The following is a 71,051-nucleotide window of genomic DNA, read 5'->3' as shown; positions in this document are numbered from 1 at the left end:
AAACGAAACAATATTTTCTCTCCCCTAGGATATCAGGACCACTGTTGGTCAAATTCTCAGGCTAGATACTCAGTCTGCACTGCTGAGGCAGAAGAGACAGAGATCTCCCTATCAGACACTTTCTATCCTCCATTCCTCTTCAGCTTGCTTTTTTCTCTTCTCCTTGGAGCCCCAGACAGATCATAGATCAGAAAACCCGTAGACCATGGATCTGGGTAACATGGAGCGGCGATGTCGCTTCTCTACCAGCTACACTATATTATTACATGTGGGCAGAGCTTTGGGTAGTCAACTCTGTGCACTCTCTTGCCTGAGCAGCAAAGCCTCCACTTAGCCATCATTCAAGGCCCAACACCCTGGCCTCCCTCCTCAGCCTTCTCTTCCTTGCAGGCTCTCCCCTACTCTCTACTGGCCCTGGCTGTCGCCATGTATCTGCCAGTACTGCTGTGGCAATATGCAGCTGTGCCGGCCCTCAGCTCTGACCTGTTGTTCATCATCAGTGAACTGGACAAGTCCTACAACCGCTCCATCCGCCTGGTGCAGCACATGTTGAAGATCCGGCAGAAGAGCTCTGATCCCCATGTCTTCTGGGATGAGCTAGAGAAGTGAGTTGCTCTCTCTGGGTTTTCCTAAAGGACTCTGTGGAACATTAAATTGATACCAGTGCATAGTCATCTTTCTATTTTCTCTATGCCATCCCTCTCAAGAGAACAAAGTACTCAGTTCATCCCTTCATTCTTGGAGGGGATGACTCCTCATTCCTGCAGAGAGAAGAGGACTTGGCTTCTAGTTTACAGACAAACACACTGAGCCCTAGGGATTAATAGCTCTAAAATATTACTTTGTATACCATTCCCTTGCTCAGAAACCTCGGCTAACTCCCCCATGCTTATCAAAAAAAAATGTTGAAAGTTTCAAATATCTGTCCAAGGCCTCAAGCACAATGTCAACTACTTTTCAAACTTCTAGTTACAATTTAAGTATTTTTAATCCCCAAATTGACCAGTGTTTCAAAATCCAACTTTTCAAAAAAATATATCATTGATAAACTCTTTCAAGTATTCCAAAGTAAAGATATAAACCTCACAAAGAAAAATCTGAAACACTCCCAGACCCAAAAAATCTGGGATATGGGATACTTAACCTAGTCTGGACAACAAAAATCTTCTATTTTGCCTAAGTAGTCTCCCCCTTATCCCTGAGCAAATCACTGATGGAATTAGTCCTTCATCTATCTAAGAGATGATCAAGACTCACAGGATACTCCAGTCAGGACTTGATCATAATTATAAATTTTCTTTAGGTCCCCATAAGATTATCAGTGCGCCCAACCAGCTGAAAGTAGCCTGGAATACTACGCCCATATTCCCAAAAAATTGACTATGGATATTTTCCTTTGAAAAAAAAAAAAGACGGGGAAGTAGTGCAGGAGAATTGTCTGTATTTTGTCAATCATGTTTTAAATAAATGCTGATTGGCCAGGCAGAAAGTATAAGTGGGTCAACCAGAAAGGAAGTAGTGGCAGGGCAATGAAAACAGGAGAATTCTGGGAAGCAGAAAGCTCCCTTGGGAGTCCTGCCCAGATCACCGAAGAAGCAGGATGTGACCTGCTCCACTGAAAAAGGTACTGAGCCATGTCGCTAACATAGATAAAAACAATGGGATAATATAAGTTACAAGAGTTAATAAGAAGCTTGAGCTAATGGGCCAATCAGTTTATAATCTTATGGAGACCTCTGTGTGATTTTCTTTGGGGCTTACCTAAGCTGCGGGAACTGGGCAGGACAGAAACTCAGACAACAGAGCAGGCCCTAATATTACAATCATTCATAGTTTATTGATCATCCCCAGATGTAAGACACTGTATTTAATGTTTGGAGAATTGGAGAGTACTCACACATCCCCTCTGGGGGAAGAATTGTGGTTATGATCATGGAGGGAATATAGATTTTCACGGATACTAAAAATGCCATGCTCGGGGTTGGGGAGATAGATCAGCAGGTAAAACCACTGGCTGCTCTTGCAGAAGACTGGAATTACCTTCTTAGCACTCACATGGCTGCTCATAACATCTGTAACTCAGTCCTAGGGGCTCCAACACTCTCTTCTGGCTTCTTCAAGAATAAACACATGTAGTGCACAAGCAGATGTGCAGGCTAGCCACCCATGTGCATAAAATAAAAATAAAGGTTAAAAAAATAACATCATGTTGGACACACAGATCTCCTTGTCTCCCACATGACTTTTGGGATGTGGTTCTAAAATGATATTTCCTAACGAAGCCTTCTTTCTTCCCCTGCCCAGGGCCCGGAAAGAGCGGTACTTTGAATTCGCCTTGTTAGAGCGGTACCTGGCATGCAAGCAGCGCTCCCATTCGCTAGTGGCCACCTACCTCCTGAGGAACTCCCTCTTACTCCTCTTCACCTCAGCCACTTACCTATACCTTGGCCACTTCCACTTAGATGTCTTCTTCCAAGAAGAATTCAACTGCTCCATCAAAACAGGGATGCTACATACTGAGACCCATGTGCCAGAGCTGATCACCTGCAGACTGACCTCCTTGTCTGTCTTCCAGATTGTTAGTCTCTCCAGTGCAACAATCTACACCCTACTGGTTCCAGTGATAATATACAATCTCACACGGCTGTGTCGGTGGGACAAACGACTCCTTTCCATCTATGAGATGCTGCCAGCTTTCGATCTCCTCAGTAGGAAGATGCTGGGATGCCCTATCAATGACCTCAATGTGATCCTTCTTTTCCTCCGAGCTAACATCTCTGAGCTCATCTCTTTCAGCTGGCTCAGTGTCTTATGTGTGTTGAAAGACACAACCACCCAGAAACACAACATTGACACAGTGGTTGATTTTATGACCTTATTGGCTGGGTTAGAACCCTCAAAACCTAAACATCTCACCCAACAGATGCATGATGAACACCCATAGTTAGGAAAGGAACCATGGAGAGATAAGTTTTGTATAAAGTTACTCTCCTTCTTCACAAGCTAGACAAAGTAAAGGACCAAAAGATAATAAAGATGATGATATTATATCCACTCAAAATTGCCAAGGTTAGATCAGCTGAATACCCTGTATTTATAAGAAGATAGAATCAATGCATAAATATTCAATGTGAAGCCTAGAAATGAAGAATGAAAGAATAGAAAGATTAGGTCTAGAGAGTTCTGAGGACAGTGACACTGAATGGATAAATTGAAGTCTGGACTTTGAACACAAAGATTCTAAAGGCCATTTATGGAGAAAACTTCTCACAATATCCACTCACTCTAGAAGTCCTGCTTGCCTCACCCCAAGGAGCAGGTAGAGCAGTTTGGTAAGAGATTAGTAAGGATATGAAACCCCTGGAAACACTGTGATTTGCCTGTCCATCTTGCTCTGAAGACACCTTCAGCCTTGTCAAACCCTCCATTGCCTGCAAAGGAAGACAAGAAATGACTTTAACTTGCAGTCTGCTCATGGGATATAAGGACAGAAGCAAAGACAATGAATGGAATCTTTAGGGGACAAATACACTTTTAATTATATAAACTGGCCTCTTTTCCACAAGGGCTCAAATTATGGACTATAAACATTTTCACAAGTCTTAATAGTTCAAGAGATTCCACGTCTTCACCTACAGCCCACAACTGAAGGACAGTAGGTTAAGGGGCTCGCTGTCAAGCCTGACGACCTGAGTTCAATCCTGGGACCCAAATGATAGAAAGAGAAAATTGACTCCTGCAAGTTAGCTTCTGATCTCCACAAGCAAATAAATAAACAAACAAACAAATGTTAAACATGAACGTCACGTTGATCCATGTTCTCCGTTTCACTACTCCATCCTTGCATCTAATTACCAAAGCTTTGCTCTGATTCCACAGGCTGTGCTTTACCCACAATACCATGGTGCCTCTTAATGAAAATTTTTAGCTGTATGTTATGTATTTCTTGAGAGAATTTTTAAACAAGCCATTTAGATCCCTCTTCATATAGGTAAGTAGAAAAGTCATGTTACTTCTGACAAACTCATGTAAATTTACCTAAAGCAAGCCAAGAGCTCACCGATGGCACTAATAAAAGTCTTGTGCAATTAATGAAAGCCCAACTGCTCAGTGAGTATAGAAGCCTTTGGTACTGTACACGCTGCCCACTACTTGAGTCTTTCTCTCCTCTTGCTTCCCCATTAGATAAAAAGATGGATGGACATGAGCGGTGGAGCCAGGAGCAAGCAGCCCTAGGAAGCAGCCCAAGCCCTGTTTTTGTTTGTACAACTTAACCAAACTACTTTAAAATTCTATCCCCAGCTTTCAATTTTAAAATTAATAGAATGACTGGACTGTACTATAGAATGACATAGCCTTCTTAACTAACAGACAGACATGAGATTAGTCATTGCACTTTGAAAACCTCAAATAGAAATTAGATACGAGGGAACCAAAACAAACAAACAAACTACAGCTGCGTTTTGGTAGTTGTGTCTCCTGACAACAGAATGTGTCTTTGTAGTTAGAAATCCTTGAAGCTACGAATAAGTAGTTCCTGCTATAGCAAAAACCAAAACATCAGGGCACTTTGATGTACACATACCCTAGTAAAGTATCTCCGTCCTCAAAAGATCTCTCAGCTCATTATAATAACATTTACATTCTAGTTCTGATAATACCACCACACCTCCTCCTCCTTTTCCCTCCCTTCCTCTTTCACCTTCGTCCCCAGCCGTTTAGCCCCTGAATATTTCTAGAGAGGATCATGGGAAGAAATACCATAAAATGGAAATATGATCATCATGCTTTGAGAAGAAGAACATGTCATCTTACTTCACGAAGATGTTACTCACTTCTAACTTCATTAAAATCCACAACACAGAACTTTCTGGACTACTGTCCACATACACACACCCCCAGACAGCACACTTCTGTCTCTCTCTGAAGGGCTTGCTTTGCAGGCTAAATAAACTCCTGTTTAAATTCTGTCTCTACTCTAGACTGAATTCTTTCCTTCTGTAGACTGGAAGCTAGAAGCCAACCCCATTAGCAACTACACATAGCTTTCACTGTAATTTACATGTGAGAAGCATGTAGCACCCATGCTTCTCACAACACTGAGTATTTGGACATGCAATCTCCCCTCCAGGGTGCCCTTCTCTGCCATTCACTGTGCCAACAACTGCTTCTATTTTAGGGTGCCCAGGAGAGTCTCTTTCAAGAATTCTTCCTATTTTCTTCCTCTTTCCCTAGATGGATATTGCCATACCTAGCAAAATCTACTGCAGAAATAAACTTTCATACTATTATATTATATCAATTAAGTTTTCTAACAGTTGTGTGTCATAGTAGACACTAATCGGCACAAATGAGTGAAAGAACAAGTTAGTCAGTAGCAACACATGGTTTGGAACTCACAAACTCATTTACATAGTCCAATATCAAAAGGCCTTGGCCACAGAGATGTGTGTCACAAGAACTGACCCAAAAAGTCAAACAATGTACAAATAAAGTCAGACAAATCTCAAAGTCTATGAGAACAAAACACAGCTAGACAAAAAAAAAAAAATAGACAGCTAAAAATAACATTTTTAACAAGAATAAAGTGAATTTCAATTACCATGACTGTTTTCAGGTTCCAAGATAAGATTCCAGTACATATTTCCTAAGACAGTGTATTTTGTAGGCTTTCATAATTCTGACAACTTCCAAAGCTAAATCTACAGAACTGCCATGGGTACATTTGTGAAGGCAATGTTGCATCATTAGACACACTCGGGTCGATCAAAAGTCATTTATAACACGGGCAGTCACAGGAGAATATCTACAAGCTTTTTCTTTGTGTAAAATCCATTTTGTCCAAGGGTGGCAATAATCTCAGCACTCAGGAAGCAGAGGCAGGCGGATCTCTGTAAATTCAAGGCCCACCTGGTCTACAGAGCCACAAAGAGAGACCCTGTCTTAAAATACAAACAACAATAATAAATCCATTTTGTCAATACTGCAACTGTTTTACAGCTTTCAGAGATGAAGTACCTGGGTCACTTACTTTACTCTGTTGTTTTTATTAGTATTAGATTTTTCTTTAGTAACCAGAGAACTTGTAAATTAAATCTTTCTGAGTTTTCATGTACAACCTTAAATGTCTAGATTTTGAGAATTTAATAGCAATTCCCTTCTGTATCAGGACACTACTTTGGAAATTCCACCCATCTCATTACTTATATTGTTTTCAGAGGGAAAAAAAAAAGTGAACAAGAGGCTCAGTCAACTGGTTTGTGACGCTGCTAAAAGAATGGCAACCTGCTGTCCAGTCTGGGACAATCTTGTACTTAAAGATTTGTCCGCTGGCCTTAGTTATAAACATTAAACTTAACTATTAAAAATAATAATAATACGGTGTATGTGAACAGAAATACTCTTGGTTTCATTCAAAAACCACTGACCGCCGACTTTGTGCTAACATTTTATTAAAACTGTTTGCTAACTAGACCGCAAGCTTTGGAACAATCGAGATCTTTTTTTTTTCCCCTATCCCCAAAGTTCACAACACTTGTGTAAGTAGAATGGGAAGCTGAGTTCCAGCACTAATACTCAAGTCTCCTAAAACCCAGGAAGGTCTGCTCAGAGCAACTGGAAAACGCAGACGTTGACTCGCACCCGTCTGAGCGCAGAGAGAACGGGAGAGTCCGCAAGTTTTTGTTTTTAATCTGTAGTCCTCCTCCCAAAGCCACAATAACACCCGGTTAGGACCGGTCCCTTCCAACCTCAGCTTCTCCCCCGCAGCCCTGAGCCACACCCCTCCTCCAAGTCAGCCCAGACCCGGACCACCCGCAGCTCCCAAGCCCGGAAGTTACACGTGGCCACAGTCTTGCGTAACTTCCGGCGGGGCTTCCTTGGGACCCTGACGCGGAAGTGCCGGGGAGTACCTGCTGGTGTCACCTCCCCTCGATGCCCCCCGCAGCCCCAAGCCCCCCAGCTGGGGCCGGATCATGAGCCTGCTGGGTGGCCTGGCTTCCGAGCCGCGCACCCCGCTGTCCAACAAGGCCAGGATGAAAAAGCTCCCGAAGAAGAGCCAGAACGAGAAGTACCGGTTGAAGTACCTGCGGCTGCGCAAAGCTGCCAAGGCTACGGTGTTTGTGAGTCTGGGTTCAGCCGCTCTCTCCCTGGGACTGTTCTGCCCACCTGTTCGTCGCCTAGAGAAACAGTGTCAGGCCAGCGTTAGTTTCATCACCTGTCCTTGGATAAACTGTCATTTCTCTAGTCCGACTGTCTACTCCTCTGTAAATGAAGACTGCAAAGTGTCCCGCCAGTAAACTGTAAATCATTACCTTTTTGCTACGTTTCAATTTTCTAGATGAGCTCAGTATTAAGTGTCTTTTAATGCGAGAACACTGAAGCTCAGAGAGATGGTTTGCCCGGACTCCAACTCGAATATCCTGATTACAGTTTATGATTTACACTACACAGCCTAATTCCTAAGCCCGCCCCAACCCGTGACTGACACCTTGCTTAAATAGGCCCTGAATCTTTGAGTTGTAGCTGCCTTTGATGAGTCTTTCAGGTGTTTCTGCCTCCCCTCTTCCTGATGCTGGGGAAATTTAAGTCGTCATGTAAGGTCGCACACTATGGCCCTGTTTTCGAGGTGTATCTGCACTTCCTGCCTTAATTGTAGGGATTTCAGATTTAGTGAATGAATTGTTTTGCCCTCAAGACTTACTAGGGTCTGATATGTCTAATACTCAGACTATCCTGGCTTAACCTGAGTCAGCTCGGCTCTTGGAAATAGGCCTACGTTCCAAATGTTCTCACACATCTGAATCAGTAGTTTAACTCTTGTTTCTACAAAATTTCAGTTAAATATAGGCCTTTTAGATGCATCAGGGAAAGCTTGAACATTAAATGTTATCCCTAAAACATTAATATTTGTATGTGTTTTGAAAAAAATTAAGAAAAGTAAATGAAGATCGCAACACCTTACTTACTGTTCCCTTTCATCACTTCCTGTCAGAGCTGCCTAATGCTTACAATTTATTTTAAAGATGATGGTTCTTTAAGTATATGAAAATCTTGTGAAGCCAGAGGATGTTTTAAACACTGAACAAAGTTCCACCTGTAAAGCACTAATGGGCGTTTCCTTCAGAACTGGTTTTAAGATAGACTGAATCATCAGTAAAGAATGGTGATAAGGAATTTATACACAGTATTTAATTTCTTTTAGATTGTAAAGGTCAAGGCTGATGAGCATAGCTGATACTTAGACTTCTGTAGTGGTGTAATTCTGAGTCTAGGTAGTGTATCATTTTCTCTCCAAAGGCTACACTAACTGGAGTAGCCACATACCTTGACTGGCCCAATATATGACAATCCTGGTGTACCATACTGTTCTGACATCACATTAAGAATGCCCCTATTCATCGGAAGGTGTCCGCTCACTGGATAAGAAATTATGTAATTCCTCTTCCTGAAGTAGAACCCAAACACTTTACCTACAGATTAATTTCGTTTTATTATTGATGTGTGTGTGCTACCAAACGCATGTAGAGGTTAGCAGACAATTGTCAGGAGTCATTTCTCTCCTTCCACTATGGGTTCTGGGGATCAAATCAAGTTGTGCTTGCATGGAAGGTGCCTTTCCCTGCTCAGCCACCTCCCAGTCCTGTGAAGATGTACTAATAGCTTGTGTGCAGAGTAGAATAGCATTTCCCTTTTATCCTGAAGCACAGAGGGGTTTTTGTTTGTTTGAGATATAGATCTTGTTCCCTGAAAATGGCTTCATTTTTAAATTCATTTGATGTGATTACAGCCCATTTTTTTCTTAAAGGAAAATGCTGCTATTTGTGATGAAATTGCTCGTCTTGAGGAAAAATTTCTTAAGGCAAAAGAAGAAAGAAGGTAAACTAGCTTCATTTTGTTGTTGTTATTTTTATTAGTGATTGATATGGAGATGTTTTTTTCTCCAGTGGATTCTTGCACATAGCACAACCACTTGAAGCAATACAAAGAAACTCCAAACCTGTGGTGTTTCTACCCAAGCTTTGTTGGGCTCTGATGGCAAGAGAATTCTTCCTCCCATCTTTCTGACAGAGCCTTCTTCTACATGTAATTATCACTTCCCAGTTAGGAAAACCAAGGGATAAAATACATAATACTCATTCTACAAATATTCAGTCTGTACTTCCCTATGCAAAGCACAGTGGGTGTGTGGACACCTCTACCTCCTGTGAACACCCTCAGACACCTCAGGCCTTCCACCCTAAAGGTAGAAGAGCCCTGCTGGTGCAAGAGAAACTCTAGCCATTATCTCAATTTCTTGAGTATTGATTATCCTCTGGGGCTTCATTGTCTCCAGGTTCCAATAAGAACCTTATTGTTTGAGTGTGATAATCATTGTATATAATTCTGTACTTCCCAATACTTAAGTAAAATGATGAATTGAGAAAGAAAAGAAAAAGAAAGACAGAACGTCACGCCTCTCCTCCCATTCCTCTCAACCTCAGATACTTGCTGAAGAAGCTCCTCCAGCTTCAGGCTCTAACTGAAGGGGAACCCCAGGCTGCAGTTCCTTCCCACAGCTCCACTTTGCCCCTGGCTTATGGTGTGGCCAGCTCTGTGGGAACTATCCAGGGAACTGGGCCCAGCACTGGGGCCGAGGAACCATTTGGGAAGAAAGCCAAGAAGGAGAAAAAAGAAAAGGGCAAAGAGAACAACAAACTGGAAGGTATTTTAAGAAGACAGTGTATCCATTGTCTCAGTGACTACACTGATAACTAAGACCTCGTAGACCAACTGGTAGACACAGGGCCACATGTGTTTTATAAAGTTCCTTAAAGTCCCCGAGAAACGTGTCCTATAGAAGCTACTTTGGAGAGATCCTTGTTAGACCTGTTAGACAGGGATAAGCAGCCAGAGGCCTCTGCCCCTCATCTTGTGCCCCTGCTCCCTGGACTGCATTCATTGCTCTTCCCTAAAGGCAAGGAAATGGGCAAGGTGGCCTTTTGAGCACACTGCTGTCAGGAATTCAGGAATTCCTGGTAGCACAGTTGAAGAGTACTTTAAACATGTAAGATTTTTAGCAGCACAGTGCTTATGTTAGAATTGGTTATTGTTATAGGCTGTTAGATACTTGGGCTTTGGGGGGACGGGTCCATATGGCTATTTAGTGAATGCAGATGATATCTCAGTTACAGCTGGTGATTCAACTTAGTGATTTCTCAACTTGACAATTTTATGAAAGCAGTATGCATACGGTAAAAATTGGACTTTGACTTTTGATGTTAAGATAGTGATATGCAGTGTGATATTCTGATATTAGCTAATAGCATCAGCTACAGCTCCTAGACAGACACATACTTGCGGAAACACTTAATACTCCACAGTGTACTCTGTTGCCATGGTACTTGTTAATTTAAGTATATTATATGTCTTAACTTACAGTATTTTCAACTTATGATGGGCTTAAGGTATAAAATGCCATCATAAAAAGCATCTGTATAAGCCAAGATTTGCTTTCTGCCTTTACCATTCATATGTAAATTTCCCCTCCCCTTGGCAATGGAAGGGACCTAAAGTGGGTGACCCCAGATTTGCGTTTCAGTTCTGAAGAAAACATCCAAGAAAAAGAAAATGGAGGGAGGTGCTCGCAAGCTGGTTCGGCCCATTGCCCTGGATCCCTCAGGACGGCCTGTGTTCCCCATCGGACTAGGGGGTCTAACAGTGTATAGCCTAGGGGAGGTGAGTGAGACCAGCATATAGACAGATAATCAGAACCATGGGAGTGGGGTTGAGCCTTCCCTGTTCCCACTGGCAGCAGCCCTTTGCTGATCCATACCAACCCCAGAAAATCTCTCATCCCTATGAAACCAGGTCAGTTTCGCCTGCTCACAGCCATCACTTCTGTTGGATTTGTCACTCTTTGCAGCCCCACAGTGGCTCTAAAGGCCACCATAGTAAACTGGGCCTCTACAGCCTTAAGTGACCTGAACTCAGGATTGGGGAATCTTTTATAGATCATCACCAACCGACCTGGCTTCCATGATGAGAGTGCCATCTACCCTGTGGGCTACTGCAGTACTCGAGTGTTTGCCAGCATGAAGTACCCAGACCAGAAGTGTCTATACACCTGTCAGATCAAGGATGGTGGTGTGCAACCCCAGGTACCCCTCCACATGATTATTTTCCTCTGTTGTTACTTCTTTCTGTTTTGAGAACTTCCTTTATCCTTGGCTTTTTGACTATTTACTTATTCTGACAGACTGTAAGATACTATAGTCGCCATTTGTACAATACCAAGATGCAGAAAGTCTGGCTAGCTCTGTCACAGCTCTACTTCTGGGTGTTTGATGTGGGATACAAATATGTTTTAAATTCACTAGATGATATCTTTTCCTTAAACCATAGTAATTTTACCACACGTACTGTTACTATTTGAAGTTAGAACGAATTGGTTTAGGTTAAGTACAAATTCAAACAGAGATCATTTGATAAATTGTTGCCTCAGCTAAGATACAAGGACCCTCAGGCAAAAACAGCAGTGTCAGAATTCCTTGGTTTCCTCTCTGATACAGCTGCTAATCAAGAGCACTGAGCTGGAGGCATGGTAAGGATCCTTGAGTTGGAACCTGAGCCTGCCTAACTGTGGGAAACTCATCTCTGTCACAGCTCTGGTTGGTGGAGCTGGTGTTTGACATAATTTCAGCCAAACAGCCTCCTCCACAGAAAGTATGCTAATAGGGAAAGTTACCATTGTGTGCTGTACCACATTTTCAACATCTATAAGTACAGCGCATATCCAATCAGAGTCTCAGTAGAATTTTAATGAAAATCACATGATTCTTCATTTCCTCTGGGAGACAAAATGCTAAAAAAAAAAAAAAATTACTGCTCTTAGGTCACTAATCAAACAAGATTCTATTTTTAGTATAATATGAGTGATCTATAATAAAAATTTGGCTTCAATTTTTCTTCCAACATTAGGTGACTTTAGTTTGATAATATCCAGTATTGGCAAAGATAAAGAAAAACAAATACACAGTGAAAATTGGTAAAGTATCCTTTGGCCCAGAATATTTTTAGGTACTCTTGTATTTCCCAGACAAATAGAGCATGACATAGAACAACGTGTTCATTTCTGTAAAATACTAGTTTTATTTGGACTTGGGGCTGTAAGTGGATAGAAAGGTATGGAGCAAGTTCAGTGCCGACCGAAAGTCAAACAAGATACAGAGAATCAGAAGTCACAGGATTTTCTCTGTTTACTTGGGATTGAATTTTTAACAACATTGTAAGATGCTTTTGTGCCAGTCTCCTGGCATGTTGGGCAGCAGCTCTAGAGACTGGGGCTGTTGAAAGGAGTCATACAACTCTACCTCTCTCCCCTTGTAAATTGACCTAGTTGTTCCTGTCATTCTCAGTTTGAGATTGTTCCTGAAGATGACCCCCAGAACACCATCGTCGGCTCTTCTGCAGATGCTTGTTATGAAGAACTGGTCAGGGCCATCAGTGTTGCAACGTAAGTTGGCCACCAGCTAGAGGACTCACAAAAAGGTTCACCATTGGTATAGTTGAGACTTTTTCTTTCTCAGTGCCTGGAAGTCTCTGGCTTTATAGATACCTAAGCTGTATCCTTAGACTCTTCAGCTGCTGGCCTCAGAGGATGTTAGGAAAGCCGAAGTGTGGTGTCTGCTCATACTGCTGTTCCATTCTTAAGCCTGTCTGCATCTCCTCCTAAGCCCTCAAGTTAAAGCTCTCTCTTCTGCGTAGGGGGAAACTGATGCCTAACCTACTCTCATGTGGTGCTGAGTTCTTCGGGTTTTCCCACCCAATCATCCACAACCTGATCCAGAGTTGTCCGGAAGCTCAGAACTGTGCCAAGTAAGTGGGAGCCAAAACTGTTCCACTGGTAGGCGCTCAGCTGCCCACTGACCAGTGTCCTAAACTGGAAGTTACTACTTTGTTCGTGTATGCATTGCTGTGTCAAAGGTGTGCTTGCGCTTGCACCTTTACCGTGTGCCGCAACGCTGACCCATTTGTCCATCTAGACAGGTGAGCAGGAGCCAGTTACCCAGTGTGCTCCGTATCCAAAATGCTTGAGGAGACTGCTTCAGTTTTGGGTTTTTTTAAGACTTTCTATGGTGCACACCTATAATTCCCATACTTGGGAAGCAGAGACAGGTGGATCTCTGCATTCCTGGTCTTCAGATCAAGTTTGGGCGGTGGGGTCGGGGGGATGACTTTATATGCACAAGAGGTAACTTGGAGACAAAACCTAAATCTAAATAGGAAATCCAGTTGTTTGCTATACACACTACACATACACCCTGGACAGTTTTATATATTTTTAGTTCACCTTCATTTTAATTGTGACCATCCCATGAGGTGTAGAATTTCCCATTGTCTTCATGGTTACACCAAGTGTGTTGGAGTATTTTGAATTCTCAAATTAAGGCTGCTCAGTTTGTGCCATTTTGTGTTCTGTGGAGCACTGTCACCTGTCACCAGAGGCTTGCCTGCTCAGGTTTGCTTGGGTGGTTTTTCTTAGCTGATGCTTTTTAGATATGTAGCGGGGGAAGACCAGATGAAAAAAAAAAAAAAAGCTTGATCCATTTGGTAGGAAGGGTTATTGTAGACTAACAGATCTCCAGGATGGCTCCCTTTGGTCCACAGTTACCAGTGGGTGAAATCTGATGCGTGCAGACCCAGGAAGGGGCAGCTCTCTCAGGAACTGCCAGAGAATGATGCAGCTATGAGCCTTGAAGCCTTTCAGACACAGCCCTTTGATGATGACCATGAGGACACCATTCTGCCAGGTATCTTAACTTTCCCTTTCTGGTTTGAACACCGACCATCATTAGACTACTGCATCCTCATCACACATTGGCGTGCAGGAAGTAGCATGCTTCATTGAGCCAGCCATAGAAAGGGAGAGTAAGGGGGACGGGAAGCCTGCCTGGGGCTCCCATGTTGCTCACCCAGAAACTTCACTGTCTCATTCTGTAACTTAAGTGAGACTCAGTGCAAACTGGCAGGGTTTGCTGCACAGGGAATAAAACTAAGGTGAAGGCAAAGGCCATGGTGGCTTCTGACCCTGCCCTATGAAGTGGTCAGGGGCTCGGGGATTTTAGGGTCATAAGGGTTTGTGTGTATGGCAGTTCACTACATCTGTTCATCTTTGTTCCGCAGTTAAAGGAAATACCTGTCTGTCTATTTACCAACCAAAGGCAAAACAGGGTTGAATTTTACAAGTATAAGGAATTGAGAGGCTGTATATGCATCCAAGCAAAACAGTCCTGAGATTCCCAGGCAATGGTGCGATTAAGGAATTGTTTTTTTTTTTTTTGTTTTTTTTTTTTTTTTTTTTTTTTTTCAGGATCCCTGGACCTGCCTGAGCTTCAGCATGAAGCCTTTGTGTCATCTTACCAGCCAGAGTTCCTGACACATGAGCCCTTGGTGGACACTGACCTGCAGCATCTCAAGTCTCCATCACAGTGTAGCCCGATGCAGTCTTCAGACTGAAGAGGGCAGAGCCCGCTTCCTTTCATCATCATGGAGTTTTTAACTTAAGCTTATTCTATGTGGAAGGAGGTAGCAATTGAGAAGCAGAGATGATATTAACACATTTCACCGAGGCTGTTCCTGTGCTGACAGTGTACCCTGGGATGAAACCTCAGTTGCTTTTATTTTTAGTAATAAATATCTCTTGACAGTTCTGCTTATTTTTGTCTTCTTGTAGTCAGGATATGATCATTTTTGCTCAGTTCTCCCTGAAGTAAACTTAAGTCTATATAAGCGTAGTCTGTTGGGCTGCTATAACAAATTACCATGCTCTGGGTAGCTTATAAACAACAAATTTACTTCTCACAGTTCAAGATGCCTGGTGATAGCTTGTCCCGGGTTCTTAGCTAACTGCTTTGCTTTGACTCTAAGTGGAAGGGAGATGGTAGAGCATAAGACTTTTAATCTCAGGACCGTGGGTTCGAGCCCCATGTTGAGTGCCAAATGAAGCACAACTGATAAAACCCTAGAGACAGAAATTGGGGTTCAACCTGAAGGTCAGAAAAGCAAAACAGCCAGCCACTGAGTCTTACATCTACCTCAGTCCAAAATGGTGATCCTGCCTCCCAGAATCCTCAGAATGAGATTGTGAGAGCTGTCTCCTCCTGTGTTATATTCCTCTCTAGGGCTGGAATTCAAGACATGCACCACTACCACCCAGTTTCTACGGCAACTAGTATGTCACCACTGCCTTGTCTGTAAGGCTGACCAGTGGGGCTGTTTTACTCTCTGAACTTCAGGCAAGCTTTATTTATCAAAATACATATATATCACTACAGTTATGCAGAGCTATTTGGACCTAATCTCCCCTAAGACTGTAACATCACAGAGGGATTCGCATTAGCAAAGTGAGTTCATGGCAGCTGCTGATTCATGAAATAAGCAGAGAGTCTAACAACTCGATACACTAAATTCTAATCCTAGTTGGGAATATTGAGACACCAACCCCTGTAACCCAGGCCCTGGCTTTATTTTCTTGTCAATATCAGTAGAAAAGTTCTGCTTATCTCCCAACTGGGAATCCATATATTTATTCATATTTTTTGTCGAGTTTTGCACATCTTTTGAGGGGATAAAGTCCTCCATAACTCAGTTCCTTATTAAAGAATGCACTTGCCGGGCGGCGGTGGCGCACGCCTTTAATCCCAGCACTCGGGAGGCAGAGGCAGGCGGATCTCTGTGAGTTCGAGACCAGCCTGGTCTACAAGAGCTAGTTCCAGGACAGGCTCCAAAGCTACAGAGAAACCCTGTCTCGAAAAACCAAAAAAAAAAAAAGAAAGAAAAAAAAGAATGCACTTGTACCCATTGTTAACACAAGTTCAGATACAACATAGTTAAGGTTTAGTTCCCTTCTTCCTTACAGACTCATTTTTTACTGTATTCTACACAATTGGACTTTTTGGATCCTTCATACAACATCAAAGTTGGGAGATGGGGACTTTCTGTGGCACCTTCTTCTGGATCAGTGTACTTTACTTGGGCCCAAGTTCATAACTTCCTATCTACAAGAATGGAAGAGGAGAGAATAATACCCTGGTCTTATTTTTGTTAAGTTACTAACCATATAAAAATATCAGCCCATTGTAATTACAACCTGAATAAAGACAAACTAAAGCTTCATTTTAAGTCAAACATGGTGGTACACACTATTAATCTCAACAAGGAAAGGTAGGCAGATTTGTGAGTTCAAAGCCAGCCAAGACTAGAAGTAAGATCCTACCTCAATGACAGTTTTTACAATTTGGTGGATTAGCACAAGTTCACGACTTTTGAACTACAAACCTTAATCCTCTAGCTTCATGCATTTAAGGAATTACTGGGTGCAGTGGCTCTTGCCTTTAAGCCTAGCACTTCAGAGGTAGAGGTAGGCAGATCTCTTGAGTTTAAGGCCAGCCTGGTTCACATTGTTCCAGGACAGCCAGAGCTGTATAGTGAGACCCTGTCCCAAAAAACAACAAACAAACAAACAAAAAACCATAACTTTGAGTCAACACCTAAATCTTTTCAAGGTCACATCCCACTAAAATATATGAGACATGGAAAGGTTGGTTTCAACTATGGTGTGTATACATATTTACACACACACACATATATCATATAAAATACAAGCTAGGCGAAAGTCAGCCCATCAATGTTTCTCCTTGAGTGATGAATCAGGACTGGATTTTACACTCTCCTTTAACCCAAATGATTGAAAATGATTAATTTTCGAACAGTTGTACATTATTTCCATTTGGGGAAATACACAATCTGCATACAATGTTTGAAACTTTTCAAACACTAAAATTTTATTCATAATGACTTCATTGCCACATGATTTACCTGAAACAAAGTTTGCACTGTGTGTGCCAGTGATGAACCAGCCCAACTTCATTTTAAGTATGGAAGCCATTTTGTTGTAAGGTAAGAATACGTTCATAAAAATAAGTTTGTTTGCTGCAGAATTCATGCTTGACCGTGCTTTAACCTGTTTCTGGAATCTGACATGCTCCCTACTCTATGGAGCTTGACTCACACCTTGAATGTACCCTGATAAGATATTCTACCAAATAATTTTTGAAATGTTCAGCTAAATTCCTATGTAACCAACATTCCTCTGGAAATCCCCCAATCCTGGAAAACTGTGTAGTCTTGCAGTTTTTGAACTTTATAAACCCTTCCCTGTGTTCAATGCTATTTTCTTTAAACCCCCACTTTAGAGAGATAGCTCTGCCTCACAGAAAATAAAGCTTGCATAATTTGACCAAAGAATTTGGGTAACGGTCCTTACTCTTGCTTGGTGGGATTAACACCAGGGTTTGGCAGAGGGCCGGGCAGGTAGATTTGACTTTTTCTTGAGAACTGATGGTTACTGGGCTTATGGTCTCACATGGCCAGATGCAGAGAGGTCAGCATGTGGGCATTAGGAATTAATGCAGGCTAGAAATCCACACAAGTCAAGGGCCCTTGCAGAATATATAGTTTGGGGTGGGTTTTTTGTTGTTGTTGTTTTTAAACAAATAAACTCCTGACACAACATCTTGCTGCTTCTGGTGACACCAGAGCCCCACAGAATAATAAGAAATGCTCGCTGCTTCAGTTCCCACTTCTCACACCAAACAAAAGAGCTATGTGCAGGTGATACTCATACTCCTTTCCATGCTTCAAGGACACTGTAAATCTCTTGCTAACAATCTGACTGAATATATAGATGCATCACTAGTCATAATACTTTTATTTCCAATTTCTTTGGGAGGGAGACTCAAGAGAGTGTTTCTCTAGATAATTCTGGCTGTTCTGGAAATTACTCTATAGACCAATTGGACTTGAACTCAACAGAACCACCCATCTCTGCCTCCCAAGTGCTGGGATTAAAGGTATGCACAGCATGCTTGGCTTATTGCCAATTTCTATTAGATGTAATTGTCAGAGCTGCCAGCTGTCTTTAACCAGCTGGTAGACTGCACCATCACCTTTGCCTTGCCTGCACTCATTCTTATCATGTGGCTTTTCTTTCACCTAAACTCTTTTTTCTTTAGCCTTAGCTCAACTTCTAGCTCTCTGGGACCTGAGACTTATTTTTAAGGACCTATTTGCCCCAAGTACATCTACCTTCATGTGTCCCTATGCCTGTGATTTCTCCACCCTTTGGGCCCTCTCTCTATTCCTTAAGGCCTGTCCTTAGTACCTGCCATTATGCCTAAACATAGGACTGATATGTCTCAAAGATTCATTTTAGAATAATATTTGTGCTGAATACTGATAGTTTTGGGAGTTTAATGAGGATACAAATACATGGTCTAAGGTTACCTGAGAGATTAGTCATGAGGTAGTAACGCTTGACAAAAGACAGCTGTTCCACAGGGGGGAACTTCTTAGCATCCCTAGCCATTTTCAGGGGTTTGGAAAGAACACACAAAGCACCAGCCTCTGCGGCCTTCAGCATCTCTCGCAGGCCTGGGGTTCTCAGTTTTGGATGAAGGAGCAGAAATGGGCATTTCACTCCCTGTATCAGGGAGGTAGGTGGTGGTAAGACCCAATATTGCAGTCAAGAATTGGATCAGCCTAGAGGCTTGAGCTAACAAGAAGACAAAGATAAGTATTTCAACTGTCTGTTGGTCAATGCTCATCTCAGAATATGGGAAGAGCCATATGGTAGCTGGAGCTATTCAATGAGGCTTCTGATAATTGCCCTTAAAAGCCATAGCTGTCGTCATTTAAACTCCTAAATGCCCTTGTATTTAAGAGGCGTCAAATGTTCTTTGATACCCTGCCCTAAGTCCAGAAACCTAGTGTTTAATAAGAGCAGTGAAGGGAGGAGCTGGCAAGGTACTGCTAGGGTGGTAAATGGCACACTGCTTATATTCACAGGGCCATGTGGTCCAGGCATAGCGGACAGCAACCACGGTGCCAAGACAAGCATTGATACCCAAGATCAGGGTCTGGGTGGAGAAAGTGTTCACAGGAGCTGGAAGCCATTTGCACTGATAGTCACTGCAACAGGAGATCTAATAAGAGAAACACAGAATGGCCAGTCAAGTTAGAGGGATGTACCAAAAAACAAAACAAAAAAAAAAAAACAAAAAAAAAAAAAAAAAAAAAAAGGAGACCCACTCTTTCAGACATACTAGAAAGGAGGGAAAATAAGGCCACTCTGAGCCAGAGAGCAGTTAGATGGGTCTGGTGACAGAGTCACAAGTAAATGTTCATGTAGGTTAAAGGTATAGCTTGGTGGAAGCACCTATGCCTAGCATGTACAAGGCCCTGGGTTTGATCTCAGCACCAAAAAGAAATTTCAAGTGATGAAGTAATTAAAACCCATTGAAAAATGTTAACTTTCTGGAGATACAAGGAACAACAGCCCGGCATTCAGAGACTGGACCCCTGAGCATTGTCCAGCTGTGTCTCCCTCCAGATGTTAAAGCCAGAGTATGAGTGGGCTAGCAACCCAGCTGTGGCTCTCTGGCACTCCCAGAGGAGGATGCAGGAAGACAGGACACAGAGCCACCATGGCTGCTGAACCTTGGGCATTAGAAGGCAATCCAGAGAAGACAAATTATCCAGAACCTAAAGGTTAAATTCTGCCCTAATGCCAACCAAAGTTGGTTCCAGGGCCAGATGAAAGGCAGACCACCAGCTAACAACGGGAGAGTGCAGAGCTTTCTTGACAGTCTCTAAATTCACCTCGAGCCCGCGTGGAGATTAGCAGAGGATGGGCACCTCTGCGGCGCGGGGACCCCGGAGCTGCAGCTCTAAACTCCTGACCAAGGTCACCTGTCACGATTATCATCGCCTACCATCCTCTTCTCACACCTCAGCTCCCAGCCTGGCATCCTCGGGTTTCCCAAAGCCTCTGCCCTCAACTACAAGAGATTCTAATTCATCTCTTCAATCAGTGGTCAGACTGACTACGTTAGTTCATACTAAGCTGCGAATCATGCAGCTTAAGTTTTTCAAAACAGATGCTAAACTCTGAGAATTTCAGATTTTAGCACAGTGCAACTAAAAAGGCAGCTAGGGTTTAGGGGATTCTTTTAGAGCAATGAACATTTAACAGATAAAGTCTGAATAAGGCTATTCTCTGAGCAAAGGTGGCTGCCCTGAAAAAGGAAATAGGAAAGTGATATGGTTTATTAGGGGCTGATTTTCCCTTCCTTGTTTGCTGTATCAAACTTGTGTCCAAACTAATGGATGAATGGCTGTGCATTTGTCCTTCTGAGATAAGCTCAGCACCACCCCAGCCACCCAGCAGCTGTTCTGACATCACGCTGCAGTGATGGAAAAGGACCTCAGTGGGGGAAGATTCCCCACTGCCACAGACAGAAACCCATCCCCATTTTCCCCCTGTTATCCTCACCTCAAATGTCTTGTTATCTTGACTGTGCACCTTGATTTCCTGGTCATATGTGAGGTTAAGCAGCCCATTGTGAGCCAAGAGTTCTATCTTCTTAGGTAGTGGTCCTTGAAAGATCAAATTTTTCTCACCATAAGCCACAGCTCGAGCCCCCAAGTACAGTCGATAGGCCACAGTCTGTTTATCTCGAGGGTGGATGCTGCAGTGTAAGAACATAAGGAGGATGATGGGACTGAGCGCAACAATAACCACACGTTATAAGGCAGAGTATTCAAAGCACTCAAGTAGGGATAAAGTAACAATTCTGCAACGGTGCATTTATTTTTATTTTATGTGCACGTATGTTTTGCCTGCATGTATGTCTGTGCATCACATACACACCTGATGCTCGTGGGGGCCAGAAGAGAGCTTCACATCCTCTAGAACTGGAGTTACAGAGAGTTATGAGCCACTATATGGGTTCTGGAAACCAAACTGGGGACCTCTGGAAGAGTGGCAAGTGTTCCTAACCACTGAGGTGAAGGTGCGTGGTTGATCGGCAGTTATGATTCACCAGACAAGCTTTAATATATATAATTCAGTTTTAATAAAGGAAAGGAAAGGGAACTTACAAATCCAAGGTTCCAGCGAGGAGGGCAGGAAAACAACGAGCAGGCGGGCCACAGGCCCGCAAGATTTTATAAGTCAATATTAGCCTAAGGGGGACACACCTAAGAGGGACACGCCTAAGAGGGACACGCCTTTAGACCAAGGGGGACACGCCTTACAAAACAAGGTTTTTGGCTAGGCTTCCCCTTCACTGAGGCATCTCTCTGGATCTCTCTGATCTCTAAAATCTTTTTTTTTTTATTAAAGAAGAGGGAAGAAAGGAAGGAAAGGATTTCCAGGTATGGTAGCACATGCCTGTATGGGCAGCACTTAGGAGGCAGAGGCAGAAAGATCATACGTTCAGGGCAAGTCTGGTCAACACAGTGAGACTCTGTCTCAAAATGCAAAAAAAAAAAAAAAAAAAAAAAAAAAAAAAAAAAGAAAGAAAGAAAGGGCAAAGAAAGAGGAGGAAAAAGGAGAACAGGAAAGACTAAAATTAGCTGAAATCAATAATCAGTAGCTAGTGAGTGATAATGAGAGATGGATGGGTTTAGAACCTTATAGCAACTGAGGGTGAGAAGGAAGAAAAGAAGAGAGAAGGTGAAGTGTAAGGAAATGGACTGGACTGTTGGTTGCAGCTTAGGTACACTATGTATCCGCCATCTATGCTGGGATGTGCTGCGATAACCCAACCCTAGGACAGCTAACATCTATTGCCTGCCACTAAAAGCCATCCTTCCTCTGACCAGATGTTCACCATTCAGGTCTGCCTGCCTTTTATTTATTCCCTCAATAAAAATGATCAAGTTCCTTCTGTAACCTAAAGGTCATGTATCAGGCTCCACTTCATATTTGGAATACTACATCCTACAGATAGTATGCAATATTCATTGGTGCTGACAACAAAAACGCCAGCCTTCCCTGAGTCCATACTACAATTCCACAGCCTATTCTCACCAAAGGTGATTATATCCATGATTTAGTTTAGGGATTCAGTGTAAGCAAAAGTGACTTGTGTAGTACGTTTTAAGTTGTCTGAACACCAGCCAGAGTTATTTGAGAAGAGGGAACCTCAGTTGAAAAAATGCCCTTGCCAGACTGGCCTGTGGGAAAGCGTGGTACACTTCCTTGGTTTATAATTGATGTGGGAGGCCCAGCCCATTGTGGGTAATGCCACCCTGGACTGGTGGTCCTGGGCTCTGTAAGAAAGTAGGCAGAGCAAGTCAATAAGCAGCACATTCCATCATGGTCTCTGCATCAGCTCTGGCCTCCATGTTCCTGCCCTGCTTCAGTTTCTACCCTAACTCCCTCTGATGATGGACTGTGATGTACAACTGTATATTGGAATAAATCCTTTCCTTTCCAAGTAGTTTTGGTCATTGTGTTTGTAACAGCAATAGAAACCTTCACTAATACATGCAGCTTCCAGATGACAGCACTTACTTCTCAATATAAGACTTAAAAGTAATGATGGGAGGAAGATAAGCTTGGAGAGTAATTCCTTTAGAGATGATACTAGGGCTTGAACCAAGAGCTTAGGACACATTAAGCACTCTACTACTAAGCTACGTCCCAGATCTTTGGAGACTTTTGCTCTGGATCTGTGAACAACTGTAATGAGCAGTCTCTATTGACCTGCTTGACTGAGTGTGAGCATGGCATAAGTTCTTGTTGCATCAAAGCCCTGAGGTAGGTGCCAAAGGGGTCTTGGTTGGATTATTGGTCAGAGTTTCTGTATTGGGGGGGAGGTGTGCTTTGGTTTGGATTATTACAGCACATCCCAGCACAGACGATTGATACATAATACATCTAAGCTCCAACCCAGAGTCCAATCCATCCCATTACAAGTGAACATCACAGTGAAAAGACAACAGGCAAGAACATTCGCTGGTAAAGCATAGTTGAAGAGGCAAGCATACCTGCCAAAAGGTGAGTCCCGATCACAGAGATCCATAGCAACAGCCATGAAAGTATTGGGCATCTTCAGGTTGGGGACAAAGCCAAAGTCTGCTGTTTGATGCCAGCGGATCTCAGGAAATTCATAATCTGATGTGTTCAACAAGGTATATGAAGACAACTAGAAAAGAAAGATATTGTCATTTTTACTGTATTCGACCCCTGGATGCTGCTCACTGACACTTTGCTTCTGCTCCACTACTTTGTCCAAACATTTATTCGAGTATTTTCTGAGCATCTCATACTGTTGCGGATGTTTCCGGGGATGGACAGCATAGTCTCCAACAGCCATGCGACCTTTTACAGTGTATCATGAGTCTTATTCTTTTTTCTACTCAGTTCAGGCTCTCCCTGTGGTTTGATGATCAATAAATGAGACAGAATTTTTATGCAGCTTCTGAATCTATGCCCAGAGGCCTTTGCTTGTAGCTTTGTGTTCTTAAAATCATTCATTAGCCAAGAAAGAACAAAAAATGCCCAGTTACTCTGCTGGAGAAATTGTAAATAGAGAAGGTTTTGGACAAATTATGGAGACAGCTAGAAACACCAATTGAAGGGCCAGTCATGTGAATTCTAGATGCTGCAGTCAGATTATGGCCACACTAGCAAGTCTCACTAACAAAACCTAGGACAGAGATAAACAAACCTGACTTAGCTCAGTCTCGCCAGCCATGCAATATGAGTAGATAACAATTATGTTTTTAGCTACTTATACGGGGTAATTTGTTACACTGCAACAGGGAGCTGATAGATGAGCATGCAGCACAGGGTTGGCACCAGAGAAAAGCAAAAAAGAATCCACCCTGTACATGGAAAGTCTCAAAAAGACCCCAAGTGTTCACTCCTTCTCATACCCACACCTCTTGAATGCGACTTTGCAGTCCCTCCTATTGTAAGAAGCAGTATATTCCTCTACCCATTGACTCTGAGGTCAGTCATGAGGTTTGCTTTGACCTTCTTGGAAGCTGAGATTAATGTGTGCCAGCCTAGGTGTCAGTAGGTCTTGCCTAGTCTGTACTTCTGGCATCACTGAGAGAGGAATGTGCTTGGCTAGCCTACTGCTCTCTAGAAAAGAATGAGAGCCGTGGAACAGAGCTGTTCATCTAACAAGTCTAGCTCTGCTTCAACTGGAGCTGAGCTCTGGCTAAGCCACACAGCTCTGATGAGCCCAGAGGGGCTTAGCCAAGATCACCGAAGCCCCAGGTTCCTTGGGTATGTGAACTATAACATAAAGACTGTCCTGAGCCATGGGATTTGGAAGTGGTTTGTGATAAAGTTCTAGCTACCTAGTACAAGTACTTTACAGCCTTGTTGGAGGGATAGACCAGAGCATGACAAACTAAAAGTAATATGCAGCCACATACAATAGTATAGCTTGAAAGCTAATTGGTGCTACAGCAATTTGAGTATACATTTCAAACAGACAGGGATTACTGTTATGCAAAGACTCAATATATTTAGGAGTTTTTTTTTTTTTTTAAAAAAAAAAAAAAGCAGAAAGCCAAAGAAGTTGTCCTAGGAGCCCTGCTTGGATAAAGAAGAATTGTTGTTCCGAGAAGGGGTGCAGACCACCTGCATGGGTTTGTGATTGAAACGCAAGGTTGGAAAGACAGCTGGCCAAGGTGGGAACACGGTTCCTACTTGATTCTGTAAACAATGACAGCCACTCAGGGCGGGATAGCTACACAGCACCGTGGCTCAAATTCTTAAACTGAGAACTGGAAAATGGTCAGCTTTAAGAGAATTTCAGTTCAATGAGTGCCATCGAAACTGTCGACATAGTAAAGGCAAGTTGTAAAGCTAGCATGGCGACTGGACAGGGAAACTGGCGGGCCGTGAGGTATGACCACCCCCGAAGATGAATGTCCACAAAAGTGCACACATTCAAGAACTGGTCCCCACGAGCGCTGCTGATTAGGCGGGAGAATCTGTAAGAGATGGAGCCTAATGGAAGGAAGACAGGTCACTGGGGAGTTGATTTCAAAGTGGATCTTAAAATGCCAGTCTCTTTCCCCAACCCCTTCCTCCAGGTACCATAACATGAACAGGCTTCTCTGACACTTGATCCCGCAATGGTGACAACAAGGCTAACTGGATACAGACTGGGATCTCTGACCAAAATAAAAATAAGCCTTTCTTCCCCTTTTATGTTGACTTGTCTCAGGTACTCATTATGCTGGCACAAAGCTTAATATTTCTAGACAGACAGACAGACACACGGAAGCCAGACCTATCTAGAGGGGTAACAGTGGGAATGGGATGCTCAGGAATGAAATAAACCAAGAGGACCAGGCAGCCAACCAGACACAGGGTCCAAGAGAAAGCACTAAGTGTGTAGTTTAGAATCAGTAACATTTGGATCATCTGCTTGGGCTCTAGAGAAATTCACCAAAGACAACTAGAACCTGTAGAAAACACCATTCCAGAAAGAACCTGTGAAGAATAACACTGGTGTAGTGTTAGGCAGTCCGTTCATTCATTATCTGAATGAGTGCTTACTTGATTCAGGCAACAACCTCACAAAGAAGATGGAGTAGGGAACTAAACACAAAGTGGCAATTTTTTTACAAGATTACATTTCAGAGGACAGACATGACAAACAAACAAAATAAAGTAATTCATTTTATCACCAAGAAAATAATAATATACAATATAAATTCATATATAATATGAAAAGAAAGAGTTCTGAGGCTGAACAAATACAACAGCATAAGAAAGCAAGCTATTCTGACAGGTGTAAGATGGTATCTTAACGTTGTTTTGATTTGCATTTCCCTGATTGCTAAGGAGGTTGAGCATGCCCTTAAGTTTCTTTTGGCCATTCGAACTTCTTCTGTTGAGAATTCTCTGATGAGTTCAGTGCCCCATTTTTTAATTGGGTTCATTAGCATTTTAAAGTCTAGTCTCTTGAGTTCCTTATATATTTTGGAGATCAGGCCTTTGTCTGTTGCGGGGTTGGTGATGATCTTTTCCCAGTCAGTAGGCTGCCTTTTTGTCTTAGTGACAGTGTCCTTTGCTTTACAGAAGCTGCTCAGCTTCAGGAGGTCCCATTTATTCAATGTTGCCCTTAATGTCTGTGCTGCTGGGGCTATACGTAGGAAGCGGTCTCCTGTGCCCATATGTTGTAGAGTACTTCCCACTTTCTCCTCTAACAGGTTCAGTGTGTTCAGATTGATATTGAGGTCTTTAATCCATTTCACTCATCCATTGCTGGTGGGAATGCAAACTTGTGCAACCGCTTTGGAAAGCAGTGTGGAGGTTTCTCAGGAAATTTGGGATCCACCTACCCCAGGACCCAGCAATCCCACTCTTGGGAATTTACCCAAGAGATGCCCAATCATATTACAAAAGCATCTGTTCAACTATGTTTATAGCAGCATTATTTGTAATAGCCAGAACCTGGAAACAACCTAGATGCCCTTCAGTGGAAGAATGGTTGAAGAAAGTGTGGAATATATACATGCTAGAATACTACTCAGCGGTAAAAAACAATGACATCTTGAATTTTGCATGCAAATGGAGGGAAATAGAAAACACCATCCTGAGTGAGGTAACCCAGGCCCAAAAAGATGAACATGGGATGTACTCACTCATAATTGGGTTCTAGCCATAAATAAAGGGCATTGAGCCTATAATTCGTAAAAATCCTAGAGAAGCTATATAAGAAGGTGAACCCAAAGAAAAACATACAGTTATCCTCCTGGATACTGGAAGTAGACAAGATTGCCGGACAAAAAATGGGAACATAGGGGTGGGGTGGGATGGGGGGAGGGGGGATGGGGCGAGAAAAGTGTGAAGTAGAGGATGGGAAGAGCTTGGGGGAATAGGATGGTTGGGATATAGGAAGGGTGGATATGGGAACAAGGAATTATATATCTTACTTAAGGGAGCCATTCTAGGGTTGGCAGAGGCTTGACTCTAGAGGGGTTCCCAGGTGTCCAGGAAGACGCCCCTAGCTAGGTCCTTGGGCAGCTGAGGAGAGGGTGCCAGAAATGTCCAGATCCTATTGCCATACTCATGAATATCTTGCATATCACCATAGAACCTTCACCTGGCATTGGATGGAGAAAATGACAGAGCCCCACATAGGAGCACCGAACTGAGCTCCCAAAGTTCTGATGAGGAGCGGATGGAGAGAGATCATGAGAAAGAAAGTCAGAACCATGAGGGATGCGTTCACCCACTGAGACGGCAGGACAGAACTAATGGGAGACCACCAAGTCCACTTGGAATGGGACTGATGGAACATGCGACCAAATCGGACTCTCTGAGGGTGGCTGATGGTGGAGGCTGACCGAGGAGCCAAGGACAATGGCAATGGGCTTGGTCTCTACGACATGGACGGGCTCTGTGTGAGCCTTGTCAGTTTGGTTGCTCACCTTCCTGGACCTGGGGGGAGTTGGGAGGACCTTGGACTCAACATAGTGTAGAGAACCCTGATGGCTGTTTGGCCTCAAGAGGGAGGGAGTGGGGGTGTGGGTGGAGGGGAGGGGAGGGAAGGGGGAGGAGGAGGGGAGGAGATGGCAATTTTTAATAAAAAATAAATAAACTGGAAAAAAAAAAAAAGAAAGCAAGCTATGTGGATTCAAAGCATGTTAGGGAGAATTCTAAGATGACACATACTAACCCACATCCTTATATGAGACTATATTCTTTGTGTGGGGGCAGCTTACTCCTAACCAACATACTATGGCAATGGGATGATATCCCTAGGATTACATCCCGTCACATGGCAAAGAATGCATTTGCAGATGTAATGTTGACTTCAAGATCAAAAGGGAAGGAATCTTGGTGAGCCTGACCAGTCTCTTTCAGAGAATGTCTGGAGTCATGGACTGACCCCTGCTGCCTTTCAGGAATCTGAATGCCACAGTCCTAGAGAAGCTTCAAGGAAATTAATTTTGCCAACAATTGTGGGAGCTTAGACGAGAACCCCGAGTCTCAGAGGAGACTCCCTCCAGCTCTGCCTGATACCAGCATCCAGCTAGGCCACCTGTGCCAGGCTCACAGCAAACGGGAACTGTGAGATAATAAATAAATATATGCTGGATGGTTTTAAGCTGCTAAATATAGTATTATGCAGCAAGAGAAAATAGAGTAGAGAAAATACTTTGCAGGCAGGAGAAAAAGAAAGTGTCGGGAATTAAAGTCAAAGTATGCCTAGTGTACTTAAGGGGAAAAAATCAGGCAACCAGTATGGCTCAGATGGAATAGGCAGAGAGCATTAGGAAGTGAGGTCAAGGGTGATGGGTTCAGAGCATACATGGCCTTCGTGGTATTAGTTGCAAGTCAAGGTGGGGGGCACACTGAAACCCTGACGGATACATTGAGAATAGCCTAAAGAGGAAGAGTAAATGTAGAAACAAGAAGAAAGGCTTTTGATAGGAGATGGTAAGCCAAGGGGGAGTCCTTGGCTACTGAAGGAGCAGTCAGGGCAGGAGAGAAGTGCTCTAGACCCTACACAGCGAACAGTAAATAAGATTAACTAATTAGCTAATGTGCCCCCAGCCCTGCAAAGAACAGGGGCTCCTGAGAGATGGTTTACTAATCGAAGTACTAAGAACAAATGACTGGTGAATGCCCAGCCATGAATCCAATGCCCATGCCAATCCCTCCGAAGTTCACGTGCTTTGAGGAAGAAGGGGAGAAAAGAATGTAAGAGTCAAAGGAAGGGTAGACCTCTAAAGATATGGGCCTCTAACTTGTAGATATACCATGGCTAGTATACTCGAGCTCACAACAGCTGTGATTAGCTGCACAAGATCTATACAAGATTGGGCTTATCAACACTGGCATGAGAAAGGGAGAGGTTTGTGGAGTCCCCACCCCCACCCCTCTCTGAGGATTTGTATACAGCTAAAGGTTGATGAGAGAGAAAGAGTTCCTCCAGTTATGTAGCCACTGGGAAGGTTCCCATGCTCCTGTAAATAAGCCTTCACCCATGATCCTACACTGGAACACACACACACACACACACACAAAAGTAGAAGGGGAGCTGCCTGGAAAGAGGAAAGGGAGGGGGTGAAAGAGAATGCAATGGGGTGAATATAACCAAATTGCTTGTGAACATGAAGAAAACGTCCTAATGAAATCTACCATTACATATAACTACCATACAGTAATAGAAGATCACATAAAAAGGAGGAGGATGCCTTAGCACCACGGTGACACACATGTTCCTGCTGGGTTTTTCCTTCCGAATTTATTTTCTGATGATTTAGACAGCATCTCATTCTCAGCCCTGGTTTCAGCCAACGAAAGACATCAGCCTACTCTCTCTTCACAACCATGATCTAACAAGAAGTCAAGACACAGTCTGGACAGCACCCAAATTGTCGTCTGACTCTATTTCAAAATGCCTGACCCCACCAGAGAAGCTCCATTCTACAGAGCGTTCTACCCAGCCTCACTCATGATGCTGCCCGGGAAAAAAACCTGGCACCCTCGACACACATGCCCAGATGACACTTTAAGGGTGTTTCCTGATTCGTGAGCGATGCCTGCGACATCAGGAAAGCAGAGAAAGGTTAAAGCAGTGACGGGAGCCCTGACTGTGGCACGGAAGCAAAGGAACATTCCAGTTTTCTTGTTAGGATCCTGCTATTCAAACCTGGTTTAACATAGGAAATGACAAACCTTGCTTCACAGCAGAATCTCATCATAAAGGAAAGAATAAGGCCGGGGAGACAGCCCAGCCAATCAAAGGCCTGCACCAGGCTATGAGCGACTTCATCTCAACAAACGATGAACAGCACATGAGGAACCATACCTAAAGCTATCCTCTGGCCTCCCACATACCTGTACATGCACATGCCCCCGTACAAACATGTACATGCACACACACACACACACACACACACGCACGCACACGCTAGTCCTCCATCTTCTATCAAGTCAAGGACTGTAAATGGAACCATATTCACCAGGCAGAGTCATAATGGAAACAAAGCAACAGAGCCACTGGGAACAGCCTTACGCTCAAGAGGCAGACCTGCTACATCAGCCCCTCCAGCCAAAGGCCTTTCCTCAAAATGGCAGTCTGCTAGGAATTCCTTCAGTTTCATGGGCGGCACTACCGCACACCGGCCACGTGGGGGCACCAGCATTCTCCACATCCACATGAAATGCTTGTGTTTTTCCTAATCTGAAGTACAATCAAGTGTGGTTCAGTCTCCCATGGTGCTTCTTACAAATACAGAGGCTCATGAAGACATATAACCGCCAAACAAAAAACCCACAAAACTAGCCACATTCAGAAGATGTTACAAATAACAGGGAAGTTTTCAATCTCTTCCTCCAAGGGCCCTTTTAAAACCCAGCCTCTGGATCTTTCTCTCGTGCTTCCAGCCACCCTTCTACCGGTAACTCGAATACCCCACCAGCTCTGCAAAAATAATAAATGCTAACATACAGCATGTTTTCATGCAGATTAAGTTATGCACTACTTAAGAAAGACGCTTGACAAGTTGCTCAACATCACGCAGCGCAAGGAGTGTCACTGTGGGGGCTGGAGCCCCAGATGCTAACTCCAGCCCCAGCAATGTGCTGGGCTGTCACATTCGGGACTTCCCTTTGAACTCATATCCTTACATAAATACATAAGATAATATTACAAGTAATCGACATATTTTTTGTTTGTGATAAAGTTAAGATTAAAGGGTAATTTTATAGACTAAAATTTAAGAAGACCAGATGCCATGTTTATAAGTATCCAGTGCATATTTTTCATTTGAATTAGAGAGTCACCTTCAAACAACCAAGTACATGAGCTGAGAAATAATAATAGAGAACTAAATACAAATACAAAAAGAAAATTATCATTAAGCCATGTTAGGTGAAAGAAAGTAAAAAAAAAAAAATACTTTTCTCAAATACAGGGTTTGGCAGCGGGGGAAATGGCTCTGTGGGGAAAATCTTCATGCCACACAAGCATGAGGCTCTGTGTTCAGATCCACAGAACTCACATAAAGCCAGGCTCAGCTGGGGAGATGGATCTGTGGGTAAAGCCCTTGCTGCACAAGCATAAGGATCTGAGTTCAAATCTACAGAATTCACATTAAAGTCAGATTCAGTAGCGCACATCTCTGATTCCAGTATTTCCAGAACAAGACGGAAGCAGAGACAAGAAAGTCCCCCACAAGCTCGTGGACCAGTTTGCCTGGCATATGAGCTAACAGGACCCTGTCTTAAACAAGGTGGAAGGTGAGGACTGGCTCTTGCTGATACACAGAAGCACACACCACATAAACACGCATACACAAAAGGTTTCTTGAGGAAGGGTATGGTAAGGAAGATAAAGGCATAAGAGAGGGAAGGTGATGAGAACAAAGAGTTTACGGCTCACAGGGTAATAACCACGACAGTGGCCACTGACGGCTGGACGTTTTCATAATACCTTAATTGTGTAATTTCCGAGTCATAAAAGCCAGAACTACCACTCCACTAAAAAGTCTAGGCATTAGATATGTCATGAACATACGTCTGAACTTGGCACATACGTTTATTCCTTTTATCTAAGGGTGAAAACAGAATATTTCTGACTAGCTTCCTCTGACAGAAAGCACAGCTTTTCCTCACAATGTTTTCATTTTGTGTTGCAAGACATTATCTAAAACGTGTCAAACAACCACATACTAGAAAGGTAAAGCTGACCCCCAGAAATATAGCCACCCATACAACTACTTGTAAACTAAACAAAAGCGTAAGTGATTATTAAGAAATGCATTATCTGGGGGAAGGCATCTAGCCCAGACTCTCACTAGTCACACAAAGTTTCCAAAAATCCAGGCTGAGACCCGACTAGGTCTTCAACCCAAGAATGTGTATGATGTTTGAGAGGGTATAAGGGCTAATAGCAAGTCACAGAGACAGTGGGAAGCTAACATGGCTGGTTGGTTGAGCAGTTTGTGAGTGGGTCTAGGGAAGCAGCTGAGTCAGCCTTAGCCAGTCAGGGAAACACACACCCCTGCTCATCATGGGACAGTCCACATTCTCACCCACTGCTAAGGGTACACATTTACACAATTGCATAATTTTAACAAGAAATGGGGATGTGGATAAAGCCTTTGAGGGTATATCTTCTGACCCAGCTGCTTCATTTCTGGAAATTTATCTTATAGCAATAATTAAGTTACAAGGAATCTGCTTTCAGGAAAACAGCACAGCTTGTAAACGCAAAATAAGAGAAACCACCTAGTGCCTGTCCATTAAGAACTCAAATTTAAATGTGTTTCAGTGAACCCATATTTCTGAATACTCTGTAACATGACAAATCATGTTGAAGAATATGATTTGTTGGCATGAAAATGCTTACAGTATGATGGGAAGAGAAACAACAACGGCACACAAACAAGTATGCTTTTCTCTAGAGTTCTCAATAGTTTTAGCTTTATGGTGGGGGTGGGGTGGGGGGTAGGGGGTGGGGATGGGGGGGTTGGTAGGAGTCGGGGGGTTGGTGGTGATGGTGGTGGTGGTGGTAGTGGTGGTGGTGGTGGGGCTGGGGGTGGGGGGGTGGGGGTGTAGGGGGTGGGGGTGTGGGGGTGGGGGGGTTGGTAGGAGGGGGGGGGTTGGTGGTGGTGGTGCTGGTGGTGATGATGGTGGTGGTGCTGGTGGTGATGATGGTGGTGGTGCTGGTGGTGATGGTAGTGGTAGTGGGGGTGGTGCTGGGGGTGGGGGGTGAGGGTGGGGGATGGGGGGTTAGTAGGGGTGGGGGTGGGGGGTTGGTGGGGGGGTTGGTAGGGGTGGGGTGGGGGGTTGGTGGTGGTGGTGGTGGTGGTGGTGGCGGTGGTGGTGGTGGCTGGGATTGTTTTTGTTTGGATTTTGTTTGGGTGTTTGTTTCATCTTTGAAAGTTTTCCAGTGAAACTGGAGTGCTTTTAGAATAAGAAATATTAGCTGTTTGTTAACATGTTTAAAGATTTCATCATCTCTTCAGTAAATTCATATGAATTAAGGGTTACATACAGCTCGGAGTTAGCACACACTGAAAGCAAACGTGGGAACGCAAACTCCTGGACAGAGATCTGCACAGTGCATGCCTTCCACATACGCTCAACACCCTTCCCCTGACACATACCTGGACAAATCCAAACGGAAAGAAACGCTCTGTCTGCCCCTGGGAGCCATAGTGGAAGGTCCGGCGCCAGTCGTCAATGAGTGCAGGAAACATGCACGAGTACAGATCTCTGTTATAATTTGCATTGGACTCCCCTAAAAAAAAAAAAAATCACCAAAATCATGAGAGGACTTTGGTCTGGATTTTTAAAATGCCTTACATTTTCCTTCTCCCCATCCACGCCCTGAAGTACAGCCTGCAAGCTCTTACAGCCTCATCACTTGCTGTGCCCAGAAGCTCTGGGCGTGGCTCTCTCTAGGTTCCTGGAACTCTGGGACCATAAAGGAAATGAAAAATGCGTGTGAGCCAATCTGCTAAAGGACAGGCCACCTGAGAATCACGACGCCCAGCACGCAGCCCCTAGTCAATGGTTATGAGAGACAGGCCATCCTTGGCCCTCTGGCCACCAGATAACAGCAGGAAGCTAAGGACAAATAAGAGATCCCAGACAAAACTAGCTGAAGCAGCACAGATAGAAGAACCACTCTGTTAAGCCAGAGAAGAGAGAGCTAAAGAAAAGTATAAACTCACTGGGCTTTGAAGCCATTAACTTCCTGGGCACACTGCAAAAGCTAACTGACACAATGGAGAAACGGGAAGCTCACCCTGGTACCACACCGCCCCTTTCAAAGTCATGTTTTGCAGTGGATGGATCATGGCATTCCAGAGGACAGAGTGCGTTGAGGGTCCGGCCACTAAAGCAGCCCGGGAGAACCTGAAATCAGAAAGATGAACAGGGTCACCAGATCACAAGAGTCAGCCTGCCCACGCTCACTTGGACAAACCTCAGAAGAAACAGCACAGGGGTAATCCAGTTCACTTGAGAGCACGGAAAAGCCTTGGGGTTCTACCTCCAGGCATCCACAGGAAGCCGTGTCAATTTCCACATACGGCCATTAAAGCAAGAGGGAGGCTGATTTACAGGCAATAAATTCAGCTAACTACTCCTCAGTAGAGAGACACTTAGACTAGCTTAAGTGTTTTGCTTTTGTGAGTAATATCACGATTATCTTCCGTAGAGCTAAACAAAATGCACACATACTTAATTCTTTTTGCAAGATAAATGCCCAACAGCGGCATTACTGAGTCAAAAAGAATGTTGTTTTTTTTCTAACTTTGGATATGATCCCAAATTTCCTGTGGAATACATATATGCATTTAGCTGTGCAGCAGCTCTGTACGAGGACCCCCGCTTTCCCCCGCCATTTGCGTTTGCACTCCCACTCCTCAGAAATCTAGCTTTAAAACCCCACCACACGCTAGGTGGGACTTTCCCTCCTATTCTCCCAAACTTACTGTCTCCGCCCCACCCATACCCAGGTAAGCCTGTATCCAAATGTCCCAACTGTACCGAGAGCAAAGCTCTCCCTCCAGAGAGGATGAAACAGTGTGCACGGAAGTGGGGCACATGCCACTCACCTTCACCTGCATACGGTATTCTTCAGGGCTTTTGTTTCGTTTTTCACTAACTAGTTCTTTCTCTCCTCCAAATATTCTCCCCACCCAGCTTTTCCCAGGCAGGCTTACTCAGTACACTAATATATTATAAACACATATTTATGCATTCCTTCCTGTCTGGCTGTTTACTCTTGAGGCACAAGAGCTTGTACGGTGGCCAAGAGGAACCCAGGTGTTGGGGTCGGATTAGCCCACTTACTAGTCCCACCCACAAGCCACTTATTGATCCTCTGTGGGACTCAGTGTCTTTAACCATGGAACAGCAGCAGTACTGGCACTTTAGGGGTATAAGAGCCTAGTGCAGCACCCTCCATAGAAACAGCAGCAAGTACTCAGCTACTGCTGTTACTGAGTTAAATGGTTGTAATCCCCTCCTGACATGTACCCAGATGACTACAGTGCTCATGACAACAGCCTGTGTCCTGCACATGGATAACGCCACACACGCAGGACAAATGTGGACATTCAGTGCACACTTACCTCCTCAGAGGACACAAGGGTCCCTCACTCACACACTCCCTCTTTGTGGGCTTTATCTCGGGCTGAAGAACTCTTGCATTCCATGTATCAGGGACTCCACAGGCTTCCAGTGACCTTCTAGATGACCAGACTTCAATGGATGTCCCACCCCAACTGGAGGAGACCAGTCCAATGGGATATTGCAGAGTGTCATACAGGTAACGCCCAAAGAGCCAGCACACTGCTGACATGTAAGTGAAATCTCCATGGCCCAAGTTTCCTGGGCAGAGAAATATTACAGGGACAGTCATGAGAAAAGCAAAAGAATACAAACTGGAGCTGTGAGATCAGTCTAGATGAGAGCAGGGGGCATGAGCCAGCCCTGGGCTCCTTTCTAAGACCTTCTTCAGAAGCAAGGTAAAATGAGGGACAGAGACAAGATACAGCCCAAGATGAAGCTTAGCTTCCAAAGCTCCCCTACAGAGAATCTTCTCCCGCACCCCCTCATTAGTGACCATTCCTCTTGGTAGCTTTTTAGGTTGGTTGTTTGTTTTTTCAGTTGCTTATGTTTTTTCCCGTAACGAGGAACTAGAGCTCTCAGTCTGGCATCAAGGCAAATAGAAACAACTGTGTTGCCGTCTGAACAGAAATAATGCACTTATGTAATCAGGGAACCAAAACACTAAGCAGCTTTTGAGGTATCCTAGAACCTCAGGCACCTTGGAATTCAGGAATCTTTGCCCTCTTCAGGAGGTAAGCGGAACAAGAACCATCAGGTCCCTTTTCCACCCTCTTGTCTGGCTACTCACTTAAGGCAAGCAGCCAGGAGGGAGGGATGAGATGCACTTTTTTTCTGGATGATTTTATGACCAACTCCATGCCTAATGTAATGGAGTGCTGAGAAATCCAGCAGAAGGGGAGACACAGCCGTCACCAGCTTTGCTTTTTCACCAGTCCGGTTTATCTGTCCCCACTGCCCTGGAACCGACATAAGCCGCTGCACCTGAGTTCCACCGGGAGGAAGTTGGTAAGGGGAGGGAGGATGCAAACACACACAGCGACAAGACTGATTCAGATCAGTACTTAGGCACTGGCTTAGTACTGCAAAGGACTCAAACCCAAGAAGCGATAGTGCAAATGCAGAAAATCAAATTAATTTCCGACGAATTAGAATTGAGCGCCTGCTATGCGCCAAGCTACTGATGGCTGAGCCACAGCAGCAATGAATGAGCCACAAAGAACCGCTCACAAGTTCTACAGCTTCCTGAAGACGCCAAGTGATTAGCTGGGTAAAAGGACAAAATACAGTGTCTTAAGAGAGGCAGAAAAGTGTAAGGCAGAGTTAACAAAGAAAAAAATACTAAATGAAATGAAGTTCATAAAAAGCCTGGTTTAGGGGATAGAGAGGTGGCTCCGCAGTTAAGAGCACTGGCTGCTCTTCCAGAGGACCAGGGTTCAATTGCCAGCACCCACAGGGCAGCTCACAACTGTCTGTAACTCCAGTTCCAGGGTTTCTGGCACCGTCATACAGACATACATGCGGGCAAAACACTAATGAACATAAAATAAAAAATATATTTCTTAAAAAGTCTGGTCTATACTGGCTTCCTCCCCTCTCTGCACAGCCTCATCAAGTCACTTCCTGTATTAATCTATTCAGTGTTTACCTCTATGGTCAGAATGACATTGACTCCACTGTTTAGTCGTGATTAGGAGATGTAGCCTTGTTAGAGGTATGTCACTGGGAGTGGGCTGTGAGGTTTCAAAAGTCCATGCCAAGCCTCTCCTCTCCTCTCCTCTCCTCTCCTCTCCTCTCCTCTCCTCTCCTCTCCTGCCCCTCCCTTCCTCCCTCCCTCCCTCTCTCTCTCTCTCTCTCTCTCTCTCTCTCTCTCTCTCTCTCTCTCTCTCACAGCTCTATATTTCTCTTCTATAGTTTTAGTTACCCAAAGGCAGGAACTTACTTATCTTATTCATACCTATGTCTCTAATGTCTAGGATATAAGCAGAGCAAGTATGTGTGTTCTAGTGTTAGCTGGCTGTGCGTAGCCGGTTTAAGGTAGATCTGCCTGGTAGGTAGAGGAGAACGGTAACTAAGAAGGAAGAAAATAGGTTAGGACAACATAGGATAGGCAAGAATTTATTTATTTGTGTGGTGTGGTGTGTGTGTGTGTGTGTGTGTGTGTGTGTGTGTGTGTGTGTGTGAAGATGTGCAAGCATGTGAGGGTACCTATGTGGAGACCAGAGTTGATGTCAGGTGTCTTTTTCGACTGCCCTCTACCTTACTTATATATTCATTTTTCCATTTATTTATTGCTGAGAGCTACAGCTGTCATTGTATATTCCCACGGCAGCTCTCAGCAATGTGTTCACTCATTTGTTTGATATGGCCTCTCACTAAGCCTGAGACTTACTTATTCGGCTAGGCTGGCTGACCAGTGAGCCGCAGAGATCAGCTTGTGTCTGCCTCCCCAGTGATGGAATTATAGACACATGCTGCCACGTTTGCCTTTTAATGAGTACTGGGGTTCCAGAAACAGGTCCTCATGCTTACACAGCAAACATTTTATTATCTCCTAGGCACTAGACAGCAAAACTGGCATTCTATATGTAATGTTTGTGTGTAAGAGAGAGAGACAGAGACAAACACAGAGACAGAGACAAAGACAGAGACAGAGACAGAGACAGAGACGGGAGCTAGTTCCACCTTCCACCATGTTGGGTCCTAGGGATCAAACTCAGGTTGTTAAGGCACGGAAACAGGCCCTTTCGCCCACTGCCCCAAAGCATCAGACAGGATGTAGTTCACTAAGTACTGGGTTCCTGAATTTTTTCACAGTAGACTATAAGCACATGAGGCTAGGTGTTTTTACCTGTGTCGTTCACTGCTGTACCCAAAGCACTTAAAACAGTGTCTAGCAAATCATGGGCTCTAGGGAGCAGTAACATTAAGGTGAACAAAGTGTTGAGGTATAAGAACAAGACTACCAAAGACTGAAGAATGGACCATGTTGCTGGGCGATGGTGGCGCACACCTTTAATTCCATCACTCAGGAGGCAGAGGCCAGCAGGCGGATCTTGGAGCTCGAGGTCAGCCTGTTCTATAGTCGGAGTTTCAGGATAGCCAGGGCTACGCAGAGAAGCCCTATCTCGAAAAAAAGGAAAAAGAGGAGTGAAACGTGTCACGCAGTGAAGAGAGTGAAACGTGTCACGCAGTGAAGAGAGTGAAACATGTCACGCAGTGAAGAGAGTGAAACATGTCACGCAGTGAAGAGAGTGAAACGTGTCACGCAGTGAAGAGAGTGAAACGTGTCACGCAGTGAAGAGAGTGAAACGTGTCACGCAGTGAAGAGAGTGAAACGTGTCACGCAGTGAAGAGAGTGAAAACAAAAGACTCTAGAAAGTGTAGAGCGACAGGAAGAGACGGAGCGTCATGAGACGATGTTAGCTCTGTGTTAGGTTGTGAAGAGAAAGAGCAAGGCTAAACCCTTGAGTAGGAACTGTGTCTCTCACGCTCTCTGCCGTGTCCTTGGACTAGTGCAGAGCCTGTGGCCGAGGAGGCAGAGACACGAAATAAAGACTCAGTGTCGAACAGAGAGAGGGGGCAGAATAAAACCTGATGAAAAGGGCTCTGGAGGAAGCTGGGGCAGATCCGAATTCACTCTAAAAGGACATCAGTAAGTTATACTCAGACACAGGCATGGGGGCGGGGGAACAGAGAGGGTTACCATGATGGAGGAAGACGCTGGCCCCCCTCACGCTGAACAACATCAGTACTGTTCTAAAGTAAAAGCAAGAGCCCTTTCCTAAACACTGGAGGAAGTCTCAGGGTGGACATGAAACATGAAACCATGATCATCGGGGATGGGATGGAGACCCAATAGGAACAAAAGGATAGTTCTGTAATAATAAGAACCAAATTGAGGGGTTATGGGTTCTGCTTAAGTCACTAACCCATTCCCTAGAGACGTGCAGGCTGAAGCACTCACGTACCTGCAGTGGGCTTGGACCACGACAGGTCAACCGCATCAAGGTCCTCCAGTTCCTCCTCTGCCTGGACGAGGGAGACAGAGAAGATGCGCACAGACTGGTAGGCAGCAGTGTCAGACAACTCCTTCGAGGCATTAAAGATCTAGAAAGATCAGAGGGTCCGTTAACCTGAGAGACAGCAAGCCAGCTTGCAGCTTCTCAGTAAACACTTCTTGCAATCCACTGAGCTCCTTTTCTAACAAAAGGATACGCAGAGAATAAAGGAATAACCAAATCAGTAATGGGCTGGACCAAAACCATTTGGGTCCACTCTGACCAATGATGAATCGCAACCCACAAGCAAGGGAACCCGGCATCTTCCACAGCAGGTCTGTACGGGACAAGAAGAGCGGTGCAAGGGTGCAGTTGCAGAACACTATGTATTACATCATTGTCTCCTCCCACCCCCATGGTTCTGGGGACTGGATCTAGGGCCTAGGGCATGCCTGGTAATCCTTCTACCACCAAGCTACACCTCCCAGCCCATAGTTTAATTTGAAACTAAAAGACTTGTTCCCTCTGGTAACTGATACCAGATAACACAAAGTCTCTGAATTAACTCCTTTTAACAATGGTGTTTAGGGAGTGTCTGTGGAGACAACACAGACCATGACTTATTTAATCTATCTACCATTAATAAAGAAAAAGATTACAAACACACAAGAGAAATGACTGTGGAAAGAAATGACTGTGGAACCTAGGTTATTCTCCTCTTGGTCCTCGGGTGGGGCGTAGTCACTAAGGAAAAGGCCAGCAAGAGAGGTAATACGAAAAGTGCTGCCAGGGGAAGGTTGAGGAGTCCCAAGGAACTACAGAAAGACACGTGTCTGCCCAGAGATACTACATGTCCCTAAACCACCCCACGAGTCCTCATGACACAGTGGTCTGGTGCTATTCTGGGCAAGATTGTACGTGCTGTACTGAGTGACTTACTCATCAGGCTTGGTAAGCCTCGTTCCTCTACATCTTAGGAGCACCCTACTTCCTTTCATCGTGGTCTCTTGCACCGCTGTTGGGTTATTATTTGGGGTTTTGTCTTCATTAGGGTTTCTATTGCTGTGACAAAACACCATGACCAAAAAGCAAGTTAGGGAGGAAAGGGTTTATTAGGCTTACACTTCAACAATGATGTTCATCACAGAAGGAAGTTAGGACAATATCAGGGCAGGATCCTAGAGGCAGGAGCTGATGCAGAGGCCATGGGGGTTGCTGCTTACTGGCTTGCTTCCCATGGCTTCCTCAACTCACCTTCTAATAGAAGCCAGGACCAACAGCCCAGGGATGGCACCACCTACCATAGGCTGGGCCCTCACCCACTGATCACTAAACGAGGAAATGCCTTACAGCTAGATCTTAAGGAGGCATTTCCTCAGCTGAGGCTCCTTCCTTCCTCTGATGACTCTAGTTTATGTCAAGCTGACACACAAAACCAGCCAGCACAGGTCTGTTGATGTTGTTGTTTCCTTTATGTAAAAATCAAAGGACAATATCTTGGTTTGCTTTTGTATTTGTGTGCTTTTGTATTTGTGTGCGCATTTGCTCCAGAGTCCTCTCTATCCCCCAGAGCAGTCAGCTTCTCCCAAGACAAAGGACCAACAGGATCATCAGGAAGGTCAGTTACCATGTGCCTCAGGGAGCAGGCTCTCCAGCTGGGTCCGGCTGCCACAGCAAGGCACAGGAGGCCAGGGTACTTTGCATTGGCCTCCAGCCACAGAGATGGCAGCTGCTTCGCTTTCCCTCCCAGCCACTGCGGAGAATACAGCTGGCCTTCCAGCCCACGGTCCAGAAGAAGGAAAAGGAGAAAGCAGCCAGGGTGCCCCGTTGGCATCTCATTGAAAACTGCTGCCCCTAGAATAGCCTTTGAGTTTACTACTGCACTGGCTGTAGCCAACAACACGAGCAAATACAAAGGGAATTGCTCTTGGGTCACTGTGGGAGCCACAACCTGATGTGCCTCCTGGGCGGTATCAACTCCAGCTGTGAAGGTCTCCATACTTAGGGCAGACATCACACACAGTCTCAGGAAAATTCCACTGGAAATCCTGATCTGTCTTCAGGAGCTTACCTGGCAGGTTTAATGGAAAATAGATGGCAAAGAGAAACAAGCTGATGTGCTCACAGTGTACTCTGGCAGGGAAATTATTTTTTAGCGTTAAGTACCTGTAAAAAGTCACCTCCTTTGAAATTCAGCTCTGCACTGAGCACGAAGCATCGTATGTTGCTTCCATGGAAACAGTGGATGAAGCTGCTTTCATTCCCTCCACCCACACTAGCTTCCGCACTGCCTGGGAACGCGAGCAGCTCATAGCAATGAGATGCCAGCTTGGGGAAGCAGGATGGGAGAACATGCTACTTGTCTTTCAACCCCATTGCTGAGTCTGCCTGGGTAGTGCCAGGGCAGTGGAGTCAGGGTGGCTGGCATGCTCCTGTATTGTTACCAGCCCAGGGAACTGGATTCAAAACATTAACTGGAAGGCTTCCATCTTTTCTCATATTTGCCAGAACTGGAAAGCTGGGTGTTAACAAAAATGGGGGTGGGGAAAATTCCTGCTGTACCTGATGACAATCACATCTGAAATTGGTCCCCGTTCCCAATACCACTGCCTTTTTGATGGAAGCATTTCCTCTGGGATGTTGGCAGCAAATTTAGGAATAAAGAGATTTCAGGAAGATTTTCATTTAAATGACACTTGGTTTCCCTGTTGATGAAAGGGAAGCTTTACTCCATCTGCTGAGATCAGATTTCATCTCATCAAACACCTCAGTATAATTATTTCCCTACCAAGTATTTAAATGAGGATGTAAATGAATACCAAGGTATTTGAAGTCATTAAGGCTGCCTGGGCTGAGGGAGAGCACCGCTGTCTCTCCAGGGACCAGGCCGGTCCCCATCAAAGCAGCTGCTCACCAGTGTTCATTCTGTAACCTTTATACCACATTCTTGAATTAATGAAGACACGTCAAGAATCTATTTCCCTCAGAGGATTTAAGCATGGGGCCCGCAAGGGGGAACAAAACATATGTGTAGGTGTGAATGTATGTGAATGTGTGGAAATTTAAACGTATGTTTGTGCCCACACTCACACATGTGGTGCACGGACATCTAGTCATCAACACAGAAGAATTTGGAGATTTAGTACCTTGTTTCATCTTCTACTATATCAGTTTAGTTCTAAGGCTGAGGTAATAACTGTATATAAGCCATCCGCCATACTTCCAAGAGTCTGCTACTGGAATGTGGCACCCATCCCTCTCTTCCGTATATTAATTTCTCTATATGTAAAATAAGAAAGAAGGGATTGTCAAGTGATGGGCAATTTGGGCTTCTTGTCTGATACTGGCCATCTTTTCCTAAGCTTACTGGAAATAGCTGAGTCTTAAGACCTACCCTGAGGTGGCAGATGAACATTTAGACTTTTCTCCATTTATAAACATCTCACTCGGTGTTATAAATAACATTCAGCTTTAAAATTCCATTTTACCCTAACAACAAGATGGGCATACAATCTGCCATTTCCTTCTTTGAATGTGAAGAGGGGTAGGTTATAGTGAGAATCTTACCTCCTCAAAAAGGCACATGGAGGGAGGAAAGGGGAGAGAGACAGCCCCTGTGCTTGTGTGCACTGGGAATCTGGACAGAGAAAGGAGCAAAAGCATCAAGGGGGAGCCGTGCAATACATGCTTCCTATCAAAAGAGAAGGCTCTGCACACTGTTAAAAGACTGGAAAATGTGGCTTTCGGTACTATCGCACCTAAAATGCTGCCTTACAAACTAAGTGCATGAGAGAGAGAGGGAGAGAGAGAGAGAGAGAGAAAGAGAGAACACATGTTTCAGATAGAATCCTCTTTTCTGTCCCCCTCCATCTCAGAGCTCTCAGCCCAGAGTTAATTCAGAAGATGCTCGAGAAAATTCCAGGCAGAAAGAAAGTGTTTACTCTTAGCAATCAAGATCTGATTTAGCTTGACAGAAAATGGGATGGGATCCCTTGGCATAGTCTGCTATTGAGAAAGTTACTATATAGATACAAACAGATCTGGTCCATGCCTTTCTGTGAAAACACAGAAGTACAATTAAAACATGACAGCAATTCCACTTCTGTATAAAACCATGATTCCTACCAGGACAAAACCTCACATCTGTGTCCATTCAAACACGCCAACAAGGTCCAGGCCAAGTTTAGCTTAATAGGCCTTTCAATTTAAAATACTTCCATATATTTAATTAAGGCAGGAAGTAAGAGTTCACAAAATACTGATTAGAAAACTATATATACAAAAAGTCAGATTTTTTAATTAGTTAAACATGGATAAAAGGAAGTAGATTTGTCAACCTTTTTAATACCATTGTTTGGCAACAGGTTTTCCTAAAGGGAATAATGAAACTATAAAGAATAAAAGCTGTATAAATAAGCCAGGCAGAGATGGCACAAACCTTTAATCCCAGCCCTTAGGAGGCAGAGGCAGGCAAGTGTCTAAGTTTAAAGTCAGCCTGATCTACAGAGCTAGATCGAGGACAGCCTGGACCAGGGTTACACAAAGAAACCCTAACTCCAAAAAAAAGGCTTAAAATATATAAAAGTACTCTAGTTTACACATTTTAAGTGATTTATTTTTATTTTATGTGCATTGGTGTTTTTCCTGCATGTGTGCCTGTTAGATCCACTGGAACTGGAGTTACAGATAGTTATGAGCTGACGTGTAAGTGCTGGGAATTGAACCTGGGTCCTCTGGAAAAACAGCCAGTCCTCTTAACCAGTGGCTCATCTTTCCTGCCCCTCTAGTTTATACTTTTATCAAAGAGAGAACTGAAAGGAAAGCATGGCTTGGTTGTACAGATTCCTAAACCTCAAACTTAAAATATTTCTTAAAACCAGAAAAATGGATAGTCAAGAAAGGCAAGAAGAGATAAATCAACTAGAAAAGAAACTTTGTTTGGAGGATAGAGCTAGGAATAGCAGTAACCTTTAACCTCTTTAGGGATAAAACTGAGTATATAAACACAATTAGTGCCAACCAATAACTTCAAATTTAATCAATAGTTCACTTCTTTAAGTTGCTAAATAAAACAATTTAGTATGGAAGCACTCGGATTAGATGTTGCACATGATAAACACTTAGTAAATAAAAAGAGCCTTCCTTTTCCTTCCCTTCTCCTTCTTCCCTTCTCCTTCTTTTCTCTTCCTCCCCATTATCATCAATATTTATTGTCAGTTGAGACCCTCCAAATTACCTGTAACACAGTCATCTGCATGTTACTCTGCCCACTGCACAGCCAGACATCTCCAAATAAGACATCGTGAACCCTCAGGGTGAGATTCGTTATCCCCAGAGTCTGCTGTGCCATCACTTCAAAGGGTCCCCCGGGCTTCATGGGATCCAGCACCACCATCCAAGTGTTGGAGTGTGCTGCAACAACAACAGACTCCAAGGAATTAGCCAACCAACCACCTAAAACGAAGTCAAACCAAACCCCAAACACACTCCATGTGTGGCTATGCCCAGGCTCTGTGACAAACTGTATTCAAAGCTATAGATTCCAGACAAGGGGGATGGAGCTGTCGAGAACAGCAGCCTTTTTATCCTTAATCTGTACCAATCCACTCTTATTTTTATCTAAGGCGTTTACAGGAAAAATTAGTTACCCAGTTATAATCCTAAATTAGGAGAGACAAAAATACAGATAGATTAAAATTCAAGGACAGTTAGTTTAAAAAAAATTAAAATACACAAAATAGAAATTCTCATTACACTATCCAACTGTCAATATTACCATAATCTAATCTTTCTGATTTACACAGTACCCTGAACTAAGTTGCAATTATCCAATCAAATGTGAGCACAGGCTAAGACTCATTTCTACTCTTAATATTCCCTTAACTAAGCAGAATCACCCTTGTCATCCTCCCCACCTCCTCCCACGTTGCTAACAAGTTTTAACACTGCTGGTGGCACTGGGCTCTTCCATTAACGAACAGATGCATGGAGAAACAAACGCGTATAAACTAATCTCTGTGCAAAAGATATTTTAACTTGCCCAGTCGATTATTCAGAATGAGCTTTTGGGACTCCACTAAGGAAAGGAGCTGCTACGAAAGACCCTATTTTAGGAATCCCTGGCTTGCTCCCTGGGAGCCACACCTTCCACTGCCCTTCTTCCTGGTCACTGGATCACTGCTGTCACTGTCATACTCAGAGATTTAAAAAAAAAAATTGTCTTCCAAGTGGCAAAGTATGCAAGAAAAACAACAAGAAAACATAAAAACAGTAGAACAGGGAAATGCAGACATAGAAAAGGCAGAGAAAACATTTTAACATAAAAATAGTCAAACAAGAACTGGCTTATCACAGTTGCTGTCACATCAATCTAAATTCAAAGGAAAAGAATGGGGAGACAGGGCAACAGAGCAGTGGGAAGTTATTCCCCTAACCTATGCGAAGAAATAAATACATAGACAATTATATAAATACCACCCAAGCACCTACTCCATGCTGGGTAGCCAAGGCTCTTTCTAGCCAGAGACAGCTAAGCAGAAACAGATGCCCAGATGCACACTAGAAAACTAGGAAAAACTGAAGCCATAAAGGGTCGCTTACAATGCCAGAGGAAATGTCTACATAGTTGGCCTCTGAAAAGCAAAAGCAGCTGAGCTTGTCACTCCCCTCCAGGAGGTCAGCGAAGCCCAGGACCACGTGCTCACTATTGTATTTCTCTGACCAGTAGCCAGGCATTAGCACATAAAATGCATAATTCCACATAAATCAGAAAAATCACTGTTTTGGAAACAGTGGGCAGCGAGTACAGATTGAGTTGCACAGGTGTGATGTGCTCCGTATGGCTCACACTTCTGAACAGGCAGACGTTCCAATCTGTCCTAACACAGGCTTGCCAAGGTCTTTCCAGGCTTCCCGCACTGACACATCTCCCCAAGACTCTGTCCTCCTGCCACTAACACTGCTCATTGTGCTGATGGGGTCAAATGCCAGAAAACCTAACACACGACTATGTCTTAGACCTCTCCTATCATCCAAGGATTCAGAGGTATTAATTGGGTATTTTCCCTTAGCTTTTTGGCACACACGGGTGGTGACAAAAGCTCCTCTGGCCAGCACTTCTAACAAGTGTCAATGTCTATGGTGATATGAATGAGATTGGCCCCCTTAGGCTCATATATGTGAATGCTTAGGAAGAGGCATTAGGTGTGGCCTTATTGGAGAAACTGTATCACTGCGGATGGGCTTTGGTGTTTCAAATGCTCAAGCCAGGTCCAGTAGCTCTCTCTTCCTGCTGCCTGCCTATCCAGATACAGAACTCTCGGCTCATTCTCCAGCACCATGTTTGCCTGTGCGCCACCATTCTTCTTGCCATAATGATAATGGACTAAACCCCTGAACCTGTAAGCCAGCCCCATTTAAATGTTTTCCTTTGTAAGAGTTGTCGTGGTCACGGTGTCTCTTCACACCAACAGACACCCTGACTAAGACAATGTCCAACAAGAAAAAGACAGGAAGGCGAACAGGAAAACAGCACCACCATCTTCACTACCACTACAGCCAGAAAGTGGGCAGACTACTGGGAGGGCCTAGAACCTGAGGAAAACCAAACCTGGAGGCTGAGCTCTGATCTCAACATCCTTTGTACCAGAGAAACCTGTCTTCAAACTCTCAAAAAGCCTCCGTCTTGGCTAGCTAAGATCTCTGAGTTTCTAGTGTTTTCCCTCTCTCATTTAAGAAAAAGAAAAATAAGCCCTGACACAATGCTGTACTGGGCGACAGAGCAGGAGAAACTTAGTGTACAGCGGTGAATTCACTGATGGAAACGCCCACTCAAGAGATGACTGACAAGCTATAGGATCTGATTCTGTGTGGATACCATCTGCCGGAAAGAGTACAGCACCTGTGATGTCTTAGACGAAGGGTGGGATTCTAAAGTCAGAAGCCACCGTGTTTCCCAAGGAGAACTGCCTAGTCCTGGGATTGCCAATTCCGAACAGGTTGCTGATGGGGAGCAAGCCACAGGCCACTTACAAGCTTTTAGAAAGTCTGTTCACCCATCAAGTCTGCTAGGATGGGTACAGATAGAAAATCTGAGCCAGAAACCATATCTCATCCAGCATCCAATGGGCTTTCTGCTGGTTCTTGGTCTTCTGACCCACAGTTGCTCTGGCCTTGCCTGCTGGGCAATCGTCATTTGGTACCTTGTTACCTCTCATGCCAGTCCTGGCCCAGGCTTCTCTAAGTTTTCATTTTCAGTGCAGTAAAACCTTCCTTAATTCTGCGTCCTTACATTTTTTTCTTCTACCATCTAGGAAGACCGATCCCCTTGCTTCATCATACAGCTTCTTAGCCTACTTACATTTTGCCAAGCACCCCATCAAGTAAATAACAAAAATAAACTCCAACCCTGGGTTATGCTGAGAAGAAAGCCATGCACATTGACAAGGGCTTTATGTTTTCCCATGTAACAGCATGTCTCGTGGCTTGCCCCTGACTACTGATCTGAATATTACAGCCAAGGACACATGCAAAGAAAGAATTCTCTATCTCCCTTTTCTCTCCATCTTCCCCAGATAACTCCAGCCTCAAGATGGAAACCACAATTGAAAGGACAAAATGAAAATAATGTGTATAGAAACATGATTAATCATAAAATGTTTTCTTGCCTTTCTTCTTATTAATCATATCAAATATTAATTATTTTGCAGGTTACTGTGCCCAATACCAAGAAGGGGGTGGAATATCCAAGGCCTTTTATCTTCTCAAGAGGAACACATAGGGCTAAAAGAAGCGGCTCTCTTCACTTCTCCACATAGAACCTGACTCTACATTGGCTGTTACGTGATCCTGTGGCTTTTAAATGTGGCTCAAAGGTGAAGACCTTGCTGCCTGAACCATCCCTTACTACCGACATTCAGTCTATAGCTTAAAGTGCAAATCTACCACCACCAAATAAGAACAAAATAAAAACTAAGCACTTTATGTCAGTAAAGCTGCTTATGAAAATCATATAAACTATAGCATGCTGTGGCATACATACCTTAGAGCAGGTTCTAAAGGTACAGGTTTGTATTATCCTCCCTGCTCCAGAGCAAACAGAACCTGTGACCTGCTTCCAATCAATAGTTCTACAGCAGAGTTCTGAAGGAGGAAAGTCTACTCACCTCAGTCACCACGGCCATCACTAAGAAAACAAGTGACAACAACCAAAAAAACAAAAACAAAAGCAGGTGGAGCCTTTGTCGACTAATGGGAGCGCAAACTGACTAAGTATCTATGAAAATTAATATGCTCTAGCCAGGCGATGGTGGAGCACACCTTTAATCCCAGCACTCATGAGGCAGACGCAGGTGGATCTCTAAATTTGAGGTCAGTCTGGTTCTCAGAGTAAGTTCCAGGACAGCCAGGGCTACACAGAGAAACTGTCTCAAAAAAAAGGAAGAAAAAAGAAAAAAATTAATATGTTCAAAAAATTAAAAGTAAAATGACCGTGTTATCCAGCTATACCTGTAGGTAAATTCCAGAGTATATACCTGAAAGAAGATAAATCAGCATATCACAGAGATACTTACACATCTGTGTTTCTGAGGCACTATTCGCAATAGCTAAGATAAGAAATCGGCCCAGATATCATCAATAGATGAAGAAGAAAATGTGTTATGTACCTACATAGAATGGATTTTTATTCAGACATAAAAAAGAATGAAATTATACCGTTTGTAAAGAAATGGATAAAATAGAAAAGCATCATATCAAGCAAAATAAGTCAGACAAGGACAAATATCACATCTATCACAAATAACCTAGATTTAAATAAAATATATTCAACATAATGAGACATGAAAGCAGAATGGACTACTTGGAGGGGGAAAGGAAACAAGCAGAGTCAGGAGGTGGAAGATGGGTAAAGAAGTGAATGTGAGCAAAATATAATGATACATATGCATAAAATGCCAATAATGAGACCCATTATTTCATATGCTTTCAAAAAGGAGACTGGGGATATAGCTGAGTTGATAGGGCACTTGCATAGCATGCACAAAACTCTGGATTCACTCCCCAGCACTGCATAAACCAGGTGTGATGGATGGTTCTGCCTACAATCCCATCCTTAGGACAGCCTTCCTAATGCTGCGGCCCTTTAATACAGTTCCTCAGGTTGTGGTGACCCCAATCATAAGATTATTTTTGTTGCCACTTCATAGCTGTAATCTTGCTGCTGTGATAAATCATAGTGCAAATATCTGATATTTCTGATGGTTTTAGGCAACCCTGTGAAAGGGTCAAAGGGGTCACGACCCACACTTTGCTGCCTTAGGACACAGAGGAAGAAGGACCAGAAGCTCAATGTAATTCTCAATACATAACATATTTGAGGGCAGCCTAGGCAGAAATCACAGGCAGTCTTGGAATTCTTCACTTTCAGTGCATCTCACAAGCCACAAAGAGGGACTGGAGGCTGGCTCAGCAGTCAAGAATGCATGCTGCTCGTGTAGAGGACCTGAGCTTGTTCCCCAGAATCCACGCTTGGACATCCTTATCCCTTCTCCAGAGACCTCTTTATTCTCGCCTTGAGCCTTCATCCCCACAGCCATACTCTCAAGTCCTCACTGTGAACATCTGCATATCATAAGAGCCTGCCTACAGCTCTACCAGCCCTAGCTGATGGCTGTCAAACCCTGTCGATATGCTTGTGTGCTTTTATTGCTTAAAATCTACAGATCCAGATCCAGGATTTGTGTGCTTTAGCAAAGACACAAGCCTCTATGCTGTCCCATCTACCATCATCCACCACAGGTCACTTAGCCCAGTTTCCCAGAACAACACACCTTCACGGCCATTCTCCGGTGTTACACATGGTCTCCTAACCCTGTATCCAGGACTTGTGCCTCCTCTTTCAAGACAAGTCTTCAACTAAGTCTATTACCCTGCTAAGAGCACACACACACACACACACACACACACACACTATCCTTCCTTATTGTGGCACATATCTCACAGACCTAAGTGTTCTTTATTTTCCTGCCTTCCCTAACCTTCAGGCTTCACTAAGGGAGAGGCTAAATCAGTTTTATGCATCACCTTATCACCAGTACCTCGCACAGTATCTGGTGCATAGCAAATAATAAATATTGGAATAACTGAGTAAATAATAATACAGTAATAGTAACAATAATGTCCACCCAAGTTAATGTGCCAAGCACTGTTTTAACTAATTTATGTGTTTACTCATTTACTCCTCGTTATCATCCATTAATAATTAATCCCACTTCTACTTTATACATGGAAAACACACTGTCACTTAAATATTTGATAATATGTCTAAATTATATACCCAGAAAAGACAAGAGTCAGAATCAGAACCTAGGCTGTGAACTCTAGAGACATTATTTAGCAGATCTCCAAATTGACTCTTTTTTAAAAACACTAAGACTTTTTAAGAAATTTTGTGTGTGTGTGTGTGTGTGTGTCCATGTGCACCATGTATATGTAGGTGCCCAGAGTAAACAAAAGAAGGCATCAGATCCCCTGGAGCTGGAGTTTACAGGGCCTTATGAGTCACCCAGTGTGAGTGCTGGGAACTGAACCCAGGTCCTCTACAGGAACAGCAAAAGCTCTCACCCACTGAGCTGACTCTCTCAAATCTAGGACTGCCTCTCTGGCATGTATGATTCAGCTCAAATATCATCTTCATTGGCAGCTTTTCCATAGCAACCACGTTGAGGTATATGCCTCTCTTCTGTATCTCATAGAACTTCACAGATAATTTATCAGTGTTCATCAAACTTCTGCATAATCCGTTCTGTTCAATAAGGTCCTTAGCAAACCCTTTGAGCCTTGTTACCATTTGTGGTATCTTTGGTGCCTATTCACATAGTAAATAGTCATATAAAATAGTTTTTATGGTTGCATGGATGGATGGATGGATGGATGGATGGATGGATGGATGGACAGCCTGAGCTGGAGCTATAAGCATTCATTTTCAGATAATCCAGCAGGTGGCAGAAGAAGACAACAACTGAAGAGAAAATGGGCTGCCTTACCTTTCACACTGGTCACTTTCTTCATGATGGTTTCCTGACCATGGCACAAGGTCACCGTCACTGTGGCTCCAGGTATACCAAAGCCCCAGATCACCGCCCCGGAAGGCTCCTTCTGCAGCACCATGTAGTTATCGATGTATGAGGCAAAGCGAAAACCAACACCTAAAAATGTTGGCAAACACTTAGGAGACTATCATCAGAGAGACTGAACATCAAGTGGAAGTAGCATACAGTCCCTATACAAAAGAATATGAGTCTACGCAAGCCTTGTAATCTTCCAAAACTAGACCGTGCTGCTCTTAACTAAATAACAACATAAGAAGAACAGTTTCCAACAATATGCATCACAGGATAACATGATCATTGAGGAAAACTTAGGACCCAGGACAACAACCAATGTACACACTCTCCTTCCCTCCCCTTCACAGCTCTTGGTCAACACCCTTCCACACGCCCTTGCTCTAAAACTTGGCTCTAACACTTAACTTTTCTTCCTAATCACTAAAAATGAACCGTCCACATACCTCACAGATGGTGTTTATAAGAAAACCAAACCACTTCCTTCCCCAACTCTCCGTCACTGTGCCCACTCCTGGGAGCTAGGAGGGAAGAGTGATGCCTGTCTCCAGCACAGCCTCTCTAATGCCGTGCCCATCTGCATCTCCTGCCTTCCATCCTGCCACTGCCAAATCCCTTCACATCATTCCTCTTAGCACACATTGTTTTTGTCATTATTGTCTGGGTTTTGGGGATTTTGATTGTTTTTTGATGACCCGGTATAGCACACTTATGACCGTGACAAGTCTCCCTGAGAAATTCAGATAAATTCGGGACACAAAATTAAGATCGTGGAGAGACAAAAGGTTAAAATCTCAGAGAAAATGTCTCGTCACCATTTCACAGGAAAAAGAAAGAGGAGACATACTTGCATATTGGATGCTGTGCTAAGAGTCACTAAGAAGACTGAATAAGAATTCACTTTAACGAGATCATTTCTATTTTTAACTCATAGCCTATATCGAAGTACTTTTTAAATAACAAGCGTTGATCCACATGATCCCAGTGAGCTCAAAGAAACTTAACTAGGAAAATCATAAAACTTACATCCCAATTTGTCTGAACAGAAAAGATTGTTTTTTAAATCCTCCAAAGAAAATAATTTACAAAATTAAGGTTTATTTTTTTATAAGCATGATAGGCAGAAAAGAGAATTAGAACTAACAAACAAAGCTGACATTCTCCTCCCTGGAAGCTACAAAAGATGGCAGGCCCCTTAGGCTATACTTAACAGGACAGTAGAGCTAACGGGGTCTCCTCGCAAGCTTGGTGGCCTATTTATACTGCTTTTAGAATACCAGACAAGTCCCTAAAAATCCTCAGCTCTCTTTCTCACTCAGGAGTTCATTTGATCACGAAGCCTCCATGACAATCAAAGATCATCCAGAAGGTTTAACAAGCTCACGATGCGTGTACCATGAGCAAAACACTCTAGAACCACAACATCCCAGAATTGCATAAGCAGGCTGGCGGCCTGCTGGGGAAACCGGGAGGCATATGTGTGGGAGGGCCCTGTCTCGGTGGCTACAGAACAAAAGCTGAAAAGCAAAGGCATAAATAAGAACTAAGTAGAGAGAGGGCTGGAGTTAGAGGGACTGAGTGAAGAAAATGTTGCTTGCGCACTGGAGTATGCAGCCAGTAGTCTGTCCACAGGATGGAAATGCCTTTTCAAGCCAGTCTGTGTTTGCCAACACGCATTTATAGAATGTCTTTGCAAATGGCTTTGGGATGAGCAAAAGAATTTTAGAGGTGGAAAATATCTTCATAATAATAGTATAATTGTGTTACTTACTGATCAAGAGATATAAACATATTACCCATCGAGGGACTAGGACACAAATAGATTAAGCGATTTTTAAGAAAAGTTAGAACAGCTGTGAAGTCAACAAATATCTCTTGATACCTACTGTGTGCCAGGCACTATTCTACACACTGAGGCTATAACGGTGGAGGGGGGATTTTGCAACCTACTAGGAAGTTACGCATGTAACGGAGTGCTGAAGATACTGGAGACAATCATTTCCTTGACTGGCCTCAGAAGGTAGTTTATGACAGAATTAGAATCCATGTCATCTAATTCTGAAGGAATAATTTCCTTTTTGCTTCAGTTAGATCGTGATGATAGTGTAAAGAAAAATTATATATTCTACCCTTACAAAGTTCACATTCTAAGCTGAACAGATGTGAAAAATACTGAGGACCAGAAACAGACAGAAAAGGCTCACGCATCTCAAACAACCAGGCAGAGTCAAAATGAATTTTTTTTAAAGGTGCTGGATTTCTCTCTTCATTTGGGAACTGAAGTGGAAAATAAGAACAGGAGCTGTGGGGAAGAAGCAATCATTACAAGTAGACTAGCAAAAGTTTTCGGACAGCCGTTTCCTCTAATGAGAACCCAGCAGAGGTACTAATGAGGAGTACCCTGGCAGTCTCAGGAAAAACCACAGCTCTCAAACTGAGTGGTGAGTTCATAGGGACCCTCATTGTGAAGTGTAACTTTTTGTTACATTATAAACATGAGCAAAAGGAGAGAGTTAAAGGAAAGACGTTAAGATATGCCAGGAAGAAGGGAGAGAACTCTAGAGCACCAATGAATGGCAAGAGCAACCAAGGTCATGTAATATGACCCAAAGGAAATAAAACAGTGATATTAAATGTGATAGACCTTAAGAAAAATAAGAGGAAAACTCCACTGTCTTTACCTTCTCCCCACCTCCTCTGATAGGTTCCCAAGATCATGAGAGAAACAAGAAATAGGAAAGACCACTAACTACAGTGCATGAGCTTTGAAACTCTGAAAGGCCATCGGTGGGCTGGGTCTGTCTTGTGCTTAGGTAGAACACAGTCTCAAGCCTTTTCTTCTCACTTCAACCTTCATTTCTTTTATTTACTGTGGTGAAGGAAGTTCAAATTCCTAGCATTCTAGCCAAGAGCTCTGCCGCTGAGCTATAATCCCAACCCCCCAAATTTCATTTATTGACAGTGTTTGGGGCCACTCTTAAAATGATCCAAATAAGAAAAAGGGTGGGTGGATCCAGCGTTAACTATCACTTTACTTTGAGTGAAGAGTCTCAAAGATTTACTTTGAGACAGATTCCTATCATCAGGCAACTCCATGATGAGAGGCAATGTCCAGTCTGGGTTAGTCAGATGACAAGCTCTGCCCTGCAGAATGACCAATGTGAGTTAGCCTCCTCCCCAGGGTGATGAGCCTTCTCCCTCCACCAATCTCTCTAAGCTGCACCAAAATTCAGAGCTGAACCTTAAATTATTCTGCGCTAGTGAGGGGGTTGCATTTCTTAGCCCTAATAACCACTTAAACTAGTAAAATTTAATTCCCTCAAGGCACCCATTCCGATAGAAGCCCTCCCCAAGGGTACCACTGTGGGGGCAGGAGCTGAAGTATTTCGGATGACTCAGTCACCTGTTTCCAAATATTATCTAACTAGCTTCGCCCCCTTCTCTCAGAGCTCTCCTGAAGGCTTCGGTCTGGGCACACAGGAGCCTCCCCAACTTGATAAACCGAAGTGTCCCTTTGCCCCCTATGCTTTAAGTGAAGGACCGTGGGTGGGTGGGGATAAAGGCAGCTGACGGCCCAGCAGGACCTTCACCTTCACTGCCAGGCCTAGGTAGGAAAAGACCAGTTCTGACTCATACCAGACCTTGAGAGGGAAGGAGGGCCAAGATCCTGCAGAGGATCTGAAAGGGAAGGGTCCCGCAGAGTCCTGTCACCTCACCTGCACTTCTGCTGGCTCGAACGATTAAGAGCAGCAGCAGGCCATACACAGACCCCAGGGCAACCATGCTTGCGGAAATCCGTGTCAACGCGCTGGACTCAGGAAGAGCCCCTAGGCAAGGGCGGGGACGGGGGCGTGATCTCTGTGTGGTGGGCAGGGCCTGGGCGGGGCCAAATAGCGGGCTCCACCCTCGAGTCTTCAGTACGCGAAACCATCCTCGGCACGAAGCCGCCCCTCTCCTTCCCGGCCGCCGTAGTTTTTAAAAAAAAAAAAAACAAAAAAAAAACAAAAAACGGTTACCCAGCAACGAGATAAAACAACTGGAACCATCCGCACCAGCTTGAAGAGAAAGAAGAGGTGAGGCAGTTTCCCCCCCATTCCCTCTCCAACGTGGAGGCCTCGCCTTTCCCGTCGTGTGGCCTAGTCTCTTGGCATCCCCGACACTCCCGCAACCCCTGGAGCGGATAGGGAGCCCGGAAAGCCCTTTCTTGGAGAATCTGGAACGTTAGGTCGTCGACGTCCCGCCCACGGTTTGACCCGTCTTCCCCCTCTACCGCCCGCGCTTCCCCGCCCGGTTCAGGGCTTTTCACAGCCCTCAAAGATTCGGTATTTAATCTCCCGTTCCCGCCCACAAGCGAGAAGGAAGACTCTCCACAGGTTAGGCCTCGTTAAACCTCAAGTCCTCCCGCCTGGACCCCTCCCAGCCCCTTTGTGCCTCTCAGGGTAATGAACCCGATCCCGAAGCAGTCTTTACTCAGTGACCCAGCCCTCTCTTCGTCAGCCACCTTTCAGGCACCAGCCATTGAATTACAAAATAGAAGGCCAGGCAAACACAGGAAATAAGACTTGACCAAACTTCAAAGGCTGGCTTCCAAAGCCACGACCTCTCTTTCTCAGCCCTACCTAGAAAATACAAAGGTGCTTGAAGACTTTATAGGCCATGCTTCAGAAGTGGGGGCTGAAAAAGAAAGTGAAATTTTATTCAACAAATTATAATATCTAGAACCAAGGCTAATTTGGGGGGGGGGTTGTTTGCTTTTTGGGTCCTCCCCCCCCCGAAACAGGGTTTCTTTGTGTAACCCTGACTGTCCTGGGACTCGCTTTGTAAATTAGACTGGCCTCAAACTCGGAGATTTGCCCACCTGTCTCCCAATTGCTGGGATCAGAGGGGTGCTCTCCCGCCCCCAGCTGACCAGTTTGTTTCTTAATTTTAAACTTTAAACAATTTCTTCTTAGCAATGTAAACGGGACTATATGAGCTTCCCAGCAACCACTCTCTCTTAAATATTGCCGGCTAGCAAAAGCAACCTCACCTTTTAAGGACAGGAAGACAAAGTACTTAATATCTAGGGAAAACTATGGCTCTCTAACTTTAAAAAGAATGATTTGTCTAAAGTAGTGGCTCTGCATTTATAATACTATAATTCTCGGGCTGTGGTGTGACATGCCTTTAATCCCGCCACTGGGAGACAGGACAGCCAGGGCTATGTAGAGACACCTTATCTCAAAAGGAAAAACAAAACAAAAATCCAATGATTCGTGATAGAGTTAAAAACTCCAAAAGAAATGGGTAGGCTTAGAGGGTTGAATTTTGTTTTCATTTATTGAGTGTGGATGTCTGTATGGGTGCAACCCTGGGGACACAGCCCACCTATGGAACTCGGAGAACAGTTTGTGGGAGTCAGTTCTCGCCTTCCACAATGTGGATTGTAGGGATTTCATTCCAGGCTGTCTTTACCTACTGAGGTAGTTCACCACCAGGCCTGGATTGTATGAACTTTTCTTTTTAAAGTCCAAAATATGTGTGTCTGTGAAATAGTTTGAGTTGTGATTGTGAGTTGGTTTGTTGTAGCTGTGATGATGTACTTTAAATTAGACACATTAAAATTAGATACTTTTAACTAAATCTTCAGGTACCATAGGCAATTCTTTCCAAGGAGATGTCGATTCCTTTCTCCAACACCCACTACCGAATTCCACAAGGATTTGGAAATCTTCTTGAAGGACTGACACGGGAGATTCTGAGGGAGCAACCGGAGAACATACCAGCTTTTGCCGCAGCGTATTTTGAAAACCTTCTAGAAAAAAGAGAGAGTAAGCTCTTTTTAAAAAAAAAAATAGAAATTTTTAAATAAACTAAGCATTCTGTTATGGTAAAACTTACAATTGAAGAACATACCTGTCTTCAGCCTGTGATCTCCATACATTTGCAAACACACGTTCACACACCCTCAATACACACACACACACACACACACGTACCCACACACATGGGAACACAAAAACATATACATACACAAAAAAGAGAACAATAACAACAACAGAAACTTAAAATCGTGTTCATTGTGCAGAAAACCTCGATGAGACAGGTTCTTGCTGTTTGAAACAGTGTGTACCGGTCCACTCCCCAGGCCGCTCTCGCTGCATCTCTCACACACAGGGTGTTGAAAGAGGTGGGCCTGTTCCTGTGCATCTCTGTTAGCTGACTGTCTGTTCTTCCTGAGAGGATAATTTGTGGCTTTCTTTAAATTTTGACTCCTCTCATTTGAAAGTATTATAAGTGTTATAAAAATATTTCAACACTCTTTAGATTAAGTAAATTGGCTTTTTCTGGGGTATATGAAACTGTTCTTGAACAAAGACAGAGAAACAAACTGCTTTGGCAAGTGGATTGCCAGTTGGGGAAGGTAATTTACATTCTGTATGCTCTCCAGGTCCCATCCAACATAGAGACAAGGGTCCATGCTAATAGTAACTTTTTGATTTCAAGCCAAAGTGAAGTTCCTACATTCCCTTTCATAAAGACAATCTTGAGATCCCAGCCTTGAAGATTCATGACTATGAAGGTCTGGCCCAGTGGTCAAAGAGGACCATTACAATTGTAACTTTGTACTGAAAACCTGTTCTTTGCCTGAAACAATCCTGTTATATAAGCTTTATTATCATTACTTTGGGCAAAGGAGACTAGAAATAGCCCCAAACACACAGACGTTCTTTTGTAAATCATTTTACAAAGAGAAGAAACCCAGAGCAAAGCAAGAATCAAAACTCCCATACACACAAACAGCTCCTCCCCTGCCCCTTATGATCCTACCTTTGAAGAACTCAAAATTTCACCAATTTCCTGATTACTGCCAATCTGTCCCATATCTAGTCAGGGTGCACAGCCTGCAACATTAGTGGGGAAAGGCTATTAAACATGTTTGATTACAAGTAGTTTATGAACATGAATTTTGTTATTATAACAGTAATTTTGCAAATTCATGCAGTAAAAATCTTTGGTCATTTGTTTAACTTTAGAACTCAGGAACATACCACTAAAATCATATTTGAGTCATTGTTACCAGGTCACAGTAGTAAAAACAATTGATGACGAACGGCCTCTGAATGCAAGCTCTCTGATAAACAAATGACTAAAACCTTTGAAAAAATTTAACCACCACACCCACTTCCACCTCTATCAACTACACATGAATTTCCAACTGACACAGTATAAGAATTTAGCCTTCCCAAGCAAAGGCAAAATAAATGATTGTGGTTCTCGTCCAGTCTCCACATTGCAGGAATCCCTTGCCACCATTTTTCACAGATGGTTCCTACTCTCCATTTTTTGTGATGGGAAACCTGTTAATATACAGTGTAAGTGGTCTCTCCAATCAGTAGGGGAAACGAACTTCTTAAATGATAGTGAGATAAAAAATGGATAAACAAAATAGCATCAATTCTTTATGGCATACATCCAGATAAATCATAACCTGACTCCAAATTTAAACATGAAAAAGAAACCGTTTAGATGCTAGGAGAAAACATTTTGCTTGCTAAGTTGCCTTCGTTGCTTCAAATCCAAATACAATAGGGGAACAGATTGACAGAATTGACAACGTAAAAAGCAAACTTGTATGTGGCAAAGCACCATGAAGAAAACAGAAGCGCAAATAGCAAACTGAGAAAAAATGCTTGCAGTTTGCATACTAGTAAGTTAGTAAACCTAATAAAGAGCTTGTCAAAATATTGTGTTGTAACATAAGGGTACCAGGAGATACCAACAAACAGTTCACACAGAGGGTAAACACAGATAGCCCTTAACATGAAAATGTAGTCAGACTGGCCCATAATAGCAATTCAAATCAAAATGTCACTCAGCTAGGGGTGGAGAGATGGTTTAGGGGTAAAGAGCACTTACTGCTTTTGCAGAGGACCCAAGTTCAGATACCAGTACCCACTTCTGGAGGCTCACAACTGCCTGTTACTACAATTCCAGAGAATCTGACTTCCTCTTTGTTTCCACAGGCACACACACACATAAAGAAAAATAGAAGAAATTACACTGAACTGCCATCAGGTACTCCTGCATCATACTGTCAGAGAGTCAAGAGTTTGACAGTATGGTTTGTAGATGCAGCTGAGAGAAATAAGCCCTCATACCCATTCCTACTAAATATGTAATATAAAATCTAAAGGAAAGTAATTTTGCAATATCTGCCAAAATTCCATATTTATTTAACCTGTAGCCCAGAAGTTGAACCTCTGCACTTTTCATTATAGCATTATGAAAACAACCCAAATATACATATTAGGTGTTTTGTTTTGTTTTTTTAAATTTTTGTGCTGGCAAAACAGTCTTTAACTAATATCTCAAATTGTGAACCAACGTAGACCTTACCTTTTTTAAGTTATCACAGGTATTTGTGACAGTGATAAAAGCTGACTAATATGTAGAGTTATTCCAGAAACTTTGACCTGTATATTAAAGAATAAATCAAGCAAGTATGCTAGTCTTATTGGGAATAAAATTTGGAGTGTAAGAAAATATAATTTTATAGATAGTTTGATAAAACCATGTAATCTTGAATTTAGAAATAGCAATGTGGTCTTTTCTCTTTTAAAATGGAAGCAGCTCAGAGAGTGAAGGCACCTGGTGAAAAGCCAGAAGACTAGAGTTCAACTTCCAAGACCCACATTGTGGAAAGACCAGGCAGACTCCTGAAATTTGCCATCTGACTTCCAACCATGTGCCATAGCATGTCCGTGCCCATACATATACAGAGAATGCACTCACATGCATGTATGCACTATTTTAAAATGTGTTTTTTTAATGGAAGTCATTTCTGGTAGATTTTGAAACCTCAAAATCATGACTAACCAAATGGTGGACATCTATCCTCTATATTATTATCCCTGAATACCAATTCCCATGAGTCAGACTTGCAGTTCTATACACATGGGATAAATATGTAAGACTAGGCTGGCCATCTTTCCATCCCAGGAAATAAGCTCCTAATGATTTCTAGGGTTGCTAGCAAAGATCTGAGGAGCATCCAAGCACCTGTATAAGCTACCACTAACCAGATTTTGGACAAAGAAAGAATTAAGAAAAAATAATAAAACTCCATGGACCAGAATTCACCCAGGTTACTAAATATTTGTGAGATCATAATACTAAAATCAGTCACAGAATTCATCATTGTCAGGCTGCCCAGGAAAGTGCTAGGAGCCAGCTGGTTATTTAGAGAGCTGGTAAGGGAATCAAACCTGTAACCTTTTTTGTAAGAGCCATATTTCAGGGTAACCAAATGGTTGCCTGTTTTCTTTATTGAATCCATCCAAAAATAAGTACTGATTAATTTAGAACATTATCATTTTGTACCCCTAAACAAGTTAGGAACACTCATCATGATCCCATAAAAATTAAAGGTTAGAGAGAGAAAGTTATGATTTATCTTCTGAGATTAAGTAGCACTACCAATCAGTATTCTTGCCAAAACAATCAAATCTGAATCAGATGAAACCTGCAACTCTAACTACCAACCTACAGAGAATTAAGGGCAAATGACCCTGTTCAAATTCCCAGTAGAGTCGTCAGAAATAACTGCACTGGAAAATTCCAAAGGAAAATTGGCCCAGCTTCATCAACAAATAAATTGCACAGAAAAACAAGGTGGTGTTGGACTTTCCACTAAAAATTCTTTAAAAGACATAACAAAAGGTAGTGTGTGTCCATTTTGAGGCTCTGATATGACCAAGATACCTAAGTATATTAGACATTGCAGACAATTTTGGATAGTAGGCTAGATGCAGGATGATTGTAAGGAACTGTTAATATTTCAGATATGGTAATGGTACATGCTTATATTTTAAAAACTATTTTAAAGTTACAAATTTAAATGTTTATAGATGAATTAATACAGTGTTTAGGGTTGGTCGGAAAATAACCAGAAGAATATGTAGAGATAAAATGATAAGCCATGCATTGGCCATTGAAGCCTCTAGGGAATGTGACCGTGAGACTTGTCAGAATATCCTACTTTGAGATTTTGAAAATCTTCATGACAGAAAATTAAAGGAAATTATATTTGGATAGAAATATTTCTTGTCTATGTTAATTGTCTCCATAGTGTGTTTCATTTGAAAACCCTCCCTTTCACTTTTCCAGACTCCCTGGTCCTTTAACCATATTTTGTATGCTTTTATGCAGTTGCTAATGCATGCTTTTGGTGTCTGTTCACTTGAATATTGGTGTTTGTTCTTTCTTTACCATTTTCTTGTGAGTAAATGTCCCCTAAAGGATCATTCAGTGTTAAACTAGTCATCATATATTTAATAATTATTTATGCCTGCAGCACTGGGCTGTCCAATGCCAGTAAGATTTTCAGCTATCAGTAAAGAACCTATGATTTGAAACAAGAAACCTGTATTCCTGTATTGTTCTAGATTCACTGTAATGAACACAAAATAAATATAAAAATATTTTTGTTATTTAGAAACCAACTTTGATCCAGCAGAATGGGGGGCTAAGCTAGACGACCGCTTCTATAACAACCACGCATTCAAGGTATAGTCCTATGAAGCTACCAGATTTGGCTATTGTCTCCCCCAACTTTTGAGAAGTGTGTTAAGCTTTATTAATATCTTAATAAAACTTTTTTTATAATGAGAGATAATCTTCTAAACTATCTGGATTGAGTACTGATACTTAGCATAAATTTAAAGATGACCAATAGGAGAAAGAGCATGATATCACAGAATTACTCTCATCTCTTATTCTTTAAACTTTATTGAGCATCATAAGTCATAAATTATATTTCATAAAATAAAACACTGTTAGTCCAACTTTTCCATTTGCATGTTACAAAAAGACTAATTTTAATTAAATATGATCGTGCATGCCTTTGATCTTAGGACGCAGAGGCAGGTAGATCTCTGAGTTCGAGGCCAGCCTGGTCTGCAGAGCTAGTTCTAGGACAGCCAGGGCTACACAGAGAAACCCTGTCTCGAAACAGCAACAACAACAAATGACAATAATTTTTTTTAGAATACTACTCTAGACAGCTGAAGAAACACCATTTTCTCAGTTGTTACTCTGACAGAGATGTCAGAGATTGACAAAGTTTAGGCTTTTATGTACTTCAATAGATTTGCAAAAATACTTTTTTAGAAGCTGTTACTTTTCATTCAGAAGTGAATTTCTATCCATTTATACCTGCTTGTGTGCATCTGTTGCTTTTATTTGTAGTTTAACCACGATTATCTATACACATGAGTTTTTGGTTTGTTCGTTTATATTTTTTTACTTAAATCAAAGAGGTAATATTGAAAATGTTGTCCTTGTGTCACATAGAAAATTCAAGGAGTTTCTTTTATTTTGGGTTTTTATGGTTTTAGGTTATTTATTTATCCTCAGTTTTCCATGTTCTATGTTAGACTCTCTTCCGGAAGGCAGTGAGTTAGCAGTACTTCTGTTTGGTAGAAGACTGGACTGGTCATGTCAGAACAGACTGAGCTGGCTCCTCCTTTATGCATATCTTTTTCCAAAGTGAAACTCACTTCCTTGATTTAATACATTATTGTATGTTAATTGCATAAAATAATGGCTAACATTTTCATGTATGCACATAAGGTGATCATATTCATCCTCTATTACCTTCTCTTCCCAGATCCCCTTCTCTTCTATAATACTGACTTAGTTTTTAACTTATAATTGTCATTAAAAAGTCATAGTATGGAATACAATGACTTTTATTTTATTACTATTGTAGAAACTATAAACTTTTTTTTTAACTATCCTCAAGATTTATTACCAAACCGAATCAATTTTTAGTGTGAGACGGTGGTTTATACCTTGAGTTTTTGTTCACTTCTTTTCTTCCAAGACAAATTATTATTTAAATATACATATAATATATATTAAAGATATAATATGTATAATATATCTTTAATTCCCCAATGCTTCTCAATACCTTAACTTGAAGTTTCTCTTATGCAGTATGGTCCAGAGTTTTCTATCTTCAAAACAGTACCTATGTGGCCCTCTGGTCTCTTTCTAGGACCAAGAACAAACTGAGAAATGTGAAGAAGAAATGGCCAAATCATCTGCTAAAGAAGAAACACCAGTTACGGCCTTTGTATGTAGTATTTTTCATTTACTTATGTATTGCTATCCAAAATGGCATCCGTGAGTTTAAAGTTGTGCACAAAATATTTATCAACACACTTTTTGAAATTAAAATCATGCTTTCTAGATGATTAACATTGGTGATAAACTGGCAGATTATTTTCATAAATGCATTCTTCCCTTTAAAAATCTAGATCAGAAAATCTTTCCATGGAAGAGGCAGACAGATGAACTTGGAGCTGCCTCTCATCTTTCATATTAATATTCTACTTTGGGAATTTTTCCACTACTTGTTGCCATTGCCACCACACAAAGGCAAAGGTTAGAGATAACTAAAGGAAAACAATTACATACCACCAAATAAAATGGCCTTACACGGTATGTCTTACTCATACTTCCTGCAAGGTCTTCTATAGAAATACTTTCCTGCCTTGATAGTCTACGTCCAAACCACCTATACATAGGAAAATCCACCCTCAAAGAGACTACCTATTTCTATTCGGTGGTGTGCTAACGCCATTACTTGGAGATAATTGTGTACAATGCAATAAACATCATTTTTTTTTTTTTGGTTTTTCGAGACAGGGTTTCCCTGTAGTTTCTAGAGCCTGTCCTGGAACTAGCTCTTGTAGACCAGGCTGGCCTCGAACTCAGAGATCCGCCTGCCTCTGCCTCCCATCATTTTGATAACTTAAAATACTAAAAGTATTGAGACCAAGGTAAACACTACAAGCCAGAGTTTTGGTGGTATCTTAGGAAGGCAATGTTGTTTGTTCTATTATTTCCCTGTAGAGCCAGTTAAACATTTACCAGAACATTATTACCTGTATTCTTCATAGTCTAAACTAATTAAAAAACAGGCTTTGCCTGGTGGTGGTGGCTACGGTGCATGCCTTTAATCTCTGTGAGTTCAAGGCCAGCCTGGCTTACAGCCTGGTTAGTTCTAGGATGGACAGGGCTGCATAATGTAACCCCATCTTTTAAAAAAAGGAAAAAGAAAAGCAAGGTTTTGCATAAAAGAATTCAGAGTTCAGGGCCGGGCGGTGGTGGCGCACGCCTTTAATCCCAGCACTCGGGAGGCAGAGGCAGGCGGATCTCTGAGTTCGAGGCCAGCCTGGTCTACAAGAGCTAGCTCCAGGACAGGCTCTAGAAACTACAGGGAAACCCTGTCTCGAAAAACAAAAAAAAAAAAAAAAAAAAAAAAAAAAAAAAGAATTCAAAGTTCAAACCTTTGAGTTCCGTTTCATGTCCTAGTATCTCAGTTAGCAATATTGATACCTAAAATGAATATGTGCCTCAGGGGTCCTTGACTTTTCACCAACCTTTCCTTACATTATTTAACTAATCTAGAATAATACTACTACAATCTAAATGATCTAACAGTGGCATCAGATGTAATAGGGATTCCGGGAATATAGAAAGGCAGAGCCATTTCCTTACTTGTAGATTCTCTTTTATAAACTACTACAAGTTTGTGTTATGGTCCCATTGATTTTTAACTTAAGAGTAATTCACTTGCCTGTATTGGAGAATCACCTCAAAGAATTTTATGCCTGTCTATTTGTATTTAAAAGTTTAAGAGCTAAACTTAACTCAGCTTGAAATATGAAATAGTGTGAATAGCTTTGAATAGCTCAAAGGTCCATCAATAGTTGACTAAATAATAAATTTCTGCTGAATGGAACACAATGTCTATGTCCCTCCCATTAAAACTGAGCAAAATTATATATGAAATAATATCATAGAAGAAAGAGCCCAGATATCTTGTTTCATGGGGAAAGTAACTGTAGAGCACTCTAATTAGCATGGTCTTGTTTTAAACTGAAAAACAAATGTGTCTTCATGTAAATGGACTCACAGATAGAGAAATTTTATAAGGATGTATAAACATACACAAATACACAGACACACAACCTACTTGTAAAGGGTACTTTTTAGGAGCAAGATTTGAGGAGGTGAAAATGTTTCAACTTGTACTACAAGTGATAACTTGAGGATTTTTTAAATGTGTACTTATCATTTCTGTAGCTTAAAAAAGATATATTGAGGGCCATATTTTTTTTCAGTTCTACATTTAGGATCCATGAATTTTGCCATCTGTAAATTATACCTAAATTTAAAAGAAAAAGAAGAAACTGTATGTTGCTGTTTAACCAACTCTGATAAGCCCAATTTACTAATAGTAAATTGACTTTCTCTTTGATGCTCACCTCTAAATGTGTGGTTTTAATTGTCTAAACATTTAGAAATTAGAATTAACATTTATCAGTCTTGTATAATCACAGTTACTTCAAAATAGCACATATGCTGGTGTTAACACAGAACAGTACTTACTTCAATAATTCTTGCTTCCCCACCCTAAACACAAGGTTATTTCTCAGGAAACATTAAATAGGTGCTGGGAAACAAGAGAAAAGAAGTTGGCAATGATCCTGTATTGAGACATATTGAGGAGTGGCAAGCTGAATGTCTGCTCTTTTGGCATTTAGCCTTTGGTTCACACACAGTGTGTGACAATGTTTAAAATCCCCCAGGAAGCAACAGACTTCAGATAGTTGCATCTGTAAATTGGTTAAATCTATACATTCCTTTCTACGGCATCTAAGAGGCAGCATTCTGGAAAAATGTCTCACTTTCTCTTCTTTCAATGAAGGAGGAGTTAACTGAGGAAGAAAGAGAAAAGGAGGAGTTTGCTGCTCTCAAAATCCAATCCGTCTTCCGGGGACATCAGGCCAGAGAAGAGGTAAAGAAAATGAAGTCAGATAAAAGTGAACAAGAGAAAGGAGAGGAAGCCAACTGAGGATACTGGCTTTACCCCCCACCCTAGAAAACATGAAAAAGTAATCCAAATCCATCAATGTTGTGATTGTCATTTTTTCCTCAGTAAGGGAGATTTGATATAGTGGAATAGCATTTGTTGCTGTTGTGAAAAATCTGTCATTAGCATCTGTTTAGTAAACATGGCATTGAAACACACCCCATGAAGACTTCCCTGCGACCAGGAGGATCATCTCTACCTGTCCCCAGCTTACATATAAACCCCTTTGAATTCAGCATCTGAACGGTAGTGCCTGACACTTTAGACCTTGAGTTGTGGTCTGACTGTTATGCCCAAATTTGTGGATCCCCACAAAAGCCAACAAAGGAGACTGAGTCCCATATGTAAAAGCAAAGAGCCTTGATTTTAATCAAGTTTGCAAACTTGGTCTCTCCGCAAGTCCAAAGTATTGAAGTATCTGGAGAGCCCCAAGCTCAATTAGAATTGGGTTTTTATAGTAGTAAAGGTGGGGGTGAGGGGTCTCTGAGGTCCAGGACCCCTGATTGGCTGACATTTGTCTAGGGGTGTCCTGGTGAAGTGCTGGCAGGTGTTTCTATCTGCAGTGCTTGGAATGCCAGGAATTTCCTTTGAATGGGCTGCTCTTGGGTGAGAGTTAGGCATTGTCTCAGGGTAAACTATTGAGACTCTAGGCTCCTTTTAAATTTATCGATGGCCAGAATCCCAGGTGATAATGGTTGGAGGAGAACTTCCTTTCTGCCCAGACTTAGATTATCATGGTTGGCCCTCACACTGACAACTAGTGAGTAAAGCTGCTCTACCTGACCCTTGGGATCTGGGCTTCAGCTCATCTTTCTCTTCTGCTGATAACCTCACTTCCTTTTAAGTATAGTCTGCTTTCTGTTTCTTCTTGGTGTTGGTGGTGATGAATCCCAGGGCTCTGACTGAGCCCTAATTTCCTTTTAATGTTTGAGTTGTTACAAAGGTAAGTAAAGCTCTTGCCCTCCCCACTGATGTTCCTTGTCTTTAAAGAGACAGAACAAAGATAATAAAATAAATATTAAAAAGTAATAGAGTAAAAACAAATAAGCCACGTAAATATGGGTTATGTATATTATTGTGCTTTCTTTGAATTTTTTGACTGTTAAAGAGCTAAGTACAGAAAGACATTTCATTGGGCTGCTAAGCTAAACCAGCATGTATATTATGATATCTTGACTTCATAATTTGGGTCTAAGGATATGTTGTTTTGGAAAAGAGGTTCTTCTTTTGTTTCCACAGAGGATGAGAACCTGTGGATTCATTCCAAAGCTAATGTGGTTTGATGGACCAAGAGCCCCTGAAAGGTTTCTTTGAACACCCCTCAAAAACTTACTTCACCCAATAAACAGCAGGAAGCAGTTTGGAGAAGAATTATGTCCATATTCCCAAATGTTGTTTATAAATGTTTGTCTACATTTAAAGGGAGATATGCTTTAGAGATTTACATTGGTATGAATTTTGGTTTATTGATACAATTTTAAGCTCTTGCCTGGTATGCTATGTGAACTGGACATGCAGGACCCACCGAAAGTGACTGCTAAACTTGCTTAAAGGTAAGATGATCTTTCAGGGTTCCTGCTTCATGAAAGACTCTGCTAGACATTCTGCAGGATACAGAAGAAAGTGACTGGCAAACTTCCAATATAGGCAGAACTGTTTTTGAAATTTCCTGCTTCATGGAAAAGTCTGCTGGATACTATGGGCATGTAGGCTGAAGATGGATGCCCCAGTGGTACAGAAGAACTTTGAGTGACTGTCCAGGCAGTGAGATTTCTCTGTCAATTCTAGAGTTTTGAAAGTTGCTTACAATATACTTCCTGTTTCCTTAGGTAATATCATATCCTTCTGAAGTCTTTGATGGAATTGAAGAATTTGTAGTTATAGTTTTCTTTAGTTATGATAAAAGATAAAATAGATATAAATATTGTAACTATCTTACTTGATACCTGTTTTGTTATATGTAATTTTACTATGTTAAAGTTAAAACCTTCCTTTTTTAAATGGAGCTGATAAGAAGCTGGAGCTAATGGGTCAAGCAGTGATTTAATTAACACAGCTTCTGTGTGATTATTCGGGTCTGAGCTGCTAAGCAGCCAGGAACCAACAACTGGCTCTCGTCCAACAGTGATAGATAATGGATCTATTTGCATTCTTCTACATGTTGATATCTAGTTATGCCAGCAACATTTGTTGAATATGCTTTTTTTATTTCATTTTATATTTTTATCTTCTTTGTCAAAAATCAGGTGAGTTCATAGGTGTGTGGATTGAAATCCAGGTCTTCGATTCGATTCCATTGGTCCTCCTGTCTGGTTTTATGCCAATACCAAGTGGTTTTCATTACTGTAGCTCTATAGTAGAGTTTGAAGTGGGATAGAGATGCCTCTAGAAGTTCCTTTATTGTACAAGATTGCTTTGGCTATCCTGGTTTTTTTTTTCTTTTTCCATGTGAATTTGCATATTATTCTTTCGAGGTCTGTAAAGAATTTTGCTGGGATTTTGATGGGCATTTCATTGAATCTGTAGATTTCTTTTGGTAAAAATTACCATTTTTACTATGTTAATTCTACCTACTTAAGAGCATTGGAGATCTTTCCACTTTCTGGTGTCTTCACCAATTTCTTTTTTTAAAAAACTTAAAGTTCTTTTGATAAAGGTCTTCCACTTGTTTAGAGTTACCCCAAGATATTTTATGTTATTTGTGGCTATTGTAAAGGGAGATGTTTCTCTGATTTCTTTCTCAGCCTGTTTATCATTTGTATAAAGAAGAGCTATTGATTTTTTTTAATCTTGTATCCTGTTGCATTACTGAAGGTGTTCATGAGTTTTCCAATTTGTATCCATCCCCTTGATCTCCTTTTTTGTCTTAGTGTGCTAGCTAGAACTTCAAGTACTGTATTAAATAGATATGGAGGGAGCGAACAACGTTGTCTTCTTTCTGATTTCAGCTGGATAGATCGCCTTGAGTTTCTTGCCATTTAGTTTGATGTTGGCTGTTGCCTTGCTATATATTGCTTTTATTATATTTATGAATGTTCCTCGAATCCCTGCTCTCTCCAAGACTTTTATCATGAACAGGTGTTAAATTTTGCAAAGGCTTTTTCAATATCTAATGAAATGATCATGTGTTTTTTTTCTTTTCAGTTTGTTTATATGGTGGATTACATTGACAGATTTTCGTATATGAACCATCCCTGCATCTCTGGGATAAAGCCTACTTGGCCATGGTGAATAATTTTTCTGATGTGTTCTTGGATTCAATTTGCCAGTGTTTTATTGAGTATTTTTGCATTGTTCATGAGTGAGATTTGTCTGTAATTCTCTTTTTTAGTATGTCTTTATGTGGTTTGGTATCAGGGTAATTGTAGCCTCATTAAAAGAGTTTAGCAATGTTTCGTTTCTGTTGTGTGGAACAATTTGAGGAGTGTTGGTATTAGTTCTTGTAGAATTCTGCACTGAAATTATTTGGTCCTTGGCTGTTTTGGTTGAGAGATTTTTGGTGGTTGTTTCTATTTCCTTAGTGTTTATAAGTCTATTGGTTATCTGGTATTGATTTAATTTTGGTAAGTAATATTTATCCAGATAATTGTTCATCTCCTTTAAGTTTTCCATTTTGTGGAGTACAAGTTTTTGAAGTATGACCTGATGATTCTCTGGATTTCCTCTGTGTCTGATGTCCCCCTTTTCATTTCTGATTTTGTTCATTTGGATATTCTTTCTATGACTTTTGGTTAGTTTGAATAAAGGTTTGTCTATTTTTGTTTATTTTCTCGAAGAACCAACTCTTTGTCTCATTGATTTTTTTTTGTATTGTTTTCTTGGTTTTTATTTTGATTTCAGTTCTCAATTTGATTATTTCCTGTCTATTTCTCCTGGGTGAATTTGCTATTTTATATTTTTTGTGTTCTAGCACTTTGTGGGAATTTTCCAGCTGCTTTATGTAGGCATTTAGTGCTATGAACTTTCCTCTTAACACTACTTTTATTGTGTCCCATAAGTTCGGGTATTTTGTGCAGTCATTTTTGTTGGATTTTAGGAGGTTTTAATTTCTTTATTTTTTTCTTGACCCATTGGTCAAGTGAGCATTGTTCCGTTTCCATGTATTTGTTGACTTTCTGAAATTAGTGTTACTATTGAATTCTAACTTTAAGCCATGATGATCTGATAAGATACATGGAGTTATCCCAATTTTTTTGTATCTGTTGAGGTTTGCTTTGTTACCAAGTATGTGGTCAGTTTTTAAGAAGGTCCCTTGAGCCGGGCGGTGGTGGTGCACACCTTTAATCCCAGCACTCAGGAGGCAGAGGCAGGCGGATTTCTGAGTTCGAGGCCAGCCTGGTCTACAAGAGCTAGTTCCAGGACAGGCTCTAGAAACTACAGGGAAACCCTGTCTCGAAAAACCAAAAAAAAAAAAAAAAAAAAAAAAAAAAAAAAAAAAAAAAAGAAGGTCCCTTGAGGTGCTGAGAAGATATATTCTTTTATGTTTGGATAGAATGTTCTATAGATGTCTGTTAATCCATTTGAGTTATAACATCTGTTAGTTTCATTATTTCTCTATTAAGTTTCTTTCTGGTAGGCATATTCAGTAGTGAGAGTGGGGTGTTGAAGTTTCCCACTGTTAGTATATAGGGTTTAATGTATGATTTAAGCTTTAGTAGTGTTTCTTTTACATATGAGATGTACTTGTATTTGGGGCATAGATGTTCAGTATTGATATTTCCTCTTCATGGATTTTTCCTGTGACAAATATGAAATGTCTTTGTCTCTTTTGACCGACTTTAGTTTGAAGTCTATATTGTTCGAAATTAGGATAGCTACACCTGTTTCTTTTTTCTTTTTTTAAATATTTATTATGTATACAATATTCTGTCTGTGTGTATGTCTGCAGGCCAGAAAAGGGCATCAGATCTCATTTCAGATGGTTGTGAGCCACCATATGGTTGCTGGGAATCGAACTCAGGACCTTTGGAAGAGCAGGCAATGCTCTTAACCGCTGAGCCATCTCTCCAGCCCAGCTACACCTGTTTCTTAGGTTCATTTGA

The 71,051-nt window shown here is 42.4% G+C and overlaps 4 protein-coding genes across 6 annotated transcripts in view; 3 read left to right on the top strand and 1 right to left on the bottom strand.

The window, feature by feature from the left end:
• Window positions 1-2,944, top strand: part of Panx3 (pannexin 3) — a 6,909-nt gene extending 3,965 nt beyond the window's left edge. The window contains exons 3-4 of the mRNA XM_038324011.1: window positions 391-605; window positions 2,305-2,944. Of these exons, the coding sequence (XP_038179939.1) occupies window positions 391-605; window positions 2,305-2,944 (855 nt within the window). The remainder of the gene's footprint in view (window positions 1-390; window positions 606-2,304) is intronic.
• Window positions 2,945-6,854: 3,910 nt separating this feature from the next.
• Tbrg1 (transforming growth factor beta regulator 1) lies at window positions 6,855-14,690 on the top strand. The gene is made up of 9 exons (XM_038323836.2): window positions 6,855-7,121; window positions 8,807-8,877; window positions 9,483-9,703; window positions 10,580-10,716; window positions 10,992-11,138; window positions 12,396-12,493; window positions 12,745-12,855; window positions 13,648-13,790; window positions 14,351-14,690. Exons 1-9 carry the CDS (start codon window positions 6,975-6,977, stop codon window positions 14,494-14,496), a joined length of 1,221 nt encoding a protein of 406 aa, XP_038179764.1. The 5' UTR covers window positions 6,855-6,974; the 3' UTR covers window positions 14,497-14,690.
• Window positions 14,691-16,797: 2,107 nt separating this feature from the next.
• Window positions 16,798-54,928, bottom strand: Siae (sialic acid acetylesterase). The gene is made up of 10 exons (XM_038323689.2): window positions 54,800-54,928; window positions 51,006-51,167; window positions 44,198-44,373; window positions 38,932-39,070; window positions 34,963-35,221; window positions 33,630-33,739; window positions 32,986-33,119; window positions 22,876-23,033; window positions 20,372-20,567; window positions 16,798-19,022 (listed from the first exon to the last, which is right to left on the bottom strand). The coding sequence occupies exons 1-10, from the start codon at window positions 54,864-54,866 to the stop codon at window positions 18,804-18,806; spliced, it is 1,620 nt and encodes a 539-aa protein (XP_038179617.1). The 5' UTR covers window positions 54,867-54,928; the 3' UTR covers window positions 16,798-18,803.
• Window positions 54,929-55,078: 150 nt separating this feature from the next.
• On the top strand, window positions 55,079-66,045 carry Spa17 (sperm autoantigenic protein 17). Of its 3 annotated transcripts, none has more exons than XM_038324108.1 (5): window positions 55,079-55,156; window positions 56,713-56,893; window positions 61,561-61,631; window positions 63,124-63,201; window positions 65,845-66,045. In XM_038324108.1, the coding sequence occupies exons 2-5, from the start codon at window positions 56,740-56,742 to the stop codon at window positions 65,989-65,991; spliced, it is 450 nt and encodes a 149-aa protein (XP_038180036.1). In that variant the 5' UTR covers window positions 55,079-55,156; window positions 56,713-56,739; the 3' UTR covers window positions 65,992-66,045. The 3 variants fall into 3 exon arrangements, with proteins under 3 accessions (XP_038180036.1, XP_038180038.1, XP_038180037.1); XM_038324110.1 differs by lacking the exon at window positions 55,079-55,156 and adding an exon at window positions 55,369-55,456; XM_038324109.1 differs by lacking the exon at window positions 55,079-55,156 and adding an exon at window positions 55,418-55,522.
• The last annotated feature ends 5,006 nt before the right edge of the window (window positions 66,046-71,051 follow it).

Source organism: Arvicola amphibius, chromosome 3 (genome assembly GCF_903992535.2).
Source record: "Arvicola amphibius chromosome 3, mArvAmp1.2, whole genome shotgun sequence".
Taxonomy (NCBI): Eukaryota; Metazoa; Chordata; class Mammalia; order Rodentia; family Cricetidae; genus Arvicola; species Arvicola amphibius.
The sequence above is the reverse complement of the archived record's forward strand: the minus strand, read 5'-3'. Positions and strand labels throughout refer to the sequence as shown.

What these genes read in the sequence shown, in the direction of transcription:
- Tbrg1 (XM_038323836.2), top strand. Translation starts at nt 6,975, where the DNA reads ATGAGCCTGCTGGGTGGCCTGGCTTCCGAGCCGCGCACCCCGCTGTCC. An exon ending in AGAGAACAACAAACTGGAAG is followed by an intron (nt 9,704 to 10,579) that starts GTATTTTAAGAA and finishes TTTGCGTTTCAG; the next exon opens with TTCTGAAGAAAACATCCAAG. An exon ending in AGGGCCATCAGTGTTGCAAC is followed by an intron (nt 12,494 to 12,744) that starts GTAAGTTGGCCA and finishes TCTTCTGCGTAG; the next exon opens with GGGGAAACTGATGCCTAACC.
- Siae (XM_038323689.2), bottom strand. Translation starts at nt 54,866, where the DNA reads ATGGTTGCCCTGGGGTCTGTGTATGGCCTGCTGCTGCTCTTAATCGTT. An exon ending in TCGAGCCAGCAGAAGTGCAG is followed by an intron (nt 51,168 to 54,799) that starts GTGAGGTGACAG and finishes CAACATTTTTAG; the next exon opens with GTGTTGGTTTTCGCTTTGCC. An exon ending in TGCAGATGACTGTGTTACAG is followed by an intron (nt 39,071 to 44,197) that starts GTAATTTGGAGG and finishes TGATCTTTCTAG; the next exon opens with ATCTTTAATGCCTCGAAGGA.
- Spa17 (XM_038324108.1), top strand. Translation starts at nt 56,740, where the DNA reads ATGTCGATTCCTTTCTCCAACACCCACTACCGAATTCCACAAGGATTT. An exon ending in CCTTCTAGAAAAAAGAGAGA is followed by an intron (nt 56,894 to 61,560) that starts GTAAGCTCTTTT and finishes TTTGTTATTTAG; the next exon opens with AAACCAACTTTGATCCAGCA. An exon ending in AAACACCAGTTACGGCCTTT is followed by an intron (nt 63,202 to 65,844) that starts GTATGTAGTATT and finishes CTTTCAATGAAG; the next exon opens with GAGGAGTTAACTGAGGAAGA.